Raw genomic sequence first — 70,840 nt, 5'->3', positions numbered from 1 at the left:
CTGCCCATGTCAGGTCCCGAGACCGCAGCTGGCCCCAGGGTTCGGCTTGCAGCTTTCAGACACTTCTGTGATGACGCTCAGTTTGTCAAAGACTTCATTCTCATCAGAGAGCGGGAAGGAGAATAAGAGAAGAGTGCTGTGATGAGGGTGGCTCATAAACTGCAGGGAGGGGAAAAAAAAAAGAGTCAATTAACAAATTTTCCCATTTCTTTTTCTGGGCTCACAATTTTCTACAGAACTCCTGGCTGGAAAATGCTGTTTCAAAAAAAATGTAACAAGAGTATGACACTTCCTCCCAAAATTAAAAGCAGAATTACCGTATGAACCAGCAATTCCACTTCTGGGTCTACACCCAAAAGAACTGAAAGTGGTGTCTCAGGGAGATGCATCAATATGTCCCCATCTTCAGGGCGCCGATCAAATTGCCAACATCCACTGGATCATGGAAAAAGCAAGAGAGTTCCAGAAAAACATCTATTTCTGCTTTATTGACTATGCCAAAGCCTTTGACTGTGTGGATCACAATAAACTGTGGAAAATTCTGAAAGAGATGGGAATACCAGACCACCTAAAGTGCCTCTTGAGAAATCTGTATGCAGGTCAGGAAGCAACAGTTAGAACTGGACATGGAACAGACTGGTTCCAAACAGGAAAAGGAGTGCGTCAAGGCTGTATATTGTCACCCTGCTTATTTAACTTCTATGCAGAATACATCATGAGAAACACTGGACGGGAAGAAAAACAAGTGGGAATCAAGATTGCCGGGAGAGCTCTAGCTGCCATCTTGCATCCCCACGTGTGTGCGCCTAACCTCAGCTGGTCTGCCCGAGACCACCTGAGCGCCAACCCTAGTCCCCCACGCGGCCCCATTTCCGCTCCAACAAGATGAAAGAAACTATCATGAACCAGGAGAAACTCGCCAAACTGCAGGCACAAGTGCGCATTGGTGGGAAAGGAACTGCTCGCAGAAAGAAGAAGGTGGTTCATAGAACAGCCACAGCAGATGACAAAAAACTTCCGTTCTCTTTAAAGAAGTTAGGGGTAAACAATATCTCTGGTATTAAAGAGATGAATATGTTCACAAATCAAGGAACAGTGATCCACTTTAACAACCCTAAAGTTCAGGCATCTCTGGCAGCAAACACTTTCACCATTACAGGCCACGCTGAGACAAAGCAACTGACAGAAATGCTCCCCAGCATCTTAAACCAGCTTGGTGCCGACAGTCTCACCAGTTTAAGGAGACTGGCTGAAGCTCTGCCCAAACAATCTGTGGATGGAAAAGCACCACTTGCCACTGGAGAGGAGGAGGATGATGAAGTTCCAGATCTTGTGGAGAATTTTGATGAGGCTTCCAAGAATGAAGCAAACTAAATTGAGTTAACTTCTGAAGAAGATAAATCTTGAAGAAGTTACTGGGAGCTGCTATTTTATATTATGATTGTTTTTTAAAATTTTGTTTATGGATCTGATAAAATCTAGATCTCTAATATTTTTAAGCCTAAGCCCCTGGACACTGCAGCTCTTTTCAGTTTTTGCTTATATACAATTCATTCTTTGCAGCTAATGAAGCTGAAGAAGCCTAAGAATAAAGTTTGAGACAAAGATAAATAAAATTCTTTGCCTAGTAAAAAAAAAAAAAAGATTGCCGGGAGAAATACCAATAACCTCAGATATGCAAATGACACCACCCTTATGGCAGAAAGTGAAGAGGAGCTAAAAAGCCTCTTGATGAAAGTGAAAGAGGAGAGTGAAAAAGTTGGCTTAAAGCTCAACATTCAGAAAACGAAGATCATGGCATCTGGTCCCATCACTTCATGGGAAATAGATGAGGAAACAGTGGAAACAGTGTCAGACTTTATTTTGGGGGGCTCCAAAATCAGTGCAGATGGTGACTGCAGCCATGAAATTAAAAGACACTTACTCCTTGGAAGAAAAGTTATGACCAACCTAGATAGCATATTCAAAAGCAGAGACATTACTTTGCCGACTAAGGTCCGTCTAGTCAAGGCTATCGTTTTCCCTGTGGTCATGTATGGATGTGAGAGTTAGACTGTGAAGAAGGCTGAGCACCGAAGAATTGATGCTTTTTCACTGTGATGTTGGAGAAGACTCTTGAGAGTCCCTTGGACTGCAAGGAGATCCAACCAGTCCATTCTGAAGGAGATCAGCCCTGGGATTTCTTTGGAAGGAATGATGCTAAAGCTGAAACTCCAGTACTTTGGCCACCTGATGTGAAGAGTTGACTCATTGGAAAAGACTCTGATGTTGGGAGGGATTGGGAGCAGGAGGAGAAGGCGACGACAGAGGATGAGATGGCTGGATGGCATCACGGACTCAATGGACGCGAGTCTGATTGAACTCCAGGAGATGGTGATGGACAGGGAGGCCTGGCGTGCTGTGATTCATGGGTTGCAAAGAGTCAGACACAACTGAGCGACTGAACTGAACTGAAAGAGAGGAGCGGATCGCATGCCCACTCACATATGTGTGCGTGTGCTCAGTCGCTTCAGTCGTGCCCGGCTCTGTGTGACCCCATGGACTACAGCTCGCAGGCTCCTCTGGCCAAGGGGATTCTCCAGGCAGGAACACTGGAGTGGGTTGCCATGCCCTCCTCCAGGGGATCTTCGCGTGGAGCAGTTTCTTCCCAGATATCAAACCCACGTCTCCTGGGTCTCTTGCATTGGCATGTGGATTCTTTACCACCTGGGAAACCCCATCCACGTATGACTGGATAGATATTGTGTTGGCCAAACATTTGTTTGAGTTTTTGTTATATCTTCCAGAAAAATCCAAACATATCTTTTGGCCAACCCGACAGAATGTAGTCTATCCATATAAAGCAGTATTTTTCAGCCTCAAAATGTAATGAAGTTCTGATCCACACCACATTGTCGAGGAACCTTATGTTAGGTGAAACACGCCAGACACAGCAGGACAAACAGGGCATGACTCCACTTACATGAGGCACTTAGACTAGGCAAATTCACAGACAGAAAGTAATGGTGGTGGCCAGCAGCTGGGGGAGAAGGGAGATGGGGAATTCTACTTAATGGATCCGGTTTGTTTTGCGAGATGAAAGAGGTTCTGAGGACAGAGGGTGAAGAGGGTTGCACAACAATGTCCATGTACTCAATACCACTGAACTGTACGCTGAAAACTGCATATGGTGGCAAATTTTACGTTATGCGTGTTTTCAGTTCAGTTCAGTTCAGTCGCTCAGTCGTGTCCGACTCTGCGACCCCATGAATTGCAGCACGCCAGGCCTCCCTGTCCATCACCAACTCCCAGAGTTCACTCAGACTCAGGTCCATCGAGTCCGTGATGCCATCCAGCCATCTCATCCTCTGTCATCCCCTTCTCCTCCTGCCCCCAATCCCTCCCAGCATCAGAGTCTTTTCCAATGAGTCAACTCTTCACATCAGGTGGCCAAAGTACTGCAGCTTCAGCTTTAGCATCATTCCTTCCAAAGAAATCCCAGGGCTGATCTCCTTCAGAATGGACTGGTTCGATCTCCTTGCAGTCCAAGGGACTCTCAAGAGTCTTCTCCAACACCACAGTGAAAAAGCATCAATTCTTCGGCGCTCAGCCTTCTTCACAGTCCAACTCTCACATCCATACATGACCACTGGAAAAAGCATAGCCTTGACTAGACGGACCTTAGTTGGCAAAGTAATGTCTCTGCTTTTGAATATACTATCTAGGTTGGTCATAACTTTTCTTCCAAGGAGTAAGCATGTTTTACCACAATTTAAAAAATTTGACAATAAATCTGCACCTCCTGTGCTTAGTGATCACAGGTCCTCCTCTGACAGTTCCTCTTGTAAACCTGGACGGAGACTTAGGGACGATCCTGATGCTGCCCTGGGCATCCTTGCCTCGAGGAAGCTGGCTTGGGATACATCACTCTCCTGTGCATCCTCAGGCTGAGTTGGGGGCCCCTTCTGGTGCTCCCCAGCACCCCGAGAGTCCCTTCGTTCAGCCTTCAGCCCTGTGCCATTCAGTACGGCAGCCACCAGCCACATGGAATGTGGCCGGTCTGACTCTATGTGAGCTGAGAGGTAAAACACACACCAGATTTTGAGGACTTTGTATGAAAAAAAGAATGTAGATGTTTCGACAAATGAAAAAAATGATTGATTCCATGTTGAAATGACATTTTGGATATATTGGGTTGCGTAAAATGTATTACTTATATTAATTTCAGCTGTTCCTTTCTGTTTGTTATTTACTAATTGGAGTCTAATTGCCTTACAATGTGGTGTTAGTTTCTGCTGTACAGTGAAGTGAAGCAGCTATATGTATACATACATACATATATGTATCTTTCTTCTTGGGCCTCCCTCCACTCCCCATCCTATCCACCTACGTCACCGCAGAGCCTGAGTTGAGCTCCTTGCGCTTACAGCTTGTTCCTGCAAGCTATGTGTTGCTGTTTTGTGTTTTGCTTTGGTTTTCTTGGCCATGCCTCATGTCATGCAGCATCTTAGTTCCCCGACCAAGGATGGGATCTGTTTCCCCTGCAGTGGAAGTATGGAGTCCTAACTACTGGACTACCAAGGAAGTCCCCTGCTCCTTTTCACTTTTGAAAAAACTGTGCATGCATGCTTAGTGGCTCAGTTCAGTTCAGTCGCTCAGTCGTGTCTGACTCTTTGCAACCCCATGGGCTGCAGCACACCAGGCCTCCCTGTCCATCACCACCTCCCAGAGTTTACTGAAACCCATGTCCATTGAGTCGGTGATGCCGTCTAGCCAGGTCATCTCTGTTGTCCCACTCTCCTCCTGCCTTCAGTCTTTCCCAGCATCAGGGTCTTTTCCAATGAGTCGGTTCTTCAAATCATGTAACCAAAGTACTGGGATTTCAGCTTCAGCATCCGTCCTTCCAAAGAACACCCAGGACTGATCTCCTTTAGAATGGACTGGTTGGATCTCCTTGCAGTCCAAGGAACTCTCAAGAGTCTTCTCCAACACCACAGTTCAAAAGTATCAATTCTTTGGCGCTCAGCTGTCTTAACAGTCCAACTCTCACATCCATACATGATCACTGGAAAAACCATAGCCTTGACTAGACGGACCTTTGTTGGCAAAGTAATGTCTCCGCTTTTTAATATGCTTTCTAGGTTGGTCAGAAGTTTTCTTCCAAGGAGCAAGTGTCTTTTAATTTCATGGCTGCAGTCACCATCTACAGTAATTTTGGAACCAAAAATATAAAGTCTGTCACTGTTTCCACTGTTTCCCTATCTATTTCCCATGAAGTGATGGGACCAGATGCCATGATCTTCGTTTTCTTTTTCACTCTCCTCTTGTACCTTCACCAAGAGGCTTTTTAGTTCTTCTTCACTTTCTGCCATAAGGGTGGTGTCATCTGCATATCTGAGGTTATTGATATTTCTCCCGGCAATCTTAATTCCAGCCTGTGCTTCTTCCAGTCCAGCATTTCGCATGATGTAGTCTGCATATTAAGTTAAATAAGTAGGGTGACAATATACAGCCTTGACGTACTCCTTTTCCTATTTGGAACCAGTCTGTTGTTCCATATCCAGTTCGGACTGTTGCTTCCTGACCTGCATACAGGTTTCTCAAGAGGCAGGTCAGGTGGTCTGGTATTCCGATCTCTTTCAGAATTTTCCACAGTTTGTTGTGATCCACACAGTCAAAGGCTTTAGCATAGTCAGTAAAGCAGAAGTAGATGGTTTTCTGGATCTCTCTTGCTTTTTCAATGATCCAGTGGATGCTGGCAATTTGATCTCTGGTTCCTCTGCCTTTCCTAAATCTAGCTTGAACATCTAGAAGTTCACAGTTCACCTACTGTTGAAGCCTGGCTTGGAGAATTCTGAGCATTAGTTAGCTAGCGTGTGAGATGAGTGCAATTGCGCGGTAGTATGAGCATTCTTTGGCATTGCTCTTCTTTGGGATTGGAATGGAAACTGATCTTTTCTAGTCCTGTGGCTACTGCTGAGTTTTCCAAATTTGCTGGCATATTGAGCACTTTAACAGCATCATCTTTTAGGATGTGAAGTAGCTCAACTGGAATTCCATCATCTCCACCAGCTTTGTTCATAGTGATGCTTTCTAAGGCCCACTTGACTTCGCATTCCAGGGTGTCTGGCTCTAGTGAGTGATCACACTATTACGGTTACCTGGGTCATCAAGATCTTTTTGGTATAGTTCTGTGTATTCTTGCCACCTCTTCTTAATATCTTCTGCTTTTGTTAGGTCCATATCATTTATCTCCTTTATTGTGCCTATCTTTGCATGAAATGTTCCCTTGCATTTTGAAATTAGAAAATCTCTAATTTTCCTGAAGAGATCTCCCATTCTATTCTTTCCCATTCTATTGTTTTCCTCTATTTCTTTGTATTGATTAGTGAGGAAGGCTTTCTTACCTTGCCTTGCTATTCTTTGGACCTCTGCATTCAAATGGGTATATCTTTCATTTACACCTTTGCCTTTAGCTTCTCTTCTTTTCTCCTTATTGCCGAATTCAGACTTGAAGAAAGTAGGGAAAACCACTAGACCATTCAGGTAGGACCTAAATCAAACTCCTTATGATTATACAGTGGAAGTGACAAATAGATTCAAGGGATTAGATCTGACAGAGTGCCTGAAGAACTATGGACAGAGGTTCATGACATTGTACAGGAGGCAGGGATCAAGACCATCCCCAAGAAAAAGAAAGGCAAAAAGGCAAAATGGTTGTCTGAGGAGGGCTTACAAACAGCTGAGAAAAGAAGAGAAGCTAAAAGCAAAGGTTATATAAGTATGTAATATCTTGGGGCTTCCGTGGTGGCTCAGGGGTAAAGAATCTGCCTGCCAACACAGGAGACACAGGTTAGATCCCTGGGTTGAGAAGATCCCCTGGAGAAGGAAATAGCAACCTTCTCCAGTATTTTGCCTGGAAAATCCCATGGACAGAAGAGCCTGGCAAGCTACAGTCCATGGGGTTGCAAAAGAGTTGGACACGACTTAGTGGCTAAAGACCAACAACCGCATACTACCTCAGTCTTGGTTACAAAGCCTAAAACAGTTATTATCCCAGAGGGGGACGTTCCCACGAGGGGACACGTTAGAGATTTCATCAAACTATAAGTTATAGCTGCCACCTTCTCACATCAGGATCCTTGTGCCAAAAAATTAGCCGGCCAAGAAAGCAGTCAGGGGTAACTACTCAGGTCATCAGGAAGAGAAAAGGCTGCTGCTACATGATGGGGCCTTGGGGGAGGGGTGACTCCTGCCCAATTCTCATGGCACGTGGAGAAGCACAAGAGCCAGGGTCTCTGGTGTCCTGTGACCAGGGGCTCAGCCCTCGCAGAGCGGAGTGTCTGAGTCGCCCCCGTTAGGTCAGCAGCAGCTAGTCAGGCGAGAAGAAACAGCAGAGCAGTGAGATCACGGGTGTCACTTGTGCCTTTGGGACCAGCTGCAGTGGTGGGGCTGGCCCTTGTTCCCTTAACCTTCTTCTTGTAACCTTCCCTGGGGGAGGAGATCGACTCGGCTCTTAGAGAAGCTGCACCCCTGGGTCCTAATGGTTTATGTGCAGGCTGGAGTGGATGCTGCGATGCTCCACCCTCACCCCAATCTTTAGGAAGCAGGGGCTTGCTCCCTCGGCTGCTGGGAGTGGGGCTCCCCCTACCGCCTACCCTGGGAGGTTCCCTGAGCTGAAGGAACTGCTCCATGAACTGCGCCTCCTTCCTGGGGGAGCCCACACCCAGCCCAGGGGAGACGCGGGCTTCGCTTCACATTTCCTTTTACTTCATTTCTAATGAGAATATAAGCAAGATTTCATTCCTTAAAGCTGCTTCTGCCCTACAGGCTCTATCCAGGTACATTCTTTCTTCCACCCAAACATTCTGAAAGTAGCTTTCCTGTAGTTCAGTTGGTAAAGAATCTGCCTACTATGCAGGAGACCCCGGTTCGATTCCTGGGTTGGGCAGATCCCCTGGCGGGGGGATGGGCTACCCACTCCAGTATTCTTGGGCTTCCCTGGTGGCTCAGCTGGTAAAGAATCTGTCTGCAATGTGCGAGACCTGGGTTCCATCCCTGGGTTGGGAAGATCCCCTGGAGAAGGGAAAGGCTACCCACTCCAGTATTCTGGCCTGGAGAATTCTATGACTGTACAGTCCATGGGGTCACAAAGAGTTGGACCTGACTGAGCAACTTTCATGTTCACTTTTTTTCCCTCCATTTGCCTGGAGGGAAAAAAAAAAAACAAAAAACTGCTTTCCTAAAGCCTGGGACACATTCTATAATTTCAGTTGCTCTCAGACACTCCCTGCTCTGACACTGCTCCTGCCCCTCCGCTGTCCCTGGCTGTTCGCTGGCACTCAGCCCAGAGTCCTCTCTTTCCCATCTTTTCTGCTCTGAGCTCGGCTTAGCCCCTTTCTGTTCCAGGACCAGCACCTTGGCTCTCTGACGACTTGGGGCTCTGGGCATGGAAAGTCAGAGAAAGAACAAATATCCAGGCTGGAGGGAGGGCTTTTAGGAACAAAACCTCTGCCCCCCGCCCCCTCCCTATAGAGCTGTTCCCTGAGCTCAGACTTTTCTGATAGGGCACCAGGAATGGGACCTGCGTGCAAGGCGTGTGTCATCCTCCAGAAACCACGCTGGGCTGAGTTAGGCGGCTCTGACTGTGAAGGTCAGCGTCTTCTTACGCACCCGCATCTGGCTCCGTGCCACTACCTACCTCTTTCAGGTGCTGCGGAAGAGAATTCCTCGGGGGGAAGGCGTGCCTGGCCTTCCTGTAAACGCACCGCAGCAGGAAGAAGCAGCCAAGCAGTAGCAGGAGAGCAGCGCACATGGAGGCTGCCAGGACGCTGGCCACCATCCAGGACGGGGTGGTTTCTGCAGGGATGAAGGGCTGGCTCATATTTGCGTCATGCTTTCACCATCATGATCTAATGGTAACCCCTTACCGCTGGGGTGGGGCCCGGGTGGGGGGGCGCACAGGTGTGTCTCAGAAGGAAACAGAGCAGCTATTTGAGGATCTGGAGGTTTTCAAGTCTCACCCTTTCCTACCATCCTCCAAGTTGGGTTTCTGGGGCATGATTGCTGATATGCCCCAAAAAGCAGCAGCTGCACGAACTCTGATCCCCATTATCTACCCACAGGGGAGCCATCAGCTCCCTGTTCCGCTGTTCCATCAGCAGACAATGGGGCTCCCCGGGCCCCAGAGCCCCAGTTGACACACACGTGTTACAGCGTTTTGTACTGAGAACTGCACAGGGGACTCCACCTGACTGCCTGCACGCAGAGCCCTCCCCTAATGCTAGTGCGGTGCCCAGCAGCCTAAAGCTGATCTCTGGGAGGGGGGCACCAGAGATCAGTGCACTTTCCTAAAAAGCTCAGGACTATAAAGCCTTCCTCTCTCCCAGTGAGACCTAAATTAGCTCCTACAATCCAGGAGTGTCTTTCTCAAGGATCTGGAAGCCAATCCTTCGACATGTCATCATCAGGATGGAGCATCATGACAGGGGAAGAGTCTCTGTCTCAGAGCCCCAGTGGGAAGAACGTCGCAGGTGATAAAATCCAGTTAGCAGCAGACGCAGAAAACGGCCTAAGTGTGTTAACACCACCCCATGCGCCCACCTAGTTTTGGTCATTTGTCACTTCTGTGACCCCGATCTCTTTTCATCCTGATTCCCAATTCTGTCTTTAAAATGCCCCATCAGCTGTTTCCCTTCCTCCAGTCACGAATGAATCAAATCTGTTTTTACCACCTTAACTGGTGTCCAGCTTTATCTTGGACCGTCTCCAGGGGGTCACCCTTGGTGGCCCAGCTCCCCTCACTTAGCACCAGGCCCCTTTGCCAGCTGCCCTCCTGGCCTCCCTGTGACCAGCCCTGTCAGCCCAGCACCACCCTCCTGATGCAGACTGAAAGCATTTGGTGCTGGGAGAGGCCAGGAGAACGAACCTTGCCCTGGAAGAGCAGGGCCCTCTATGGGGATTGCGGCAAAGCGTCAACTCTTACTTTCCCAGGGCAGATCAGAGAACCCTGATGGGCACACAGTCTTGGAGCCACCTGGACGGCAGGCCCCCTGCTGGCCTCTCCCAGCACTTGGCACACTGCGTGGCCACAGACACTCCTTAAACATCTAGTGAATGGTGAGGGCACCCATCATGGGGAAGAGGCTGGGCGGGCCTGCTGCCCCCTCTTGCACTGTGACTAACACTGGCAGTGACCTTGCAGCCTGTCCAGCTTGTACCCTGGCCGAGTTCAGGGAATTCACTCCTTATCCCTGCACCCTATGAGTTCTCGTTTCAGTTACTAGAATCGAGTGGTGGTGCCTTTAGCAGGTTCAACTCAGATGGGTTTTCTGGGTGGATACAGGGTCGTGAGGCAAGGGAACTGGTGGGGGTGGCCCCTAGGCTTTACGAGAGCTGATGATGGTAGGTCAGCTTGCGATCTGAAGTCCCAGCTCTGGAGGAAGTCCCAGGGCCATCTACTCACCTCCCTATCTTTCCACTTAATATTTCTGTAGCTCTTTAATTTGCCATGTATCAGAATTACTCATTAAATATTCATTAAACATTGACTCCTGGGCCCCGCCCTGGCACGGTTGGTGACAATGTGATGACTCCCCTGGGGGCAGCTCCGGGTCTCCTTGGGCCTCCAACCCAGACGTTTCAGCATCTTACACAGGACATTATTCCATGGGCATACCCGGTTGATGGTGATAAAATTCAAAAGATGCTTTTGTGACTTACCAAGAAGGGGGAATGGGAAAGGAGAGGGGATACTGCTTTACACAGGCTGTGACTTGTGGAACAATCTGGTACTGAACTGAACTGAACTAGTAATCAACACTATCTGTGTGAAGCCCTTAACTTGCTTCAGTCTAGCTGGCCATGCCTCAGGTGAACTCCTTTTCCTGTCTCACCCTTGGGCAAGTCTTCCTTCTGCTTCAGTATGGGATGAATCTGTTAGGCATGGGCGGAGATGTTACTTCCTGTTATTTACTTGTTGAGCTGACTTCCGGCAAGTTACTTCATCTCTCCGACCCTTCAACTTCCTTCTGGGAAAAGCGAACAGAACCTTTCCACACTTTCACTGAAAACTTGTGAGGTTTAAACAGGAGAACTACATTTAAACAAACAAACAAACAAACAAAACCCTAAACTGACATCTGACAAAAGCAGGTTGTCAGTGGGCTATTCTTTTCTTTTATAAAATGTCTGGATTTTGTTAGTTAATGAGCAATCATTTAGAGTTAGAAGATATTCGAAATACTTTTCTTTTTGGTCCAAGTGTGTGCCTCATGCCATGTTTCGTGACATAAGCCTGAAGTAATATTTAAAGGTGTGATTTTATTAAAAAAAAATTATTTATTTGGCTGTCAGGTCTTATTTTCAGGGCTCTAGAGCACATGGGCTCAGAAGTTGTAGCGCAAGGGCTAAGCTGCCCTATAGCACACAGGATCCTCGTTCCCCGACCAGGGATCAAACCTGCATTGCCTAAAATGGAAAGTGGATTTTTAACCACTGGAGTGTCAGGGAAGTCCCTAAAAGTATGATTTGAATAATGTCCTTATTAATAACAGTAATGACACCTAACCTGTACTGCAGGCTGACTCTGCCTGGCACTGTCCTGGGTGACACCTTTGATTACTCTCATCTTGTAGATGAGGCAATGGAGGCAGTGGGCAGTTCAGGATCTGCCCCAAGTCACTCATTGTGTTGGAATTCACAGCAGGGAAGGATGGGACACGGAACAACCAGGCACGTACTCAGGCCTGGAGAAAGCAGTTGGCAGGTGTTTAGAGGAAAGAACGAAGATCCCAAAGTCAGGATTCTAGTGATTTAAACAGGATGGGTGCTCCCAGGGCACAGAATTCTCATTCAAGTACAAATGATTCACGAGTGGAATAAAAAGGTAGGCTTTTGGGAGTTCTCTGGCGGTCCAGTGGGTAGGACTCTGCGCTTTCACTGCCAAGAGCCTGGGTTCAATCCCTGGTTGGGGAATGAAGATCCCACAAGCCTTGAGGGGCAGCCAAAAAAAAAGGTTTTTTTGGTTTTCATTAAGGCAGGCTTTTGTTATTTAGAGGCACCTGCTGAGAGGCTCAGCCACAAGGTGGAACACAGGCAGGTGGGCTTAGCCTTGGACAGCAGTACCTTGGCACTAGCTGGGGGCTACAGAAAAAAGAGAGAGGCAGAGAATCCCCTGTAGAGAGACAGCAAGACTCCATCTTCTATGTGGCTCTGTAATCCTGAGAAACCGTGCTTAATATTATTGCAGAATACTTTTGGATGACACTGGAAAGATCACGTGACCGGGTGAGACGAGAAATTTCTGGATTTGGGCAAGTAACTTTGTTCATCTACAAAACAAGGGAAAGAAACCTCAACAAGATTCAGGAAACTCCAGGCTGGTAAGCCTGATTCAGTGTCCAGAAAAAGATACAAAAATTCTAAAATGGATCGTTAAGTGGCTACTTGTTGTTTGTTGTTTAGTCACGTCACTAAGTCGTGTCCGACTCTTTTGTGACCCTCTGGACTATGGCCCACCAGGCTCCTCTGTTCATGGGATGTCCCAGGCAAGAATAACTGGAGCAGGTTGCCATTTCCTTCTCCCAGGATCTTCCCAACCCAGGGATCGAACATGTGTCTCTTGCACTGGCAGGCTGATTCTTTATCACTGAACCACTAGGGAAGGCCAAAATTATGGCAAAGTTGTGTTTGACTCTTTGAGATTCTATGGACTGCAGCATGCTAGGTTTCCCTGTCTTTCACTATCTTCCAGAATTTGCTCAAATTCATGTTCACTGACTTGGGGATGTTATCTAATCATCGCATCCTCTGCAGTGCTTTCTCCTCCTGCCCTTAATCTTTCCCACCATCAGGGTCTTTTCCAGTGAGTCAGCTCTTGGCATCAGGTGGCCAAAGCATTGGAGTTTTGGCTTCAGCATCAGTCCTTCTAATGAATATTCAGGGTTAATTTCCTTTAGGATGGACTGGTTGGATCTCCTTGCAGTCCAAGGCACTCTCAAGAGTCTTTACAGGCACCATAATTTAGAAGCATCAATTTTTTGGCACTCAGCCTTCTTTATGGTCCAGTTCTCACATCCATACACGACTACTGGAAAAACCATAGCTTTGACTATCCAGACCTTTGTCGGCAAGCTAATGTTTCTGCTTTTTAATATGCTGTCTAGGTTTGTCATAGCTTTTCTTCCAAGGAGCTGTGCTGTGTTGTGCTTAGTTGCTCAGTCATGTTCGACTCTTTGCGACCCCATGGACTGTAGCTGGCTAGGCTCCGTCCATTGGGATTCTCCAGGCAAAAATACTGGAGTGGGTTGCCATGCCCTCCTCCAGGGGTTCTTTCCAACCCAGGTCTCTTGCACTGCAGGCGGATTCTTTACCATCTAAGCCACCAGGGAGGTGTCTTTTAATTTCATGGCCGCAGTCACCATCCGCAGTGATTCTGGAGCCCAAGAAAATAAAATGTCACTGTTTCCACTTTTTCCCCATCCACTTGCCATGAAGTGATGGGACTGGATGCCATGATCTTAGTTTTTTGAACGCTGAGTTTCAAGCCAGCTTTTTCCATTTTCCTCTTTCACCCTCATTAAGAGGCTCTGTGGTTTCTCTTCACTTTCTGTCATTAGAGTGATATCATCTGCATATCTGAGGTTGTTGATACTTCTCCCAGCAATCTTGATTCCTGCTTGTGATTCATCCAGCCTAGCATTTCACGTGATATACTCTGCATATAAATTAAAGAAGCTGGGTGACAATATACAGCCTTGACATACTTCTTCCCCAATTTTGAACCAGTTAGTTGTTCCATGTCTGGTTTTAACTGCTGCTTCTTGATCAGCATACACGTTTCTCAGGAGACAGGTAAGGTGGTCCAGTATTCCCATCTCCTGAAGAATTTTCCACAGTTTGTTGTGATCCACACAGTCAAAGGCTTTGCATAGTCAGTGAAGCAGAAGTAGATGTTTTTCTGAAATTCCCTTGCTTTATCTATGATCCACTGTATGCTGGCAATTTGATCTCTGGTTCCTCTGCTTTATCTAAACCCAGTTTGTACATCTGGAAATTCTTGGTTTGTATACTGCTGAAGTCTAGCTTGAAGGATTTTGAGTATAACCTTACTGGGGTGTGAAATGAACACAACTGTACAGTAGCTGGAACATTCTTTGGTGTTGTCCTTCTTTGGGACTGGAATGAAAACTCACCTTTTCCAGTCCTGTGGCCACTGCTGACTTTTCCAAATTTGCTGGCATATTGAGTGCAGCACTTTCACAGCATCATCTTTTAGGATTTGAAACAGCTCAGCTGGAATTCCATCACCTCCACTAGCTTTGTTCGTAGTAAAGCTTCCTAAGGCCCACTTGACTTCACACTCCAGGATGTCTGGCTCTAGGGGAGCAATCACACCATCGTGGTTATCCCAGTCATGAAGATCTTTTTTGTATAGTTCTTCTATGTATTCTTGCTACCTCTTCTTCATCTCTTCTGCTTCTGTGAGGTCCTTGCTGTTTCTGTCCTTCACTGTGCCCATCCTTGCATGAAATATTCCCTTGATATCTCCAATTTTCTTGAATATATATCTAGTCTTCCCCATCCTATTGTGGGCTTATTTTTCTCAAGCTGTGTTCTTGGAAATGCTCCTTCTCAAAAAGGGTATTGAAAGATCAAATATGCTAAAAATGCTCAAATATAGCGTGTGTTTTTCTGAGAGGGAGATGGGGTGAACCTTCATGTCCAGGCCCATCTGACTACAGGGCTCTTGTTTTGAGAAATGTCCCATAAACACTCATGGGACACAGCTGGGACAATAATGCACTTGGCACTGGGTGTTGATTTCAGCTGATATTTGCCAAAAAGTCTTTCACTGTGACTTTGCAGACAGTCAAACACAACAGCTTACAAAATAGTCCAGTGTGTTCCTATGGATTAGTGACCATTAAGTAGGCATATCCTGGACACACCAACGGTTTAAACAACAAACTGTTAAAGATCCTGAAGCTCTTCCTAGCAAATCAGCTTTTCTTTGATAAGACAATGCAAAATTGGGTAAGAAATACATCCAATGACAAAAACCAACATTCGGGAAGAACTTGATAAGCTGACGTGATGAAGCACCATGATGGCAGCAACACAGCGGCCTCAGGACTGCAGTGACACAGATGAAAAGTTTTCCCCTCTCTCTGGAGGAAATAGTTTTGTTGCACATGGATACTCAGTTGCTGGGCATCATTCGTGTTGCTTTTTGTTTTCAGACCTTTTATTTTATATTGGAGTATAGCCAATTAACAATGTTGTAACAGTTTCAGGTGCACAGGAGAGCAACCCAGCCATACAAATACAGGCTTCCAGTCTCCCTCAAACTCCAGAGGGAATTCTTTTATTACAATTGCTCTCCTTTGTATTTCTGTAATCCCCAGATCACTGCTTTGCTTTCCAAAGGGACTCCATAAATGAAAAGAGCCAGGATCAGACCTGCTTGTATGCATCTGAGCTGGTGGATCCTCTGGACAACGTCTTTAAATAACAAAAGGCCCCTCATTTGTGTGCAGACTGTAAGATTTTATCATCTCGAATGATAATACATCTGTACATAATTACTCAATGTCTAGGCCAACTGGTACCTTCCTCTTCCCTCTGTTCCTCCTTCTCTTCCTCCCTCCCCATGTTTTAAGAAACATTAAGCGTGGAGGCACTCTACTAGACACTGGGGTACGTGTACCTCATATGTGGGGGACTGTGTTGAGGTTCTGGTGCCATAATTCACGAGGAACCCTAAAACTATCTTGCTGAGGACAGTGATGGGGTTGCCAAACTCTTCCTACGGTGTGTGAAGGAACTGGAGGTGTGCTGCCTGGGAAGGAAAGGTGTCTAGCAGAGGCCATCAGGGCTCGACCTTTTCGGGGTGGTCTTGGGAGGCCTGAGACTTGCTGAGGGAGCCCGAGAGGTCATAACAAGCACACTGGAGGCGCGTGTGTGTGGGGAAACCTTAGCCCTCTGGACGGAAGGACTGTCCATCAGTCCTTTGGGTCTAGGAGTGAACAAGCTACCTCAGAAGGTGGCGGTCTCCTTCCCAGCATGAGGCTCAGTCAGTCAGGGATGAACTGGAGTTTGAGCTCAGTGATAATCTCCAAGGAGTCTTTCAGCCGGCACACTCAGTGGGAGTCTCTAAAGCCACTTAAGATGCTCAGAGGAGGAATTCCCTGGCAGTCCAGGGGTTAGGACTCTGCTTCTACTGTAGGAGACACGGGTTTAGTCCCTGTTGGGGAATGCAGATCTCACAAGCCTTGCAGCATGGGGGCCCACCACCACCACCCACGTCCAAAAAAAAAAAAAAAAAAAGAGGGTGCTCAAAGGACACAGAACTGCAGAAGGTGCATCTCAAGACTCACCGTCAATGGTTGTTTGCTCACAGACAGGCTCACTCCATTCTCCAGTTTTGTTCCGATCAGGAAGAAACCCTCGAACTCGAACACAATAAGTTGTCTGTGACTCAAGATTTCGGAGGAACTCGAAGTTATACTGACCAGAAATTGAAAACTAGTAACAGAGACAAAAATCAGAACATGCCTCAGCAGTGAAGGGACATTTCCCATCGCCCCGCCCCACCCCGCCACCTGCCACTTCCTGGTTATAATCTTTACTTCAGGCTCAAAATAGGAGGATAAAGGAAGCAGATGCTCCTCCCACGTCACCCCTGTGGGGAGGAGGGGGAAGGGCCAGGACTGACCATGGTCCTGGCAGACTGCTTTATTCCCTGGATTCCCTAGTTTAAATGATATGCAAACCATCCCGCTTTCTTTTTTTTAAAGATAAACCAGTTGTATGGGTTGAATTTTGTCCTCCCAAATTCTTACATTAAAATGCTAACCCTAGTACTTTCAAAAGTGACTTGGTTAGACAGAAGGTCTTTTTAGATGTAATCACATAAATGAGGTTATTAGCATGGGCCCCAATCCAGTATGACTGGTGTCCTTAAAAGAAGAGGACATTTAGACACAGGCGGGCACACAGAATGCCACATAAAGATGAAGGCGGGGATTGGGCTGATGCCTCTATATACTAAAGGATCCAAAATTGGCCAGCACCCACCAGAAGCTGGGTGGGAGGCCTGGAACAGATCTTCCTCTTGGTCCTTAGGAGGAACCAATCCTGCTGACACCTTGATCTTGGACTTCCAGCCTTTAGAACCTCAAGACGACACATTTCTGTTGCTTCATCCATTCAGTTTATGGTACTTTGTTACTGCAGCCCTGGCAAACGAACACACTAGCCAACTACAATAAGACCCAATGTGATTTCTGGCCCTAGCTGCCTGGGGTTCTCCTCTGAATCACTTCTCCATTCACGCACCTGGGCTGTCCTCTTCGGGCGGCTCATCTCACCTCAAGGATATACACCATAGCCTGCCTCTGGTGAGGCCATCCCAGACTTATCTTAGTTTAATTTGAATACAAGATATTGTAATTGATGACATATTTCTGAATTTGAGAAACCAAAATAGTATTGCAGGGAAGAACACAATCTGACTCCACATTGATCTGTTTCTTTTACTTTAACCTTTGCTTCCTATGAGGATACTATTTTGTTGTTCACTATGAGGATACTATTTGCTTTTGTTCACTACGAGAATACTATTTGTACATAATAGCCTCCTGGGGGTACCCTGCCCCTCTCCTTACTATTAAACCAAAGTGTCTTTGTTCAGGATCCTGTCCACCTGTGAACAGCTGGCTATAGGAAGGAAGAAATGAACACATCCCCCCGCCGCCACACCCCCAAGGTTGGCCATTCCAGGAGATACTTGCAAGATTAATAGCCTTTTACTTCCTCACTTCCTCTCCCTCTCTATTCTATAAAAGAACCTGGCATCCAGAGCCTGATAAGAAGGTTATTTTTGACACATTAGTCTGCCATCTTCTCGGTTTTCTGGTTTTTCAAATAAAGTCATTTTTCCTTGGCTCAATATCGTCTCTGATTTACTAGCTTGTTGTGTGGTGAGCAGAGTGAACATGGACTTGGTAACAGTTTCCAGCAAAATAAAGGGAATTAAAAGAGTACATACAGCCTGTATTTCCAGCATGGTTACAAATTCCTTATAAAAGGGCCTTATGAAAAATTTCCCATGTGAATAGGAGTTTCAATAGAAACTGAGCAGAGACTCTCTTTTTACTTTAGTAATTGTTTACTTTTCTTTGGGTGCTGGGCTTGCTGACAGCTTGTCTCTATTCTTTTGTTGTATGAGAAGCTGAGCTCACTGAAGGCAATAACTGGATTTTACCAATTGAAACATGAAGAGTATAGTATAACTTCTAATGATTAAAAACAGAAATAAAAACAAAAATCCCTGGCTTTCATTTCCAGAAACCCAATATCTCGAAAACCTTACAATGCATTTTTTTTTCAAGGCTAAACTCAGAGGCTGACATGTCAGAAGCAGACAGGGAAGAGATGTGAAGTCTTTTTTCTCTTTTTTAACTTCTGGACAGCTTCTTTTCTTTTCTTTTTTTTTTAAATTTATTTTTTTGCTGTGATAGTCTTTGTTGCTGTGCTCAGGCTTTCTCTAGTTTTGGCAAGCTGGGGCTGCTCTTCGCTGAGGTGAACGGGCTTCTCGCTGTGGTGGCCTCTCTTGTGGAGCACAGGCTCTAGGATACACGGGCTTCAGTAGTTGTGGCAAATGGCTTAGTTGCTCCACGGCACGTGGGATCTTCCTGGACCAGGGATGGAACCCATGTCTCTTGCATTGCAAGGCCGATTCTTCACCACTGGACCACCAGGGAAGCCCCAACTTCTGGTTTTATCTCCCCGCTGTCTCCCGCCAGGAAGAAAGAATTTCTAGAAGCTTTTAATGTTTTTAGCTCAGGGACCTGAACTGGTGGCACTCTCTCAGAGACACCTGCATTCTAAAAGGAAACCATTTAATCCTATTTCTTTCAGGCTGCTGTAAACAGAATGCCAAAGACTGGCTGGCTTATTGACACACATTTCTTTCCCACAGCTCTGGATACTGGGAAGTCCAAGATGAAAGCACCAGCAGATCTGGCCTCTCAGGAGGGCCTGGTTCCTGGTTCATAACTGGGTTTTCTTGCTGAGTCCTCCCCAAGGGGTGGAAGGGGTGAGGGAGCTCTCTGGGGCCTCTTTTAAAAGGGTGCTAAGATCTACCTCCTAATACCATCACGCTGGGGATTGAATTTCAACACGTGAATTTGCAGAAGGGTGAGGGTGGGGATGGGGTAAAGTGACACAAACACCGAGTTGATAGCATGATAAACTGGCAGAGGCGGCCCTGCAGGCACTAGTGAGAGACACGCTTTGGGGAGCACGCAGCCTTTCCAGCACTCTGTATGTTCACACCAAAGTCTTCCATACCCCAGGCAGAAGGAAGGGACAAATGTGTAACCAGATGCCAGTCCTGAGGGCATATTCTAGATAAGAAGCTAAAGACAGACTGGGTTTTGCACTTCATGCCTGAGGCAGGAGGCACTCAGGCCCTGGGTAACTGTGGAATCTGATTCTCAGGATGGGGAACACATGTACACCCATGGCTGATTCATGTCAATGTATGGCAAAAGCCACTACACTATTGTAAAGTAATTAGCCTCCAATTAAAATTAAAAAAAAAAATCACAGTAGGCTGCTAGCTTCAGGAGTTATCTTTGTATCTCAGAGTTTAGCAGGGACCCCTACATTCGAAAAGTGATCATAAAACTTATTGTTCTGTATTGCTTCCTAGGCACATGTAATCCCAGGGTCTTGACTATAAGCAAAATCATCTTTCCTGTGAAGAAGGCAGATATCCTGTATCATTTAACGAAGCATTTTAAAAAACTGAAGTGTAGTTTATACATAATATCTTAATGGTTTCAGGTGTACAACAGTGTGATCTGATATTTGTATATGTTATGAATTGATCACAATGGAGCCTTTTTTGGGGGAAATTAACTTGAGATTTTGGGGGACTACATAGTAAGTAGATATAAATTTAATTACATCATTCCTCAGACAATACAGGATTCCCTGGTAGCTCAGCTGGTAGAAAATCTGCCTGGAATTCAGGAGACCCTGGGTCGATTCCTGGCAAGCGTTGGGAAGATCCACTGGATAAAGGATAGGCTACCCACACCAGTATTCTTGGGCTTCCCTTGTGGCTCAGCTGGTAAAGAATCCACCTGCAATGCAGGAGACCTGGGTTTGATCCCTGGGTTGGGAAGATTCCCTGGAGAAGGGAAAGGCTACCCACTCCATTATTCTGGCCCGGAAAATTCCATGGACTGTATAGTCATGGGGTTGCAAAGTGCTGGACATCACTTCACTTCACTTCAGATAATACACATGGGTGACCTGTTCTTGCCAAATGCATGAGCATTAGTGATTTAATGTAGAGGAGATAACATGTATGTAACATAACTTACATAACATATATGTAAGTCAGTTTAGGACCAGAAATGACATTTGGCTCAGAAGCACTAAAAGAATTAAAGGTGATCAAAGATGAATGAAAATAGCATTTTAACCTGTCTAACAAGGGGAAGGGAATCTCACAGATTGACCCGTAACACATTGTTCAGGCAATGGGACACGTTTACCTTTCTTTTTACTTTTTTTCATTATGTCATTAAATTTCTCAACAATCCTGTGAAGTAAGTTATTGCTGCTGCTTAGATGCATCAGTCACATCCAACTCTGTGCGACTCGATGGACTGCAGCCTGCCAGACTTCTCTGTCAACAGGATTATCCAGGCAAAGGTACTAAGAACGGGTTGCCATGGCCTCCTCCAGGGGGGCTTCCTGACCCAGGGATTGAACCCAAGTCTCCTGCATTGCAGGCAGATTCTTTACTGCTGAGCCACCAGGGAAGCCCCGAAGTAGGTTATTATCCCCACTTTATTAATGAAATGGGTTATATGCCCATTTTGCAGACCTGAGAAGCTGAGGTCAAGAATGTGACCAGAGTCACACAGTGGCAGGGGCAACATGCCAGCAGGGTCTTTCCACTCCCAGCTCATGTTTTGAAAGGCATTGTTCCTGAAAGAGGAAGAAAGCAATGGGGAGAGGTGGGGTCAGTCCTATAAAATGTGACGCCCACCATTCATCCAGGGCTGGGGCTGCCCTGACCATGGACTTGACCATTCTGTGGTGTATGTGGGCCCTCATGCCATGAAACAGTAGTCATTCACTGGTCACCTGATTCTGGTGACCCCAAGTTCCCCCAGCCAGCTGCTGAGTCAGCTTGGCCTTCTCCAGCAATTTCCCTCTGGGGAGAGAAAGGCTTGTTCTCCTGCACCAGACCACCCAGGAAGTCAGCCCTTGAACTCCGGGAAGTGTGACCAGACACACCAGTCACCCCCAGAATGGGTAGCTTCTGGAGCTCAAAGGACCAGGCCTGAGAGCCTCGGTACCATAAGGTGCTGCCACCTGGCAAAGGTTTTCTCTGTCATCATGACCTCCAGCCATGCTCCAGCTGAGCAAAGTACAGGGAGCTGCCATCTGCAATCCGCGTGATTCACTACACTTACCTTTTCATCAGAGCCATTTTTCCAATATTGCACATGATAAGTCCATGAGTTATAAATGTTCCTCATGGTCCACGGTTCAGGTTCATTCTCAATTCTTGGGGCAAAGAAACGCATATGTAAAGAATTAGCAAGTGCTTCTACTTGCATTCTGGGAGGTCCGATAGTGGCTGAGGATGAGAACAAAGCAAAATGACAATCAAAATTCACATGTTAAAAACATTAACATATCAACATTTACTTTTCATAACTGGGCAGACCAACTGGGCTACTGAAATACTCTGTCCTTGATACACCACTGCGGTGATGTTGACTGATGTGGCTAAGAACAGTTAGATTTTGTTTCTTAAAACAAACAAACAAAAATCTTTTTACCTTTGCCTTTATTAATCAGGTTTGGTCCTTTTATATTCATTGTGATTTTTGATATATTTGCAATTACTCCAACTACATTACTTTGTGTTTTCTATAAAGACTGCTTTTTTTGTTTTTAATGGCTCATTCCTCTCCCCTCCTCCCTTTTATTTTTATTTTTTTTGGTTGGGTTGAGTTTTCTTTATTTCCATTGCTGGGTTGGAAGCAAGAGGTGGTATTTCTATTTTTAGTGTTTAACCTATATAATTAAACCACTTTCCAACAAATACATTTTCCAACAAAGTCTGAAACTACTCCCCTCTCCCCAAAGCTCTTTTACTAGACATTCACATGATGGGTTCCTTCAACTCATTTGGGTCTCTGGCCAGTTGCTGCCACCTCAGAGAGAACTGTCTCACCATGCTATGTAAAGAGCAGCTCCCACCACTCCCTGTCCTGGCATCTTACTTTATTTTCTTTAGAGTCACGGTCATTGTCTGTTATAAAATATGTATCTGTCTATTTATCATCTGTCTTCCCAACTGGAATGTACATTTCACCGTGGCAGGGGTTTTTGTCTTGTTCACTGCTGTAGCTTCAGCACATGGCAGGGGTTTTTGTCTTGTTCACCCCTGTAGCTTCAGCACACAGTAGGTGCTGTGGCCTCAGCACACAGTAGGTGCTGGCATATGGAAGGTGCTCAATAAGAACTGTGGAATGAATCATAAATGGTCCCTGGCAATCATGCTGTTTGAGTTATACCTGGTATTCTTGTCTGGCGACTGTTACATTTGGGGGGCTGCGAATAGGCCTGGGTTAGCATTCTACCCTATTTCTACTCTGCTAGAAGCTGAAGACCAGATAAGAACATTCATCATGTGTTTTACCGAAGCAAGTATAAATAGGTTCATGTGACATTTTGAAGCACTCTCCCATCATATAAACTTCAAGAGGCAAATATCGGATGCGGGGTTGTCATTGCTGAGAGCCCTGCCACAGAGGAAGCCTGGGTGTGAATTGCTGTGCTGCTTGCTCACTCATCACCCCTGTGACCTTGGGGCAAACTGCGTATCTACTGGTATTTGGCATCAGTTTCTAAAGAGAACTTCCATAAATGGGCCCTAGGACAGGACTTGGAACCAGTCAGGAAATGGTAAGTCTGCTCAGCGCAGGAGCAGAAACCTGAATTATGTTTTTTGCCTTATGCTGATCCTGGCCTGTCTCTCCCACAAACTCCCTTTAGGTCACAGCCCTCTTTGTTACAACCCCTTTGCTCTTCATCCAAGGCCATCCACTTGGTGGGCACTCAAAGCATTTCTGCCCATGGGCCAACCAAGGGGGAAATACTCAAGGCAGGGTGATGACATTACAATGACATGAAAACTAAGGTGGCTTACTGTCATCCACAGGACAGAAGGTGATGTTTATCCAGTCTGAACTCTCATCAGCAAATTCAGCCCTGACTCTCAAGGTGTGGTCACCATATTTGGAAAGACTTGAGAAATCGCATTCCGTCGACAAAATACTTGTGCATCTATCTTGGAATTTCTTGTAACTACAAAATCAGAAAGAAAAAAAAAAAAAACCATGAGAATTCTATTTGGGAAATTAAAACAGAGGAAGTCTTGTTCAGGCTTCAGAAGCAGGAACGCAGGCCCTTGACCTTGCTTCTGACCTGCTTGGACACTGCTTGGATTCCATGCCTGCCCATAAGCACAGCTAGTCAGTTCAGTTCAGTCGCTCAGTCGTGTCTGACTCTTTGCGACCCCATGAATCACAGCACGCCAGGCCTCCCTGTCCATCTCCATCTCCCGGAGTTCACTCAGACTCACGTCCATGGAGTCAGTGATGCCATCCAGCCATCTCATCCTCTGTTGTCCCCTTCTCCTCCTGCCCCCAATCCCTCCCAGCATCAGAGACTTTTCCAATGAGTCAACTCTTCGCATGAGGTGGCCAAAGTACTGGAGTTTCAGCTTTAGCATCGTTCCCTCCAAAGAAATCCCAGGGCTGATCTCCTTCAGAATGGACTGGTTGGATCTCCTTGCAGTCCAAGGGACTCTCAAGAGTCTTCTCCAACACCACAGTGAAAAAGCATCAATTCTTCAGCCCTCAGCCTTCTTCACAGTTCAACTCTCACATCCATACATGACCACAGGAAAAACCATAGCCTTGACTAGACAGACCTTAGTCGGCAAAGTAATGTCTCTGCTTTTGAATATGCTATCTAGATTGGTCATAACTTTTCTTCCAAGGAGTAAGCGTCTTTTAATTTCATGGCTGCAGTCACCATCTGCAGTGATTTTGGAGCCCCAAAAAATAAAGTCTGACACTGTTTCCACTGTTTCCCCATCTAATTCCCATGAAGTGATGGGACCAGATGCCATGATCTTCGTTTTCTGAATGTTGAGCTTTAAGCCAACTTTTTCACTAGGCAGCATTTTAGATAAGAAAGGGACTGGACCTTGGAATTCTTGAGCTTCTGGTGAAAGTGAAAGTCACTCACTTGTGTCCGACTCTGCAACCCCGTGGACTATAACAGTTATTCTCCTGGCCAGAATACTGGAGAGGGTAGCCATTCCTTTCTCCAGGGGATCTTCCCAACCCAGGGATCGAACCCAGGTCTCCTGCATGGCAGGCGGATTCTTTTCCAGCTGAGCCACCAGGGAGCTCCTGGAGGTCTGGCCAATCACTCCCGGTGGCTGGGAGCCTCAGTCTCAAGTCTCTCTGAGGTTGTCATTGCATATGTGCATTTTTTAAACTCTGCTCCATGGGACCTTAATGATCCTTGACGTATCATTAAGACTTTCAAAAATAATCCATCCCATGGTCAAACAATCTGGGGCAAGAACAAGGTGAAACATGAATAGATGTCTCTTCTCAACAGAATTTCTCAGAGCACGTGTCTTTCCAAAAAGGGGTTGCTGCTGCTGCTGTTACTTCAGTCGTGTCTGACTCTCTGCGACCCCACAGACAGCAGCCCACCAGGCTGCCCTGTCCCTGGGATTCTCCAGGCAAGAACACTGGAGTGGGTTGCCATTTCCTTCTCCAATGCATGAAAGTGAAAAGTGAAAGTGAAGTCACTCAGTCGTGTCTGACTCTCAGCGACCCCATGGATTGTATCCTACCAGGCTCCTCTGTCCATGGGATTTTCCAGGCAAGAGTACTGGAGTGGGTTGCCATTGCCTTCTCCAAAAAGGGGTTGAGTATTCAACATATTTGACTGAGAAAGCGTCCCTTTTTGATTATGTATCTCTGAAAGTTGTGGGGCATAGTTTGTGAAATGTTGATATACACACATTAGCCAAAATAGGTATATCACAACAATTTCAAATAATGCCCTATATGCGACTATGGCTCAATCATGCTAGAAAAATTATTAAAAGAAAACTCACTGGCCTCAGATCTCCAGGCCAACACCCAGAGGGAGGGTGGCAGAAACATGGCATGGAAGGAAAGGGATGTAACTTAACCTCATAATAGCCTCAGAACTATAATCAGCGCCACCTGATGTAAGGAAATCTAGGATCTTGTCTTGCAAAAAGTAAGAATTTTGTCTGACTGGCACCTTCCCGTCTTGGTGCCAAAAACAATCTAGCTGCTCTCAGAGATGACAACGAAGGTGATAAAAATAATAACAACCAACATTTGTCAAGCATGCAGGTGTCTAACAGTGTGCTATTTCAATAGTATTACCTCACTGAATTTTCACGGGAGGGCAGAAATGACATCATCCTTATTCTACAGACAAGGCACAGGGGTGGGAAGTCTAGAAACTCGCTCATGGAACGCAGGTCTGCTTGACTTCAGAGCGCCACCTGCACACTCCACCCCACTCTTAGGAGGCAGAGATAGTTGGGCTTACTGTCTGCTTTTTTCACTACATAGGCCACAAACACTTTCTCAATCAATCAACTTTTTATGGCTGCTTAACATCCCATCATTGGGAAAATCCAGGGGGTCATTCCTTGAAGGGGCTTTTCCCACATGTGGCCATTTCTTCCATACATTTAAACTAATGCATCAATTGAGTGGAACACAGAGTCTTTCAACAGTTGTTTTGCAGTGACTTCCCTTTCATTAGGTTATTTTTTAATAGTATCTACACATATTTTTCTATTAAGTAGTTAATATGATCTGTTCCCTGTATTTACACCTAGTTGTTTTAGATGTTTCCATATTAAAATCACCAGTACATTCTCTGAAGCCCCACCCTTGGCCACCCCTGTGCAATGCACACAGACAATGAGAGTTTGTGCTGTGTGACCACTCAGGCTGAATTCTAATCAAATGTTTTCTAGAGCCATAGAAGGGTAAACACATTTTTCAGGGTCAAATTTCTTCCACACCCAGCGTATGTTTTGTTTTCCCCAGCAGAGGCCCGGCTTGGTCTGCACATCTATGCTCAGGAGACTGGAATCCAGGTTTCACTCTTAGTTATTGGCAGCTCTCATCTAAAAGACAAACATCTAAAACCAAACACTTCTACTCCAATGGCAAAGAAACAAAGAACAGAACAATAAGAAATACACTACAGCGAGAGAGAGAGACAGAGAGGAAAGTTAATTTTCCACAACGAAACCCCCAGAGCTATCAAGACCGAGTGGAGAAAACACAGAGATGAAATTAACCAATCAACGCTAGAAAATACACAGCAGGAGAAAAAAATTAAGTCTCCGGCTGACCGGTCTTAAGTCCTTGGGGAGACTGACAGAACTGGAACATGGACTGAGAGGCCAGGACAGCATCACTGGTGAGACTGTCAAACCTCGATGCTGCTGCTGCAGGGATGCAAAAGGCTATCCTTGCTCTCATGAAACACAATGACATATCAAGGGGCAGAAGGCATTATGTAGGACAGAGACCCTGTCAGTTCAGTCAGTTCAGTTCAGTTGCTCAGTCGTGTCCGACTCCTTGCAACCCCATGAATCGCAGCACACCAGGCCTCCCTGTCCATCACCAACTCCCGGAGTTCACTCAGACTCATGTCCATCGAGTCAGTGATGCCATCCAGCCATCTCATCCTCTGTCATCCCCTTCTTCTCCTGCCCCCCAATCCCTCCCAGTATCAGAGTCTTTTCCACTGAGTCAACTCTTCGCATGAGGTGGCCAAAGTACTGAAGTTTCAGCTTTAGCATCATTCCTTCCAAAGAAATCCCAGGGCTGATCTCCTTCAGAATGGACTGGTTGGATCTCCTTGCAGTCCAAGGGACTCTCAAGAATCTTCTCCAACACCACAGTTCAAAAGCATCAGTGCTTTGGTGCTCTGCCTTCTTCACAGTCCAACTCTCACACGCATACATGACCACTGGAAAAACCATAGCCTTGACTAGATGGACCTTTGTTGGCAAAGTAATGTCACTGCTAGAGACACTATGGCAGACCTTAAAAACTGGTGAATGTGGATATAGGCTATTTGGAAGTTTTATGCATTATACTTGATATTTTGAAATGATTTGTTACTTGCGAATTATTTAACTAAAAAAAGTTAAAAAAAAAGTGTAAACAAAGGTGGTCTTATTTATCTTTCTCCTTCTCTGACTCAGCAAGCTCTGGATATGGTGGTAAAACGAGGAGTGTAGGATCAAAGCCCCTGAGACTCGTATCTCTCCTGGCTCACAGAGGGTGTGTCTGCACACCCTCCTGGCTCACTGAGGGCAAGTATCTGCCTTTGTCCGTTTCTGAGCCACACAGGAAGCAGGTGTGTGGCTCACTGCCCTTTGCCCTCCTGTTGCTGTTTTGCACCCGACACAAAGATGCGTCACCTGCAGCCCAGCTTGTGACATATGGTGGCAGGCCCAGCACAGGGAGAAACTGACAGGAAGGGCAGGTCCTGGGAGCTCGGAGCATCACTGAGGTCACACTCACCCTTCCTTCTTAAGCCTCTGCTGTCTTCAGAGGAGACAGCTTTCAACAGCCAGCAGCTCTCTTATAATTCAGTTTTGGGACACAACTCAGAGTAGCTGGGCACCCACTATGCAAATGATCTGTACCCCCCAGCACTGAGGTATGCAGTTTATAACCTAGGCAGGTGGGTGGTAAGCTAGCAAGGGGCTTCCTGCCTGCTTTGCATACCTCGGTTTTCTTGGATAGCTCCCACTTACAAACTGTTGACTTCGAGCAACATTACTCTGAGCCTCCCTGGTGGCACAGACGATAAAGAATCTGCCTACAATGTAGGCGACCTGGGTTCAATCCCTGGGTCAGGAAGATCCACTGGAGAAGGGAATGGTTACTCACTCCGGTATTCTTGCCTGGAGAATTCCATGGACAGAGGAGCCTGGTGGGCTACAGTCCACAGAGTGGCATAGAGTTGTTCATGACTAAGCAACTAACACTCTCATTTTCAGCAACACTACTCTAATAACTGGAAGATGGTCTCATCATTGGCATTTTTCTCTTAAAAAAACATCAACAGTGACAAGCCTGATAAGTTCACATTGCAGCAAGTTGCCTTGGTGGCTGATGACACCCACGATCTAGAGGCTAAAATGTCTGTCACGCCAAGAACCATCACAAGAACAGGAGAAAGGATTTTACTGTCTGTTTTCAGGGAACAGAGCTTTCACAAGAATTCTGGGACAGAATGAAAAAGGCCAGCGGAAATGCTCTCCCTGGGCTGTTACGGTCACTTGGGTGACAGCAGTCAGGCTCTCTCCTTGGTCCAGCCCAGTGACCAGCCCTGCCAAGGCCACAATCCTTTGGTGCCCTCCTGCCAAGAGCGGCCCAGACTTGCCTTTGGTACTGAGCTGTGAACGTCAGATTTCCCTTGGGAAAAGCAGGTGACTCCCATCGTAGAATATTCTTGAAATTAACTGAATTCATTCTGACATTTTCAGGTGGTGGAATCATTCCTAATGCTGTAAACATAAAGGGAAAAAAGTTGGCAACTCTCTTTCTCAAAATAGTTGTCCAAGAAAATAACCATATCCAATACTCAGGTCATGTACTCTATGGCTCAAAGTCTTCACATGGGCTTGTGGGAGAGGGAGACATGCTTTAGTGGTGCTGAGGAGTCTGAACTGTATTTGAAGAGAAGAAATTGCTAAGGGGAGAAGGACAGCAATAGAGACGTGGGGATGGGATGAGGGTGACCTGGAATTTGGGTGGTGGTAGAAAGGTGTGAGGGCTTTCCAAGTGGCTCAGTGGTAAGGAATCTGCCTGCCAGTGTAGGAAATGTGGGTTTGATCCCTGGGTTGAGAAGATTCCCTGGAGAAAGAAATGGCAATCCACTCCTGTATTCTTGCCTGGGAAATCCCATGGACAGAAGGAGCCTGGTGAGCTACAGTCCATGGAGTCACCAGACAGTAGGACATGACTGAGTGACTAAAACAGCAACAGAAAGATGTGAGGGGGTAGATTTTAAATCTATTTCCAGATGTATAAACTTTAGACTTCCTGATACGTTCGGTGTGAAGTAGATGTTAATATCCACTCCTTGCTTAAGCACCTTATGCTCTGACTGGGGCTGGGGGTGGAAATCAAACAACACTAAATATTCACTGGAAGGACTGTTGCTGAAGCTGAAGTTCCAATACTTTGGCCACCAGATGCGAAGAACTGACTCATTGGAAAAGACCATGATGCTGGGAAAGATTGAAGACAGGAGGAGAAGGGGACGACAGAGGATAAGATGGTTGGATGGCATTACTGACTCAATGGACATGAGTTTGAGCAAACTCCAGGAGACAGCAAAGGAAAGAGAAGCCTGGCATGCTGCCGTCCATGGGTTCGCAAAGAGTCAGACACAACTGAACAAAAACAACAATTTTAGGATTTGCATTAGGTTTGAGATACTGAAGGATACATAAGTAAGAATGTCAGAGACAGCTGGATGAATAAGCCAGCTGTAGGCACAGAGGGTAGATGTGAGCTAGAGATAGAAATAGTTGTTAAACTTTTTAACAGAAAATGCCAAACATAAACAGAAGTACAGAGACGAGTATAATAACTCACCGGACCATCACCCAACTAGCACCAACAGACAGAAATTTGAAAGTCACGAGCCCATGTTACTGTTATTCAGTCACTAAGTTGTGTCCAACTCTTCTGCAACCCCATGGACTGCAGCCCACCCGGCTCCTTCTAACCATGGGGTTTCCCAGGCAAGATTACTGGAGGGGGTTGCCATTTACTACTCCAGGGGATCTTCCCTGACCAGGGATCGAACCTACATCTGCTGCATTGGTAAGATAAATTCTTTACCACCAAGCTACCAGGGAAGCCCAGTGCTAAATGTTAGTCCCTCCACAGTGTTAGACTCCTTGGGACCCCGTGGACTGCAGCTGGCCAGGCTCCTCTGTCCTTGGAATTCTCCAGGTAAGAATACTGGAGTGGGTTGCAATTTCATTCTCCAGGGGATCTTCCCCACCCAGGGATTGAACCTGGATCTCCTGCATTGCAGGCACATTCTTTACCATCTGAGCCACCAGGGAAGCCCAGAGCTGGTATTTAATGCCAAAGTTCTGCTGGCAGCCCCCAGAGGGGTAGTGTAGGAGAAGGAGAGAACAGAGCTGGGTATAAACTTGGCTGATAGAGGTGGAGAATCCCAGGGAGAAACAGCCTGATATAGGTGGGAGGGAAACCGGAGAATGAGAGATCCATCAGAAAGGAAGGAGGGATCCATAGTGTTATTTGAACCTGGGCAGACAGTTTAGAGGACTGCCCTGTAGCCCAAGTGGTAAAGAATCTGCTTGCGATGCAGGAGACCAGGGTTCAATCCCTGGGTCGGGAAGATCCCCTGGAGGAGGGAATGGCAACCCTCTCCAGTATTCTTGCCTGGAGAATTCCATGAACCTCTAGAGAAGCCTGGCGGGCCCCAGTTCATGGGGTCGCAAAGAGTCGGACACGACTGAGTCACACACACACACACGCACACACACACACAGGCAGTTTGGAGCAGGACAGGAAAGGTTTCACTGGATTTAGAACTCAGAAGCCCTAGAGCTGTAGGGGTTGAGGGGCAGAATTCAGACCTTGGCGTGCTGGGCCTAACGGCCCGCCCAGGAACTTAAGTCACTTTGCGCCTCTGGGGGTGCGCTAGGGGGAGGGCTGGGGGGGGTCGTCTTTGGGGGTCAACGCTGCCCGGCGTCGTAGCCACGCCTCCCGCTTCCCGAGCGCACTTCCTCCAGTCGGCACGCAGCGCCACAGGCGTCAGGGTCCCAGCGCGGGCAGCCCCCGCGGTCGAGCCGACGCCCCGGAGGCTACCTGGCGTCCCCTCCCCGCAAGCTCCTCACCTGACATCAGGAGGCAGCCGCCTAGCCAGCTCCGGAGGCTGCGCGCCATAGTCGCGCCGGGAGCCCGGGAGGGCGCTCAAAGGGGGAGCCCCGCCGACAGCCGCCGGGCACCGGGGCACACCCCCCAACCTCTTACGCCGGGGTCGCACGTACGCGCGCCCGCCCGCCAGCTCCGAGGCTGCTTCCGGGAACCGGGGGCGGGGCGGGGCGATGCAGGGCCCGCCCCCGTCTGGGCCCCGCCCCTCGCACCCTGCTCCAGGGGCCGCTGTCACCCGCTTGACTGTGGCAGAAACAGAGGTGAAAGGGGACTTTTCGCCTGCGGGTGAGTGGAAAACACCATTAGTAAAACAGAGTGCGAAACTGTACATGCAGCGTCCCCGATTACATTAGACGCATGCTTTGAAAGGAGCCCTCAAGTTAAATGAATACACTCCAGATAGTAAAGAATCTGCCTGCAACGCAGGAGACCCGGGTTTGCTTCCTGGGTCAGGAAGATCCCCTTGGCGAAGGGCATGGCCACCCACCCATGGACAGAGAATTCCGTGGACAGAGGAGCCTGGGGGGCTGCAGTCCGTAGCCTTGAGAATTCCGTGGACAGAGGAGCCTGGGGGGCTGCAGTCCGTAGCCTTGAGAATTCCGTGGACAGAAGAGCCTGGGGGGCTGCAGTCCGTAGGGTCTCAAAAGAGTCGGACACGACTGATGGACTAATACGGAGCCAACCCAGAGTTGATATCTGGATGGTGGGATTAAGGGTGGTGATGGTTTTTCTTCAGTTCAGTTCAGTTCAGTCGCTCAGTCGTGTCCGACTCTTTGTGACCCCATGAATCGCAGCACGCCAGGCCTCCCTGTCCATCACCATCTCCCGGAGTTCACTCAGACTCACGTCCATCGAGTCCGTGATGCCATCCAGCCATCTCATCCTCTGTCGTCCCCTTCTCCTCCTGCGCTCAGTCCTTCCCAGCATCAGAGTCTTTTCCAATGAGTCAACTCTTCCCATGAGGTGTCCAAAGTATTGGAGTTTCAGCTTTAGCATCACTATACAAATTTTCTCCAGTGAACAGTTGCGGTCTCTATGATCGCCTCTCCCCTGCAAATAAACTGATTTTAAAGGACTCCATTAGCAAATCTAGCTTGAGAGGATCTTCTTTACCGTAACTCCCCTCTCCCCCAGGGATAAACGGCAACAGAGAACAAAGTTATTTACTGACCGGAATCGTTTCTCTCACAAGACTGCTGACAAAGGCTTAATTTCCTCCTTTTCAATGCGTTATTTAACAGCATGATGAGGTTGGAAAACCCAGAGCAGGGTAAGTACTAGGTGTTGTAAGACACTGGCTGACTTCTGTGGCTAGAACATTCCACAGGAACACAAGCTCAGGGAGGCAGAAGGTCCCTTTGGCTCCCAGAGGCCACGAAGTAGTTAGGAGTTTTGTGTAACCCAGAGATGCCAGCAGAACTATACATCTGCTGCATATATCTCCTATCTAATAAGAAACAAATGTGGAGACATTTCCAAGTTTATATTAAAAAGTATTTTATTTTTTACCAACCACTGTACAAAATTATATCTTAAAATATGACACAGACCCTGTCCCTCTCCCTTATGCAAATGTTTCTCTATTAGCGACCTGTCTGGCACCAGGGTTATTATGTGTGTGTGTGAGGGCTGGACCAGGGGCTGAGAGTTGAATTCTCAAGAGTGTAGGCGACACAATATTATCTAGGGGTGCCCCAGACTTGGTTGGGGCTTCCTTTTTTCCAATCCCAACCCAGAGCATGTGCTTCTGTTTCCTCGTGCGTGTCCTTGCTTTCTAACTGCCCGCCCTCCCTTCTGTTTTTCTGTGGCTTTTCTGGTCTTCCTTCAAGCCTGTGGGGGAAAAAAAAAAAACCACTGCTGACTGCTCCTGCTATGAACCCTGCTGAGTGTCTTCCTTTTCTCTCCCTACTCCACACTGATCCAATTTAATAATTTCCCAGAAATCTTACAGGGCCCCGGAACATCGCCTGAAAACCAGAGGGAACTTTGTTCTTTACTCTGGGAAACATGCTGCAGAGTCATTAGACATCCAGGAGAGGAAAAGGAACAGGCAGGGCATTTTCCCATCAAGGCAAACTGCCTTGAACAGGTAAACAGTGCACTGAATAATAGCAGAATACTCTGGTTCCCACCTCCCCTCCCGCCAGAGTGAGAATTTGCATAGATGATGTCACCAGTCTCCTACTCCTCCCCAGGGAGAACACTCGGAGACCCCAAAGGAGCAAGTGCAGGTGCTGGGAGTGGGGGGTGAGGCCCGGAGGCAGTGTGTGTCCAAGTTAATTAAAATTTTTTAGATTCACTTGTCTTACTATATACCCATCCCCCATGTCAACATCTGACTCGGAAGTGTCACTTTTATCAGAAGGAGCGTCTTGGGGCCTCAGGCACTCCATAGAGGGGTCAGTGAAGGGCAGCTGTGTCCCTTCTTCACTGGCCACCAAAAGGCTCGATTCTGTCTCGTTGAGGTCCTCCAGCACGGCTGTCTCTTCTGGACGAGATGGGGACATTAGAGTGACTTCTGAGTCCTTGTCGTCCTCAAGGGCTCTCACACACACAGAGTTCAGATTCACGTTGAAGACAATTCTGCCCTCAGACCCCTCCGTGGAGTCACTGTCCTCCTCGGAAGTGGGGTCCTGCCACAGAGTCCCTCTCGTCTGGTAGCCCCCACTTGTGCCTTCCGACTGCCAGGGGCCGGGCCCTGGTGCCACAGGGGTCTCGGTGTCCCTCTTGGGCTCAGGCAGGTACGGCTCCTCAGCACTGGGGTCGCTGCAGTCCTCCAAGCTGCAGTCCTCCAAGCTGGCGGAAGTGGTGGAAGTTGGACACAGCCTGCCCGTTAGTCCGTGCTTGGTGTAACCGCTTGAATTTACGCGGGGAGCTGCTTCATTTTCAGTGTCGCTTTCGTCGTCATAATTATAATTCCACTCTTTCTTCTTCCTGGTGATGTGAATGACTTCCACGGTAGCCACTTTTTCCAATGGAGGCAGCTCAGGAAACATCCAGACTGACAGTTTATAAAAATTCTTTAAAAAAAAAAAAAAGAGAGAGAGAGAATGATCAGTCCTGAGTGTTTGTTCTCTTTTTGACATCATAAAACTTAATGGAGTTAACTAACTGCACAGAGATGGGAAAGGTGGTCATGAAGACGATGACAGTAAGTACAAAAATAGCGGACAGTTACACAGGGTTTACTGTTTGTGGAGTACTGCTTTTAGTAAACTACACGTTATAATTCATTTCATCCTCACGACTTCTCTATGAAGTAGGCTTACTAGTCTTGCTCCACTTTACAATGCAGATAGGTTAAGAAACTTGCCCAAGTTTCAAGGAACACTCAGTGGTGGAGGCTGGGTTTCAAACTAGGAGGCTGCCTGCAGTAGAGACTGGCCCACTCATTCCCACTGCTGTCCCCTTGCTGCTTCTTGCTTGTTAGGGGAATCTATCCATCGATAGTTTTGATAGATGGATAGATTTCAATGGGATAGATTTCACCTCCGGATTGCCGACATTCTTATGGGTGTCAGGGAACTATGAGTGAGGAGAGATTCTAGGGAGCTGATCTCACTGGGGTCAGAGCTCCCTGGACTGGAGGACCTTAGAGATGCAGGTGACCCCTAAAGGGTCAGAGCTGAGAAGGAACAGAGAGACTGGAGGTTGCTCTAACCCAGCACCTCCCGGATACAACAGGTGAGGTGGGCTAAGGAGACCGGCTACAATGGGGTCATGGTGAGGAGGGTGGTGGCGAGCTTCCCTTTGCAGACTGTGAATCATCATCAGCGTCCTTCTTTCCGTTGTCTTGCTCAGGCTGCCCAACGTGACAAGCCTACTTTTCCCAGACTCTATTCAGATGCAGCCTTAGGATGAACCATTCTATTGGGTTGTTTCGTCATTTTTCTTATTTATTTATAGGGGCTGTTTGTATAACCTTGGGCTTCCCAGGTGGCCCTAGTAGTAAAGAACCTGCCTGCCAGTGCAGGAGACAGAAGAGATGCAGGTTCGATCCCTGGGTGGGGAAGATCCCCTGGAGGAGGAAATGGCAACCCGCTCCAGTATTCTTGCCAGGAAAATTCCATGGACAGAGGAGCCTGGCAGGCTATAGTCTGTGGGGCCACAAAGAGTTGGACATGACTGAGGGACTGAGCACTTATGTAACCTAGATGCTAATTATTTGTTGATTGTTTATGCTGCATGGACTTTACCCTAGTCTGTGGTTTAACGTTTTACTCTTGTTATGATGACATTTAATGGAAAGAAAATTTCCATCTTAATTTAAGAAGGTATATCAATTTTCCTTCTCCATGGTTTCTGCTGAATCTTCCTTACCTTTAAGTATGATTCCTATATGCCCTTCTAAAACTTTTAATAGTTTTTCTGTTCATATTACAGTCTTTAATATGCCTGAAATTGATGTTTGTGTATGGTGTGAGGTAGGAATCTGATTTCATTTTTCCCCACATGGGTAGCATTTACTGACCTCAATCCTTTCCCCATAGCAATTCCTACAAAATCCTAAGCCTAACCTTGTTTCCACATATGTGAGTCTGTCTCTGGGCTCCCCATTTGACTAGATCTTTGTTAATGCCTTTCAACAAGGTTTGATAATTTTCTCCACAATGGGCTTGTGACATCTTCTGTTAGATTTCTTCCTTAAGTACTTTAAAAAATATTTTTATTACTATTGTAATGATGTTTTAAAAACTGTATGATTTCACTTAAATTGCATGATTCCATTGAACTGTATGATTCTAATTTCAAAACCAGGTAAAACTAATCTACACTGTTAGAGTGTAGAGAGTGGTTATCCTGGGCATGGGCAGTGACTGAGAGGTGGAAGAGAGACTTCTGGAGGGGGTTGGTCATGTTTTCTTTCTTGATCTGAATGTGACTTACGTGGGTATGTTGAGTTTGTGAAAATTCAGTTTTTTGCTATGACTTGTGCACTCAATTTCCTGGATGTTGAAAAGCAACTTATAGAAAAACATATTTATTTTTAAGTGACTGTTGCTAGGGTATAAAAAGCAGCATTTTTATGTTGACTACTTTGTGTGTAACAAACTTATTAGTCTAAATAAGTGGCTAATGTGGCTCAACTTATTAGTCCTAATACTTCATCTCTAGATTCTAAATTTCTTACTTAGCCAGTCATATCATTTAATAATAATCATTGTCTCTACCCTCCATTTTTTCAGACTTTAACCTCCATAAGGGCATCTTTTTTGTTTGTTTTATTCACATCTAGATCCCCAACACCCAGCACATGTGGATATACAGTAAATACACAACACATATCTGTTAAATGCAAAAGAGGAGGTGTAGGAGGAGGAAAAGAAGAGAAGGGGGGAGGCGGTGGGGGGAGAGGAGGAGAAAAGAAAAGTCAGGTTAAAGTTTTTAACTTCTGTTCTTGTTTAGACATACATACACAAGCATACTAGACCTAGGGTGTTCTGTTTTACTATTCCTAGAGTTTGTACTTAAACACAGAGCAACACTTTTTACTGGAGAAATAGCAGACAGACAAGATAACAATGCTTGCTTTCGTTACTTGGAGATAACATAATAACTGGTGTAAATATAACTGGCATATAATTTGGGCTCATTTTAAGGACAGGAAAAACCCAGGAGACCTGGGAGAAAGGGTTAGTAATGACTTTAGGTAATTCAGGCAGAAAGTTATCCAGGACATGATGGGTATAGTGCTAGGGGGTTTTATATCTCAAGGCTGCATGAGTTGGAGTGGGATTTATCTAAGAGCTCAAAGCCAAAGCTATACATGGCCAACGGAAGAGTTGGAGTGGAGGCTGAGAGTAAGCCTGCAACTGAACACTAACATAAAAAACTCAAAAAGATACACTGTTAAAGCTACAAAAGATTAAGTTATACTGATAGATTAAAAACAAAACAAAACACGACAGGGATCACAGTATGGATAAAATCCAACACAGAGCCATTTACTTCTCATAAGCCACAGCCAAATGCCACCTAGGTTCAAATACTAATTCTAATTAAAAACTCCACAAGCACCCCTCCTCCCAAACAGTCCATCCCCCAACTCAACCTAAACACACAAGAACAAGGAAAAGAAGAGAATAGCAGTCATAACAAAGAATGAAATAATGCCATTTGCAAAGACTTGGGTGGACCTAGAGACTATCATATTAAGTGGAGAAAGACATATAAGTCAGAGAAAAGACAGATATCATACACTATCACTCATTTGTGGAATCTGAAAAAAAAACGATACAAATGAACTTAGAGAATCCTGATGGGCTACAGTCCGTGGGGTCGCAAAGAGTCAGACATGACTGAGCGACTAACACTTTCACTTTACTTTTTCATTACTATATAAAAGTAGGTAAACAATAAGGACTTATTGTATAGCACAGGAAACTATATTCAATATCTTGTAATAAGCTATAATGGAAAAGAATCTGAAAAAGAAATTATATATATTCTTTTTCAAATTCTTTTATATATATATTATTAAACTGAATCAGTTTCTGAATGCTTGAACACAGCATTGCAAATAAACTATACTTCAATTAAAAACATTTAAAGAAATAAAAGAATAAAAAAAAAAGACTATACTTTTACCACCTGTAGAGAGATATTTATTTGTGGCTATTTAAAGAATTAGAAGGTGAATGAGTTAAAACATAGAATATCTTCTAATGTAGAAGGAAATATCTGAATATCTTCTAATGTAGAAGGAAAGCGACAGGATAGGGAAAATGAAAAATGATGGACAAAGTGGTTGAATCAAAACATGTGAGGAGGTTTTAGAAATATGTAAAATCAATACCTAGACTTGGTTGAGTGCCAAAGATTCTGAGCAGGAAGAATATGCCTCATGAAACACAGGGAAAACACAAGACAAAGTGGCTGGTTCCACTTACGAATAACACAAATAAGAGACCCCTGGGGGACCATTATACTATGATAAATGAATAAAAGTAGAAAAAAAAAGATTAATCAATGTTGGCAAAGCTTTGGAGAAAGGTGTACACCGTGATGTTGACACTAGCATTATAAATTAGTTCTTTATATTTTCACATAAGATATATTCACTTTGTGTATATATTCCACATAAGTAATCCAAACTAAAAAGACAACCTGTATTAAAATGTTCATTGTGTTACTCCTAGTGGCCAAAGAAATGAAAGGAAAAGAAATAATGAAAAGGAAATCAATCCAAATGCCCGACAGCTGAGAAATTATTAAGGAAAAAGGAGACATTAATAACAATGGAACACTGTGACGATGGAAAACCATATGTGGACAAAGTATGAAAAGAAAGCAGAAAATGCAATATATAGGTTTATAGGAATGGTGAAGAACCCAGAGTGATACAACACCTTGATGTTTTGAGACAATGGGGTTTCTTCTATGAAGATATTTAAGTATATAAAAATTCTTAAGTCAAAATGAAAAATAAAGGTAGAAATGAAAAAAAAATACATACCAAAGCTTCGGGGAAATCATTTCTTAAGCATATATAACCAACCCGTTTCAGTATCATTACAGTGCTTATGCAGACAGCAGTTATTAAAAACAGAGTAATTATTCCTCCTATTGTAGCAGGTTCTGATGACTCTGTTGATGAAAAATTAAATGGCTTTATTTAAAAGTAAATCCAGTGAACAGTCACAGTTGGGAACAAATGTATATTAATCTGGTGGTGGAAGGGTTTATTATGGGAGCAAAAGTTGGAAAAACTACTGTTAAATACCAAAGAATGGAAAGTAATCCAAGTATACATTTTTTAAAAATGTTAAAATTCAGTTTCTAGAAGTAAAATTTCTTCCAGTTGATAATTATGCTCTATGACTGTCCAATAATGTGGCAGTTTAGCCACATGTGACCATTTAAATGTAAATTATCAAAAAAAACCCCACAAAAACCTGTTTCTGAGTCATACTAGCCAGGTCTCCAGAAGGAGTTGAAAAAGGGAGTTTGTCTGAAGATGACAGTTGGGTCACTTGGAAGCTGGACTCTGGCCATGCCAGAACCCAAACTAGGGTGTGGTAGATCTTGTTTTGTCCAGTTATGGGTTCTCCTCTAGCTTCTTGTCAAAATGACTTTTCGAAAATTTCAATTTTCTGAATGTAAACAGCTTTCTCCTGTAAGTCCAACTAGGCTGAGAAGAAATCAATACTTATAGAATTAAGGCTGTATTTAATATCCAGAAAAGCTTTTGTTAATATTAATCCTATAACCACAGCCTCAAGCAAAACAATACAGGAGAAAAACAACTAAAGACGGCTCATACCTTTCTAATGTCTTTTAAAAGGTTAAAGAATGGACAGAAAGAAACTCGGTGAAGATCTGAGCCCTTAGATGGCACAAGACTCATGAACCCCCTTTCATTCCCATCAAGAATGAATGGGACATCATCAAGAAAAATTGCAAATAATAAATGCTGCAGAGGGTGCGGAGTGAAGGGAGCCCCTCTACACTGTAGGCAAGAATGCAGACTGGTACAAACTTGTGGACAACAGTATGGAGGTTCCTTACAAAACTAAAACTCGAGCTACCATATGATCCAACAGCCCCACTCCTGGGCATATATACAGAGAGATACACACCAGTGTTTACTATTTACAATCGCCCGGACATGGTGGCAACCTAAATGTCCATCTGCCGAGGAATGGATAAAGAAGACTGTGGTACATATACACAATGGAATATTACCCAGCCATAAAAAAGGATGAAATAATGTCATTTGTAGCAACACAGATGGACCTAGAGATTGTCATACTGAGTGAAGTAAGTCATATAGAAAAAGACAAATATATGATATCGCTTATATGTGGAGTCTAAAAACATAGTGCAAATAAAACTCATTCACAGAACAGAATAGATTCACAGTGTAAAAAACTTATGGTTGCCAAGGGGGAAGTGGGAGACGGATACACTGGGATTGACATATACACATTACTGTATATAAAGAAGATTACTAATAAGGACCTACTATAATGCACAGGGAACTCTTCTCAATACTCTGTAGTGACCTATGTGGGGAAAGAATCTGAAAAAGAGTGTATATATACATGTGTGTCATCGATTCACTTTGCTGTATAATATTACAAATCAACTATATTCCAATAAAATTTTTAAAAAAGAATGAATGACGATGTGTCATATCAGTGGCAGTTATAGAATCAGACCTAGTCGTAAAGGCACACCTTTATAATACAAAATCCTTACATGTATAGAGTTTACATTCCTGAAGAGGATTCTGTGAACCTACATGGAGGAGCAATATGATGTCATGGGATCTTGACCCATGTGTCCCACCCCTCTGAGTCACTTGAACTAGAATTTCTATTTTGGCTCTGCTTCCAGGGAATGTAAACGTGACACCACCCTATTTAAAAGAGACCCTATTTAAAAGGGACTTCCCTGGTGGTCCAGTGGTAAAGAATCTGCCTTGCCATGCAGGGGATGTAGATTCAGTCCCCGGTCTGGGAAGATTCCACATGCCATGAGGCAACCATGCACTGCAACTAAGACTCAATGCAATCTAAAGTATACATATATATACACACACATGTATATTCAAATTAAAGAGACCTACCAGATGTTCAAGCTGGTTTTAGAAAAGGCAGAGGAACCAGAGATCGAATTGCCAACATCTGATGGATCATCAAAAAAGCAAGGGTGTTCCAGAAAAACATCTATTTCTGCTTTATTGACTATGCCAAAGCCTTTGACTGTGTGGATCACAATAAACTGTGGAAAATTCTGGAAGAGATGGGAATACCAGACCACCTGACCTGCCTCTTGAGAAACCTATATGCAGGTCAGGAAGCAGCAGTTAGAACTGGACATGGGCTAACCTAACTGGCTAGGACTGGTTGCAAATAGGAAAAGGAGTGCGTCAAGGCTGTATATTGTCACCCTGCTTATTTAACTTAATAAGGCTATGGTTTTTCCAGTGGTCATGTATGGATGTGAGAGTTGGACTGTGAAGAAAGCTGAGCGCCGAAGAATTGATGCTTTTGAACTGTGGTGTTGGAGAAGACTCTTGAGAGTCCCTTGGACTGCAAGGAGATCCAACCAGTCCATCCTAAAGGAGATCAGTCCTGGGTGTTCATTGGAAGGACTGATGCTAAAGCTAAAACTCCAATACTTTGGCCACCTGATGCGAAGAGTTGACTCAGGAAAAGTTGACTTGGAAAAGACCCTGATGCTGGGAGGGATTGGGGGCAGGAGGAGAAGGGGACGACATCACCGACTCGATGGACGTGGGTTTGGGTGAACTCTGGGAGTTGGTGATGGACAGGGAGGCCTGGCGTGCTTCGATTCATGGGGTCACAAAGAGTCGGACTGAACTGAATGATTGAACTGACCATCCTTTACCAGATATTACCCCTCCCCTGCCCTTTCTGCTTAATTTTTCTCCAGAGTATTATAGTATTATACTTAACCATCCCTTAACACAATACATATTTTATTTTTTTGAATCTTGTTCTTTTGTCTCCCAATGTAAGCTCTATAAACTAAGGAATTTTTATCTGTTTTATTCACTGCTGTATCCCCAGTATCTAGAAGAGTATCTGGCCCATAGTGGGCCCCAATAAACATTTGTCAAATTGATGAGGACACCTTTCCCACTGAAAAAAAGTCAGCTGATTAGTTTAAGATTTGACAAAAGGGAGGCATTTCTCCATTTCTCTGGGATAAATCCCCCTTTATCAATACTGCTTTAAGATATCAGTGTTTCACCACTGATATCCCAGTAGCTTAACTCTGGTTCTAGGTCATCCTTCAAGAATCCCCCACCATCCAAAACTACCTGGTCCCTGGGTTTAGCTGCTTGAGGGTGTCTCACATGGCCAGTTTACACAGTGAGAGGGGTCACATGATCTGAACCTACTTGGTTCCTGAAGTTTCAGACAAGAATTGTGGCATGAAATATTTGGATAGCGAGGCATACCTGTACCTTAACTGTCTCATGTAATGATAAAAGAACAGAGGCTGAAATATACAAAGTGATGTGTTCGCACCAAGGAAGCATGAAGTGACGGGCCAGCAGGTTGCCATATGACCATTCTTAGCAGGTGAAACAGGGAAGAGTCAGGGGAGACACTGAATCATCAGAGCAAGGACATCACCTTCCAGTGCCTTTGGTCAGGCTTAGGTTCACCTAAGGGCAGACTGAGTTTCAGCCAACCACCGTCGTCATGTCCTATTTCTAATCTGAGTTTTATTGCTGTGATATTCTGATTTATAATAAGAAGTACATATTTGGTCTTTTTCCTCAATTCTGAAACCCTTAGAAATTCCTAAATAATAAGAGCAAAGAAAGTGAAAGGAGCTTTTTTTGTTATTCAGAACAAGCCCCTCTGAACCTCACTTGGTTTATGTGAAACCCAAAATGAATAAACATAATTTGTGTCCTAACACCAAATCTCAGCATCAACTAGGTGTCCAGAGATTTGGCTTGTTTCTGATAGTACCAGGAGTTAGTGCAGAACCCACAGGGCTATCTATCAGCTTTGATCATTTGCTAGAATGGCTCACAGAACTCATGAAAACAGTTTACTCCCTAGATTCCTGGTATATTATAAAAGATTATAACTCAGGAACAGGCACAAGGAAGAGATACACAGGGCCAGGTATGGGGGATGGAGCTTGGACTTCTGTGCCGTCTCTGGGCACACCACCCTCCCAGCATCTCAGTATGTTCACCAACTCGGAAGTTCTCCAAACCCCATCATTTATGGTTTTTAAGGAGGACTCGTTATATAGACATGACCAGTTAAATTCTTGGCCACTGGTGGTCACTTCAACCTCTAGCCCTTCTCCCCTGCCCAGAAGTCAAGGGGTGGGGCTGATAGTTCCAACCGTCTACATCACAGGGTTGGTTGCCAGGGGAACTTTCCAAATGTCAACGGATATGAACACCCACTGGTCATTATTTTCTTTTTTTTTCCAGATATTATTTTCTTAGGAAGCCTATTGTTTTGCCCTGTGTATCTCTTCCTTCTGCCTGTTCCTGCATTATAATCTTTTATAATATACCAGGAATTGGTGTTAGGACACAAATTATGTTCATTCCGTTTGGGTTTACACTTTTATATAGAGCCATAGGCATGAAGAGACTATATGCAGTTTTAGGTTTGTTCAGTTGCTGTGGCTAAGTCGCTTCAGTCGTGTCCAACTCTGTGCAACCCCATAGATGGCAGCCCACCAGGCTCCCCGTCCCTGGGATTCTCCAGGCAAGAACACTGCAGTGGGTTGCCATTTCCTCTCCAGTGCATGAAAGTGAAAAGTGAAAGGGAAGGCGCTCAGTCGTGTCTGACTCTCAGCGACCCCATGGACTGCAGCCCACCAGGCTCCTCCGTCCATGGGATTTTCCAGGCAAGAGTACTGGAGTGGGGTGCCATTGCCTTCTCCGTGTTCAGTTGCTAAGTCATGTCCAACTCTTTGCGACCTCATGAACTATGGCACGCCAGACTTCCCTGTCCTTCACTGTCTCCCAGAGTCTGCTCAAACTTATGTCCAATCAGTTGGTGATACCATCCAACCATCTCATCCTCTATTGTCTCCTTCTCTTTCTCTCAATCTTTCCCAGCATGAAGGTCTTTTCCAATGAGCTGGCTCTTCAAATCAGGTGGCCAAAGGATTGGAGCTTCCGTTTCACCATCAGTCCTTCCAATGAATATTCAGGGTTGATTTCCTTTAGGATTGACTGGTTTGACCCCCTTGCTGTCCAAGGGACTCTCATGAGTCTTCTCCAGCACCATAACTTGAAAGCGTCAGTTCTTCAGCACTCAGTCTTCTTAATGGTCCAACTGTCATATCCGTACTTGACTACTGGAGAAACCACAGCTTTGACTATACGGATCTCTGTCGGCTGCTAGGTTGGTCATAGCTTTTCTTTCAAGGAGCAAGCATCTTTTAATTTCATGGCTGCAGTCACCATCCACAGTGATTTTGGAGCCCAAGAAAGTAAAGTCTGTCACTGTTTCCACTGTTTCCCCATTTATTTACCATGAAGTGATGGGACTGGATGCCACGGTCCTAGTTTTTTGAATGTTGAGTTAAATATGGGCAAAGTTTTGCCCATATGTAACTGACATTATAAACATGATTTAAGTTAAAGCTGTGAAATAGTTTTTCCTTTAAAATTGATCTGTGTATCATTTGATTCTGAGTAGCACTGGTGAATAAACTCACATTGCCTGGAGTTCTAGCAAACACCAGGCACCTTGACATGTCAGCTGCTCATTAGTGGAGTTCACTTCATCTGCAAAGAAGTCATTGCACTTATAGTCACTCCCTTCTAAAGCTCATCTTATTTTGACTCTGGTAAATCAGAGCACTAAAGAAACTCTCACTGGGGTTGGGAAATTCAGAAAGGCTTCTGCTGGGAGCCAGCATGGAGAATCCCACCCATGGCAAAGGTCATGAGGAAGGGGGCCTGGCAAAAAGCAAAGGCTGAGATCAGGCCTCAGGGGTACCCCTGGATTTTCCTGAGCATCTAGCCCCAAAACCAGAGTCTGCTTGCTTTATTGTACTGTGCTTTCCACTCTTCTGACATAACAGGGGGCTATCCCTGACCACCTTTCTCTGGAAAGAGTTAACTTAGAGCTCCAGTTAACAGTCTCCTTCATATAAAAGGAGTGTCTCAGCTCAAACCCCTCTGACGGCTCTCTAACTTGCCTGACAGTTAAGAGACTTTTACAACTTGTGATTGTTTACAGCCTCCAACTGCGAGAGGCATGAAGCTTAAAGCATCTTAAAGATATAGAGCCTTTTCTAAAAAGCTAAAAATTATATTGGTGATGGGTTTTCATTGTTGAGTCAATCACTACTGCCATGCCTCCATATTCTTTATCTTTTAGGCACCTGAAGGATATTAATCAATGTAATTGGATATAGAAAAAGGAATGTAGTAGTTTTGATGTTAGCAACACTAGACTTTTGAGTTAATGAACTTTCTCTTTGTTATAAATCACTGTACTCCTCTTTCCTTGTTATAAATTGTTGTGTCCTTGCTATATAAGAATGTAACCTTAATTAGTGCTTTCTGAGAGTGGCACCAGACTTTGGAAAGAACAACACTTTTAAGGCAAATAAGTTTTCTGGTTGACAGACCCTTATCAGAAAAGGGCCGTAAAATGCTAATAGGCCTCCTGGCCAGAAGATGATGTAAATCACCTAAGACTTGTGTATACAGCTAGGTATGCAGAGAGAAAGCCTGGTCTCAATAAGAGTCAGGGCTGCTGACACTGGATAATTCTGTATTATCCATTGATCTCTATGTACAACCAAAAGTATAAAAAGCTTTTCTGGACAATAAAGGATGGGCCAGTTCCTGAAAAGACTGGTTCCTCCGTGTCTTCTTTTCTTTCTTACTCTATTTTCTGGCTGATTCCCATCTGGGGCATAGAGGCTAGCCATGTCTACTTATTTGCCCGGGCTTCTAAGACCCACGCGAGAGGGAGCCCAAGGCGGGGCACCCTCCGCTATTCAAGCAGGTGCCTGTGGCCCTATGTAGATGGTCCAAGTCCCTTGTCTCGGGGCTTTATTGGCTTTCTATGTAAACCAAGGAATACAGCTTCTTTCTCTCCTCCATTCTCTTACCTGCAAACTCCTTCCTTATCTCTCTCTAAATCTATATATCTCTCTTGCTACGCTGTTCCCCCTTCAAATTACCCTGGATCCACTGGGGCTGGACCCCGACAGGCTTCTTTGGGGGAGATTTTCATAGATTTTCACTCTGGGCAAAACAGTTGGCTTCCTGAGAAAATAATAAGCAGTGGATGTTCCTAAGGTTGACTGTCCTCCCTGCCAATTCCTCCATTTGAAGGAAGGTTTAGGGAGGAGGTTGTATGCTGTTTTGACGCCTTGGCCACAGAAGGGCTTTCAGCCTTCATCCGTGACCAGCTCATCCACACTGGCAAGTTTCATTTTCATCCATGAGTTACAGCCAACCTTCTGGAGAGCCAAGCCATGTCTATGGACCTCACTGTGACTGTCGTCCTACGCTTTGGCACCTCTCCAGGCAGTTGCTTCAGGAACCAAGCCTCCTCCAACACTTGACTTGAATAACGGCCAAACCAAGGACACACAGAACTGAACCCGATCCTGCTCCAGAAATAAATCATTTCCACTTTAGCCTCCTGAAGTGGAAGTTACCTGATTGTCCCCATGGGATGGCAACATAAAAGCAGCTCTACCTCATGGTAGAGACTGACCGACAGAAGGCATCTCTGTGACGTGCCTTGTTGGATGAAATATCTTTAGTGCTTCATGATTTTCAGATTATTTTCTTTAAATAGGTTTTCCCTCAGAGGAAAAGCAAACCATGAATTTTAAAAAACTGTCATACCTGATTCTCGTCTGGGTCGAAAGAGGGTACATTTTAAGGGAGATCTGTTTATTTTTCTTGGATCTTTAGGCTCAAAATAAACAGATATACAGTAGTTTGTGTTTGGAATTAACTTGTCGATGACATAATTGAAATTTTCAGTGATGTTTCCAGTTATTTGGGGTTGATGCTGTAAAAATGTGCAAAAAAGAAAAGAAACGTCAGTAAGGCATTAAGGGAGAATTTCGTTTAGAGGCAAGCCCTAAGAGAGTCTTTGAGAATTGGTCTTCAAATCTTAAAAACACAGATAGAAATATCATAGGCTTGGCAAGAAAAAGTTATTTATAAGTTACTCAGGCAAATGATTTATTCAAGATTACATGCACATGTATAAACACACACATCTTTAAACCATGAAATCTAGTCTAGCAACTTGCTTTGACAAATGAGGAGAAAAAGACCCAATGAGGAATAAAGGTCTCCAGGATGTCATTTTCATAAGGTGATGTTACTCAAGATCACCTTGCAAAAATCAGAAAATAAGATTATCCTACTTCATTAATGATATGAGTCTACACTTCAGAAACTGCTTTCATATATATTAATCTGATTATCAAAAGAGTCTGCAAAGTAGGCATTATTCCCATTCTCCAGATGAGGAAACTGTAGCTCAGAGTGGTTTATAACCTCCTCAAGGCCACACAGCTTATCTGTGGCAGAACTGAAGCTGAGGTCTAATTTCCCTGTCTTTTCCCTAAAAACACCTTGCCTCTTCTTCCCTGGCTACTTCTGTTCCATTTTGGAATTAAAGAGATGATCTGAAGAGGTTCTTTCATGAAAAATAACTTTTGTAAAATGTTTTATAGTTTTCAAAGTACATTCTTACCAATGGTTTGATAAATGAAGCTTTCCACCAGCTCAAATACAGCATTCTATAATATTTTTCTGCAAGTTTCTATTTGGAAGGAAGAGGAATTTTTTTTCTCACCCCACCCCCCAATAAACTAAAAGGTCATGCATGGGGGACAGAGCAGAAGTGCCCTGGTGGGCGTGCTCTGGCCTTGAAGGGAAACCGCAAAAGCATAGCTGGGTGCCAGAGCTCTGGGTCCCACAGCTGGCATGATGTCTGTGGTCATGTGATCTGCAGTCTGCAGTGCTTACTTCCTGTTTCACTGGAAGCTCCTTCACCCTTGGTGGCCGTGCACTCCGCCTGCCCAGCTATGACTCAGATGGATAGTTCCTGCTCAGAGCCAAGGTCAACCCCTTCCCATGCTCATGAGAGTCTGCCCACTCTCATCTCCTCCAGAACATCACTCCCTTCCCCAACTCCCCTTCCCACCATGGAACATTCCCTCTGCATAGGGACCTGCTGTCATTTCTTCCATCTAAAAAGTCCCTCCATAGACCCCTCTTCCCCTTCCAGCTATCACAGCATCTCCCTACTCCCCTTTATAGAAAACCCTGGAGACGTCTTTCCTGAAGTCAAACAGCCCAGACCCTTTGGTTTTAATTGTCCAAATCATTACAGGTGTCTTTTAGTGATGCGTTCATTGCCAAGTCAGAACTGTTTTGACCACTTACCCTCTTAACACTGTTCCCTGCACGCTCTTGGATAAATGCTAAGTAAAACTGTAATTCTTCACTTGGTATCCTGGGACTGTCTAATTGAAATTTCACATTCACACTGATGTTGTTTGTAAAATCAACAATCTCAAACTTTGGTGGGTCCAAAGGCTCTGTTTAGAAAATGAAATAAACCCCAACGTTAATCAATAAATAGCATAACCATAATGATAACTACTTTCCTGATACAACCATACCTCTTTACAGCTCTCTTTTTGATTACCTGTGGCCCTCGAGGCATGGGTTATATATATATATATATATTTTTTTTTTAATTGGTGAAAAACTGAGAACAATAAAAGTGAAGTGATTTGTTTACTATTAGCACAAGAAATGGAGGAAAGATTTTGGGGTGAAAGTCAGTATTTCACAATTTTCAGGTTGTATTCAAAATATAAGAGTGAAAATGACTTCTCATCTAATAATAATAAAATAATAATACATAACCATTGCAGAAATATAAGAAAATACAGACAGGCAATTGTCTTTGAATGCAGTTAATCCTCTTTTGCATATGCAGTATGTGGATAAATACATACACACATATAAAAGCTGAACTAGTGTACATATGCACCTAAACCAAAATCAAATCATTCTTATACTGTTCTACATGGTGTATGTTTTCACTTATTTCATAAACATATTAAATGCATGTTTACCTATAAACATATTAAATGTATGAGCTGGCAAACTAGGGCCTGTGGGTTAGATTTTGCACAGCCTGAAAGTTGAGAATGGTTTTTATTTTTATCATTTTTTTTTTGAGAATGGTTTTTATTTTTGAAAGGGTTGTAAACAAATTAAGGCTATGTGACAGAGAGCATACATGGCCCAAAAAGGGCGAAATTTTTTCTCAGTCTTCAAAAGATTGATTCACTCTTTTAAACAGTTAGATTGGCTCTAATTTTTCTGAATGGAATCTGTACATCAGTGAGTATTAACAGAGCTCAGTCTTTGCATTTGGCTGTAATCATTTCTTTAGGACAAATTTTTGGAGGAATTCGGGATTAGAGCAGGCCCAGGTTAAGGTTTTCAACACATACTGCCAAATACCTTCAGAAAGACTCAAGCTGTATTCTCTGCATTCCTTCTAAGTCTGGATATTTACTTACTTTTTATGTTTAACATTTGAGTCTTGAAAAAAGATATCTCATAACTGTGTTAATATTCATTCTTTAAAGATCTGAGTAGTCTGAGTACCATGTTCTATAAGCTGGGCTTTTCTTTCTTTTCTCCAAGGACATGTACACAAACACGGAATCCCACAATTCCGAGAAACACGCAATCCCACAATTCTGAGAAACACGCAATCCCACAATTCCGAGAATCCTCCATGGGATTCAGCTATCATCACTTTGCGAAGCACAGATGTGTGTCTGTGCACAACCACACAGCCTTTAACTTGGCTCCTTTTGCTGCTGAGTCACTCAGGCACGTCTGATTCTTTGGAACCCCATGGACTATAGCCCACCAGGCTCCTCTGCCCATGGGATTCTCCAGGCAAGCATATGGGAGTGGGCTGCCATTTCCTTCCCCAGGAGATCTTCCCAAGCCAGGGATCAAACCCATGTCTCTTGCTTGGCAGGCAGATGCTTTACCGCTGAACTGCCTGCAAAGCCCTTTGCAAGATCAGGATACCAGAGACGTGATGGAGTCTGGCAGAGAGCCACTGCCAGCTGCTCTGGAGCTGTTAACACAAATGCCAGAAGGAGCCGCCTCCCGTGGTAGGGAAAGGAAGAGAGGGCACGCCCACTCCTGGGATCCAGGCTTCTCTGTCTGGGCCCCGTGTGCACACACACCTGGGTGCTCACACATGCCAGAGCTACTGGGATCTGATCTGGGGAGGGGCTGCAGTATTAAGGAAAACACAGACCCCCAAAGTTATGACAGCTCAGACACAGGCCTTTCTGAACCCTGTTGTACACTTCCTGTCAGGCTGTGAAACAAAGCAAAAAGTAGCAGCTACTATATATCAGAAGTGAACACAGCGTTCTAAATCAACTATACTTTAATGAATAATAGCTTCAGAAAAACGTACCAGCTGCTACTGCCTGAGTGACTGCCTTATACAGGCACAGAGAGCCCTCATCGTCAGAGAACAGGTTATCATTCCACGTTTTTGGAGAAGAAAACGGAGGCTCAGAGAAGTCAAGTAACCAGTCCAGGGTGACAGAGATAGGAGGTAGCAGGGCTGGGAGGTGAACCCAGCCCTGTGTCTAAAACACCTTTACAGAACTTCTTGCTTTCTGGCAAAGCAAGTAACGATGAACTTAGTGACGATGATGAAGATAATAAGACAAACTCACTGTCTGACACCAGGAAGAAAGAGCCCATACAACTGACCACCACTGCGTTCTCTCTGTATCCAACCACTTGGGAGATGTACATGTCCGTCGTGTTTACCCACACGTCTGTTAGGTCACAAAACGATCTTGTGATGTTTATACAGTCCTTGACGACCTTCATATCTTCTGGTTTACTTTGAAAGGCAAAGAGATGGGCAAAGAAAACGTTAGCCTGTATGTGATGAGGGTCCATGAACCCGAAGCCCCGCTTGGATATTTCTGTGTGGCTCTGCTCAAAGGCCCCTTGTGGGTTTTCTTTCTTTTAATTTTGAAATTTCTTTTTAAACATTTTATTTTGTACGGGAGCACAGCTGTGCTGTTGCTGACCAAGACCTCTGCCTACTTTTGGAATGTCTGCCCCAAGAAAACAGGGATCTGGGTTCCAAGTGTTACCCCTGGCACGTGGTAGGTGCTCAGTAAATATTTGCTGGGTGACTGAATCAGCAAATGTTGGGTGTTCATGGCAGAGGCCCCAGACCTCTCCAGTTCTACAGGACAATCATGACTGCCCCTCCCTGAGACTCCTTCTTTCTCAGGCTGAAGATGGCATGGTCTGGTCCTAAGTCAGCCTATATGGGACCAACACAGACATCTGCTCTCTTGAGCTTCAGAAATGCAGGTGGATGATACACGTGACTGCCTAAGGCAGGGAGAAACGTTAGTAGGTAACAAAGAGAAACCCAATCCTAAAGGAAATCAACCCTGAATATTCATTGAAAGGACTAAGGCCTAAGCTCCAGTACTTTGGTCACCTGATGCGAGGAGCCAACTCGTTGGAAAAGACCTTGATGCTGGCAAAGATTGAGGGCTAAAGGAGAAGAGGGCAGCAGAGGATAAGATGGTTGGATAGCATCCCGGACTCAAAGGACTTGAGCAAACTCTGGAAGATGGTGAAGGACAGGAAAGCCTGGCATGTAGCAGTCCATGGGGTGGCAGAGTCAGACATGACCTCGCGACTGAACATCAACAAAGAGACGCCCACCAGAGGTCCTTCAGCAGGTGAGATAGCAGCAGCAAGAGCAATAAGATGGACAGCCAACTAAGGACACTCCGTGAGGCAACTGGACCAAAGGAAGGCTTAGGAGGGTGATTGTTGGATGTGGGAATAAAAGAGCCGAAGAGGACACTGTCTATCAGGCATGACTCCCTGCAGCCACCGCTGAGCAGGAGGATCAGCACAAGGAGGCTGAGCTCTGCGCCCAGGCCACAGCTGGTTAGTGACCGAGCCAGACTTTGGACCTGGGCCTGTCCTCGTCGGGACCAGGTGGGTTTATGATGTCCCATGTGCCTCCCTGAGTAGACAGGAGTAAACATAACCCATCAATACAGTCAGCAGGTCTTTGGACTTCTGTCCTCAGAACAATGCAGCACTTTTGATGCCCAGACTTACTGAACTAGGGAAGTGACTGTGAATAATGACGATAATTATTTTGACTCTGAGGCGTTGACTGTAGAAATTGGCTTTGGTTCTAAGTACAAGTGTGTCAAAAATAACTTTGGGGTGTTCGGGCATTCAGTGTAATTTAAAATGGAGGAGTCTTTTGTCTTGGACTTTTAAAGCTCTGAATAAAACACTGAGACTGACAAGGGCTGAGTGAGGGGGAGAGAGAGAGAAAAGCTCTATCACAAGGAAGGTCACCTCTTCCCCACTCCCCACACAACAGAAACACGATATAATTAGCAAGAGAAAAACAGAATGTCAAACCCACCTCATGATTGTGTACCATAATGTATAGTGAGTTGGTACAATTGAACGGTTTTTTAATTCCCATGATAAGATTGACTGGAAATTTCGGAATCTCATCTTTAAAGTGCAAGATTCATCTGAAAGATCTAAAGGGAACAGAAGTTAAAAAAAAAAAAAAAGATTGAAATCTGGAACCCAGTGTTGTTATCTTGGCCACGGTTCAAACTGTCCGTTGGGATCTGAACTTCTAGCAGAGAAGCCCCTCTAAGAGCACTGGGATCTTGGAAACCCAAAGGAAATGGTTTTGTTGAACACTAGAAATGAGCTAATACAAGTAATATATAGGAACTCAGCACCGTGTAAACAGAATTTGGTGGTAGTGGTTTAAGTGGTTAATTCATGTCCGACTCTTGCAACCCCTTAGACTGTAGCCCACCAGGCTCCTCTGTCCATGGGATTCTCCAGGCAAGAATACTGGAGTGGGTTGCCATTTCCTTCTCCAAGGGATCTTCCCAATCCAGGGATGGAACCCGGGACTCCTGCATTGCAGGCAGATTCTTTACTGACTGAGCTACAAGGGAAACCTGAATTTGGGCTCACCCACTTATCACAGGCTCACAGCAGCAATTTGGATCAAATGATCCATATTATCCTGGGCCACCTCACGCTCTCAAATCAATCCTCAACCCCTCCTCTGGTCCCCCCTACATAGCTCAGCCCATGGCAAGCTTTCCTTCCTATGAATTTCCCACTGTGCTTGTTCCCCATCACGGAGGGGAGGTGAAGAATGTGTGCCCAGATTGGATCTTTCCAGGCATTTCATCCCCATGCCTATGCTGGAGTAGATCTGATTCACAGATCCATTTCACAGACTGTGAAATTGAGAAGTTGAGTTATGCAACTCAGCTGGGGTGTGGCAGTGGCAAAGGAAACCTTACAGTTACATTTGCCACCGCTGCCTTAGATGGTTAAAATTTCGAAGAGCATCTTAGTTTCCCGTGGTTAGGTCCTTTGCTTCTTGGTTGCCCGGTCTTCATCGCCTAGTGCTCATCACAAGGCTGGATACATATTTAACCCATAGTGAAGTTTTGTGGGAAGGTTTATATGTAGACAAGAAATTTAGTTTTTAAAAATGTATTTTCTCTTATCTGGTACCAGGTACCAGACCAGGTACCAGATAACAGGTGGAAAAATGTAAATTAAAGAGAAATGATTTCTGGAAGATTTTTTTTGTTTGGCACAGTCTCCTCATTCTTCTATTAGTGAGAATATTAAGAGCTGGGTATATTTTTAAGGGGCTTCCCTGGTGGCTCAATGGGAAAGAACCCACCTGCCAATGGAGGAGACCCTGGTTCAATCCCTGGGTTGGGAAGATCCCTGGGGGAGAAGTGGCAACCCACTCCAGTATTCTTGCCTGGAGAATCCCAGACACAGAAGAGTCTGGTGGGTTACAGTCCAGGAGATCACAAAAGAATCAAACGACTGAGGGACGAAACAACAACCACAACAACAATTCCCTTAAGGGGTTTAAAAATTAACTCTAGTGTTAATTTCCTGCAATAGTTTTGTGAGACAAATGTGAAAATCAGAATTGGCTAAATTCTCCTTCTACAGAGAAAGTATTTGAGGAAAAAGATTCAAACAAAATGGCAACAGATTTGGAATCAGAAATCCAATGTTTTGACTTCTAAATGGTTGCGCCCCTACTCGCACCCTTACACAAAATTTTGTTAAGTCAAGAAAATCTCTTACCAGGCACAACATACGAAATACCAAACACGAGGCTGATGTGCACTGGAAAGAAGAGAGACGTGTTAGAAAAGCAAACAACACTTTCTCCAGGCTCAGTTTATGAGTGTTGCTCTGAATCTGGCATTCTTCCACACACGTGTATTAATACTGGACTAAGACTTTCTTGTGCTAAAGAAAAAGGGTCAAGCAAATGGTTCTGGGCTTCCCAGGTGGTGAAGAATCCGCCTGCCAAGGCAGGAGACATAGGAGACTCAGGTTTGATCCCTGGGTTGGAAAGACCCCCTGGAGCAGGAAATGGCACCCCACTCCAGTATTCTTGCCTAGAAAATTCCATGGACAGAGGAGCCTGGCGGGTTACAGTCCATGGGGTCACAGAGTTGGATACGACTGAATGAGTACACAAATGATCTTAAGAGCTGATGGTATCAGCAGTGCATCTTCCGAGGACGTTTCGGCCTGAGCGGATCCAAAACAAGCTGTTTGGGTACTGATACTAGTAATGAGGGCTGCCTGGTTGGGGAAGCATCTTGAGAAGCAGTCATCCCTCTGGAACAAGCCTCAGAATGTGAATAAGCATGTTGCTAATTTTAAAACTTCCGAGGCAAAGGTATTTACCGAGGTTTGTGGAGGGAGAAAGGTCTTGGTGAAGGGAAGGGGGGATTCTCATTTGTTTTCTGACGTCACCACGCCTCAGAAGTGGGAGGGCAGGGTGGGCAGTTTTTAGTTGGTGAGGCCCTACTGTGCTCACTGTCACATACTCCCCAATGCGTGACATTTCTTGGGGGAGAAGTGCCCCAACCATGGATCCCTTGCTGATAAACTATGCAACAGATGACACAGTGATACCGAAATAGAACCAAAACAAAGATAAGGACAAGGCACAAATGAATAGGGCGATGGGAAAAAAGTGATAATAAATGAAATGTGGAAACCAAAGTTCAGGGGTGACATTTCGGTTTTGTGATGAGGAGGGAGATGGGAGTTTTTTGTTATTTCGTCATTAGGTCATGTCTGACTTTTTGTGACCCCATGGACTATAGCCTGCCAGGCTCCTCTGTCCACGGGATCTTCCAGGCAAGAATACTGGAGTGGGTTGCTGTATCCTTCTCCAGGGGATCTATTCCAGGTGGACTTTTTTGGAGGGGTTTGAGATATCTGAGGTTATTGATATTTCTCCCGGCAATCTTGGTTCCAGCCTGTGCTTCTTCCAGCCCAGTGTTTCTCATGACGTACTCTGCATAGAAGTTAAATAAGCAGGGTGACAATATACAGCCTTGACGTACTCCTTTTCCTATTTGGAACCAGTCTGTTGTTCCATGTCCAGTTCTAACTGTTGCTTCCTGACCTGCATACAGGTTTCTCAAGAGGCAGGTCAGGTAGTCTGGTATTCCCATCTCTTTCAGAATTTTCCACAGTTTGTTGTGATCCACACAGTCAAAGGCTTTGGCATAGTCAATAAAGCAGAAATAGATGTTTTTCTGAAACTCTCTTGCTTTTTCCATGATCCAGTGGATGTTGGCAATTTGATTTCTGGTTCCTCTGCCTTTCCGAAAACCAACTTGAACATCAGGAAGTTCACCGTTCATGTATTGCTGAAGCCTGGCTTGGAGAATTTTGAGCTTTACTTTACTAGTGTGTGAGATGAGTGCAATTGTGCAGTAGTTTGAACATTCTTTCGCACTGCCTTTCTTTGGGATTGGAATGAAAACTGACCTTTTCCAGTCTTGTGGCCACTGCTGACTTTCCCAAATTTGCTGGCATATTGAGTGCAGCACTTTCACAGCATCATCTTTCAGGATGTGAAATAGCTCAACTGGAATTCCATCACCTCCACTAGCTTTGTTCGTAGGGATGCTTTCTAAGGCCCATTTGACTTCACATTCCAGGATGTCTGGCTCTAGGTGAGTGATCACACCATCATCAGTATCTGGGTCATGAAGATCTTTTTTCGTACAGTTCTTCTGTGTATTCTTGCCACCTCTTCTTAATATCTTCTGCTTCTTTGAGGTCCCTACCATTTCTGTCCTTTATCAAGCCCATCTCTGCATGAAATGTTCCCTTGGTATCTCTAATTTTCTTAAAGACATCTCTAGTCTTTCCCATTCAGCACAGGCTGGAATCAAGATTGCCGGGAGAAATATAAATAACCTCAGATATGCAGATGACACCACCCTTATGGCAGAAAGTGAAGAAGAACTAAAGAGCCTCTTGGTGAAGGTGAAAGAGGAGAGTGAAAAAGTTGGCTTAAAGCTCAACATTCAGAAAACTAAGATCATGGCATCTGGTCCCATCACTTCATGGTAAATAGATGGGGAAACAGTGGAAACAGTGTCAGACTTTATTTTTCTGGACTCCCAAATCACTGCAGATGGTGATTCCAGTCATGAAATTAAAAGACGCTTACTCCTTGGAAGGAAAGTTATGACCAACCTAGACAGCATATTGAAAAGCAGAGACATTACTTTGCCGACTAAGGTCCATCTAGTCAAGGCTATGGTTTTTCCAGTGGTCATGTATGGATGTGAGAGTTGGACTGTGAAGAAAGCTGAGCGCCGAAGAATTGATGCTTTTGAACTGTAGTGTTGGAGAAGACTCTTGAGAGTCCCTTGGACTGCAAGGAGATCCAACCAGTCCATTCTAAAGGAGATCAGTCCTGGGTGTTCATTGCAAGGACTGATGCTAAAGCTGAAACTCCGATATTTTGGCCACCTGATGCGAAGAACTGACTCATTGGAAAAGACCCTGATGCTGGGAAAGATTGAAGGTGGGAAGAGAAGGGGATGACAGAGGATGAGATGGTTGGATGGCATCACCGACTCAATGGACCTGGGTTTGGGTGGACTCTGGGAGTTGGTGATGGACAGGGAGGGTGCAGTTTATGGGGTCGCAAAGAGTCGGACATGACTGAGTGACTGAACTGACTAAACTGAACTGAAATATATTCTCGATCTCTTATGTCATTAATACCCTTTGTTGAATAGAAAAACATTTAATTTTCATAGAAGACCTTTTTTGGTCATGATGTGTGCTTTATAAGCTTTAAGAAACCATTCTTTACACTGAGGATACAGAGATATTCTCCTATAGTTTGCCCAACCCAGGGATCGAACCCAGGTCTCCTGCATTGGCAGGTAGATTCTTAACCACTGAGCTGCCAGGGCAGTCCTAGGAGTCTGGCCTCTTTCCAAATGTAGGAATGGAGTGATAAACTCCACCCTGGATTAGAATGAGAGTGTTAAGGGAAATTCCTCTTCAAATTACAGTGAAGCTAGCTCCCTTCATTATTGAGCCTCAGGTCTATGATTATTTAGTTGTTTTCCTAAAACACCAGTAGAGCAGAAACCCATTGTCAATCAAACCATCAACACAGAATTCCTATCTATGTTCCACTTGGCTCTTGACATTGGTCCTGTGTCCTCAGGACCAGAAAATCAACTGGCTACTTCCTAACAGAGTCCCGGTAGATGGAGCTGTGAGAAAAAGTGACACTCACCCACGGGATACAAATTCAGTGGTCCAATCGCTGACACATTCTGGCTCAAAAGCATTTTTGTTGTTTTATGTGTCCTTTATTTACTTTCACATCTGAAAAGAAATCAATATTAGGAGATCAGAATCTGAAGTATCTAATTAAACTGCAAAGATAACAGACAAAGACAATCTGTGTGCAGGCCAGGAGGCAACAGTTAGAGCTGGACATGGAACAACAGACTGGTTCCAAATAGGAAAAGGAGCACGTCAAGGCTGTATATTGGCCCCCTGCTTATTTAACATCTATGCAGAGTACATCACGAGAAATGCTGGGCTGGAGGGAGCACAAGCTGGCATCAAGCTTGCCGGGAGAAATATCAATAACCTCAGATATGCAGATGACACCACCCTCATGGCAGAAAGTGAAGAAGAACTAAAGAGCCTCTTGATGGCTTAAAACTCAACATTCAGAAAACTAAGATCATGGCATCAGGTCCCATCACTTCATGGCAAATAGATGGGGAAACAGTGGAAACAGTGTCAGACTTTACTCTTTTGGGCTCCAAAATCACTGCAGATGGTGACTGCAGCCATGAAATTAAAAGACGCTTGCTTCTTGGAAGAAAAGCTATGACCAACCTAGACAGCATATTAAAAAGCAGAGATATTACTTTGCTGACAAAGGTCTGTCTAGTCAAAGCTTTGGTTTTCCCATTAATCATGTATGGATATAAGAGTTGGACCATGAAGAAAGCTGAGCACTGAAGAAATGATGCTTTTGAACTGTGGTGCTGAAGACTCTTGAGAGTCCCTTGGACTGCAAGGAGATCCAACCAGTCCATCCTAAAGGAAATCAGTCCTGAATGTTCATTGGAAGGACTGATTCTGAAGCTGAAGCTCCAATCCTTTGGCCACCTGATGTGAAAGCACATATGAGCGGCTGAACTGAACTGACCTGGGTCTTGGCTGTGGCGCGTGGGATCTCGTTGCAGCACACGGACTCTTCAGTTGTGTCCCTCGGGCTCAGTAGTTGAGGTATGTGGGCTTCGTTGCCCTGTGGCTTGTGGGTGGGATCTTAGTTCCCTGACCAGGGATTGAAACTGCGTCCCCTGAATTGCAAGGTGGATTCTTAACCACTGAGCCACCAGGGAAGTCTCCAGCAGGAAATTCCTGATTCCAGGTTTCCTCTCTGCCCTTCTGGGAGCTGGATCATTCACCTCATTTACACAAGGAGCTTTATCTCAGCTTGCGGGACCAATAGCCATTTGGTTCCAAAAATTTAAATATAGGAAAAAGCAAATTTTGAAGTGTCTTGCTCCCTTTGGAAAAATAGTTTTATTTTATTTTTTTTTGGTTAGTCCTTCAGAATATCCTCATACATGTTGTTATTCAGTGAGACCCTATGGACAGCAGCATGCCAGGCCTCTCTGCCCCTCACCATCTCCCAGAGTTTGCCCAAGTTCCTGTTCACCTTCGTGCATAAGCAAATACAAAAATGTATTCTTATTCTCCCCAACCCTATTTTTCCAAATCAGAGATAGCAGGTGACGCTAGTGGTAGAGAACATGCTTGCCAATGTAGGAGACACAAGAGAGATCTTCTCGAGCCAAGGGTCGAGGCGGGCATGGCACCCCACTCCAGTACTCTCGCCTGGGAAACCCCATGGACAGAGGAGCCTGGTGGGCTACAGCCCATGGGCTCAGAGTGGGACACAACTGAAGCGACTTAGTACACACACAGCATATACATGGCCCGTCTAATTCCTGCCTTTTTCCACTTAAAAACAAATTTGGGAACTCTTTCTGTATCAGCACCAAAGAGAATTTCTTTTTTTTTTTAAATAGTTACCTATAGTCTACTCTGTGGACATACCATGATTTATATGACCAGTCGCCACAAAGAACATCTGAGTGACTTCCAACTGTTTCTGCAATGGATTCTCTTGAAAATGCCTCATTCTGAGCATGTCAAGTCTAAGTGTGAGAAAGCTTCCCAGAAATAGTACTGCTAGGCCAAAGGGGGTTCAGTCAGGGTCCCAGCAGGTAAGAGCACATTCAACTCTGGCTCAGTGAAGGAAGATTTTCATCAAGGGACTATTTAATACAAATGTGTGAGCAGGCTACAGGCCAACCATAAGGATGAGCGTAGCATCTGAAAGTAACGGCAGCAAGGGCTGTTATCATCGTGGGCTTGAGGTACACAGGGAACGTCCCACGCCTGGAATTAGAAAGGGGAGAGTCCAGCATGAGGGGCACAGGTATTCCTCACTGTCTTCCTTTTCCTCTCTTGGGGATCCCCATTGGCTGACTCCAGTCGAAGCCATAGGACAAGGCAGCTGGTGGCTGTACCCATACAAGATGGGATCCCAGGGCACAGTGAAAGGTGGCGAAGGTGGAGGCTTGGTTTGCAGGGGCAGACAGAAGGGACCAGGCACAAAGTCACCACGCATGTCTTTTTTTTTTTTTGCTTCACTAAATGCGAGGCTTGTGAGATCTTAGTTCCTGACCAGGGATAGAACCCTGGACCTCTGCAGTGAAAGCCTCTCTGCAATGAAAGCACAGAGTCTTAACCACTGGACCACTAAGGACATCCTTGCATTTGTAGTTTTGATAGAGACGGCCACACTCTGGCCCTTATGGCTCTAGTGGTTTATACAACCTCTTGCAGTGTGTGAGAATTTCTGCTTCCCCACAAAGGAAGAGCTTGTAGGGAATGATAATGATAAATAATGATTATGACAATGATAACCATCAAGCTCTTGGATTTCTGAAAGTCAAATTCATAAATGCCAAGTTGTCTTCAGACTTATATTAATTCTGTACTTCTCTTATTCTAAGTAAGGCCTAGCATATATGGCAGAGGTGTTTCCTTTTGAGTTAACTGTCTATCTTTGAGTCGTTGCTTTTTTTTTTTTTAAACATTGATTCTTAAATTTTTGTTTTGGAATATAGTTGCTTTACAATGCTGTGTTAGTTTCTGCTGTACAGTGAAGTGAATCAGTTATACATATACATATATCCCCTCTTTTTTAAGATTCCTTTCTTCACATTGGTTTGAAGGAGCTTTTTAAGTATGAGGCAAACTGGCCCTTTGTGATATGAGTCACATCTTTTTAATTTTTCTCCACCGTTGTCACTTGTCCTTTGATTTGCCTGTACGACTTTTTTTCTTTTTTAACGGAAACTTCTGAGCTTTTAGACGTAAAGGTATTTTCTTTCTCAGCATCTGCATTTTGAGTTAGTTAGTCTTCTTCATTCCAAGGCGAGAAAGGAAGTCTTGAAACATTTTACAGAGCCCCCAGTCGGTCTCATTCCTTCTCTCCTCCAGATCTCTGTCTCCATCCAAACTACTGGGTGTTCTCCTGTCCCCGCAAACACTGGGGTAGCAGCAAGCCCCAAGTCAAAGTGAAAAATGACCCCCAAGTATCAGACATGAATTCAAGCTAAGAACACATTAAAAAGTCCCCTCGACTATCACGCTGTCAAGCCAAAAGACTCCAAGTCAAAATTGCCACCTACCACCCATGAGCTATCCGGGCACTGCAACTTTTCCTGTAACACATGCATGCTCGGTCATGTCTGACTCTTCACAACCTCCTGGACTGTAGCCCGCCAGGCTCCTCTGTCCATGGGATTCTCCAGGCAAGAATACTGGACGGGGTTGCCATTTCGTCCTCGAGGGGCTCTTCCCCACCCGGGGATGGAACCTACGACCCCTGCATCTCCTGGCGGGCAGACTCTTTACCACTGAGCCACCTGGGAAGTGTACCGTCATTAGAACAGCCACAGAGATGTCTTTATGGTGTGCGATGTTATCTGCCATTATCACTCCTCAGCAGAGGGCTGGCCTGGTCGTGGACGTTCTCTAGATGCTGGGAGCACCAAGACTGTGGAATGCCACCTTGGGGGTGACTCCCTTCTACCTGACCACTTGTCCTGTGGCCTCTGGTCTCTCTGTTTTGTTCTGATGGCGGCACATTTTTGCCCTTGTTCTGCCTCTGCAGAACCTTCCCTCTCCTCAGCGGCTGAAAGTACACACACACAACCACACAATGAGAATTCCTCTCTCCCGCTCTGGGCCGCAGGACATTGCCTCCCTTTCTTTGTTCCTGGTGACTCATACTCCACTGCCAATTAGATCTCTGATAGCAGATTCTTGCTTGCTTGGAAAATCTAATTTCCCATCTTGGCATCCCGCCTGGAACTGTTCATGAAGCTCTTTAAAACTTGCCCTGACTCCAAGCAGCTCAGCCTTCCTAAAGCTCTGGTTACTCTTATCTCTGCAGCCAGGGCCGGCTTCGGTCACCCCAGGGGCCCTGCACACAAGAAGGGTCCCACACTTGGTTTATTGCTCTCCTGTGGCCATCTTGAAATTTTTAATTGTTTTATCTTTGAACTTGTGTCTTGTTAGTGAAGTCTGATGGGACAAAACAGGAGATCAATTCATACTTGGGTCTTGCTCCTTCAACCCCTGCAGGATGGGGGCCTGACCTGGCCCCTCTCTCTACACCCGATGACTGCCTGATGTTCTTTTCCTGGAGGCAACAGCTGGGTCACAGGGTGGGAGAGCGGTCATGGTGCATTGATGCCCTCCTGGCGTGTGTGCAGGGAGGCTGGGCCAGGCAGAGTGGAAGCTATCCCTGGCCCGCCTTGCCTAGTGGGTGGCTACCTGGTCTGGCGGGAGCTAAATGTCAAGGTCAGTCTTGATCGGGGTATATAGCATAGCCAGGAACAGAGGTTCAAAGAATCTTCACTGTCTGCCAGCATGCTATGGGTTGGGATGGAGGATCCTTGGAAAGGGGAGACTCAGGGTTTGCCTTTTCCAGAGTCTATCTCAGGCTGGTGGCTAGCAGTTGAGGGTTGTGGGCAGCCTTCAAGTTCAAGTGCATGTGTGCCCAGGGTTGCCAGGGCAGAAGGGTCCCCGGCAGCTGTGGGCAGTGGCACTGGCCCTGCCTGTGTGCCCATGGGAACCCTCTCTTCCTCTTTGCTCCCCTCTTGAGTCTGGGCTTGAGTTTACTGCTTCCACCTACTTCCAGGAATTCTCCCAAGATGAGCTAGGAAATGCCAACTCTGTATTATAATTTGGTGATTCACCATCGGGCTCAAATGCTTTCATATTTGCACTTAGATCTGGTTTCAGTTCAGTCACTCAGTCGTGTCCAACTCTTTGTGACCCCATGGACTGCAGCACGCCAGGCCTCCCTGTCCATCACCAACTCCCGGAGTTTATTTAAACTTATGTTCATTGAGTCGGTGATGCCATCCAACCATCTCATCCTCTGTCGTCCTCTTCTCCTCCTGCCTTCAATCTTTCCCAGCATCAGGATGTTTTCAGATGAGTCAGTTCTTCGCATCAGGTGGCCAAAGTATTGGAGTTTCAGCTTCAACATCAGTCCTTCCAATGAACACCCAGGACTGATGTTTAGGATGGACTGGTTGGATCTCCTTACAGCCCAAGGGACTCTCAAGAGTCTTCTCCAACACCACAGTTCAAGTGGCCCACACAAGTGTCTCGCTCTGAACTCTGAGCCACAAATCACACGTGCTCTGAATCTCCTATCACCACCATCCCCTCTCCCCCAACAATCCTTGTCACTGATACCCAGACAAACACTACTGATTTTCAAGGCCCCGCTCAAACGGATGCTACTGTGGCAAAGTGACTCTTCTCTGAGTTTCAACTCCTCCTAACAAAGACAGACAGACAGACAACCCTCACAGAACTTGCTGCCTGCTATTCTCTGGGTAGAGAGCAGAACTGTGTCGTTTCTTCTGTCCAGCACAGCCTGACATCTGGCACATTTTTGCTGGTCAGTGAATGAATGGATTCAGAAAATCTCCACAAATAAAATGACATATATTTCCCCACCCCCGGAAATTTAAAAAAATACAAAAAAGCACAAAGAAGAAAGTAACAAGCATCTTCATTTTTACTACTGGGCATCAACCATTGTTAATGTCTTGGCATATTTGTTTCTGGTTTATTTCTTGTTTTGGTAAGAATAGTTCAACTTGCTCATTAAAAAAAATTAATAAAAATAAGGCATAAAAGCAAAATCTCAGCATCCAGATAGTTCCATCATTAACATTAACGAACAACATAATCCCAGAGATCTTTCTATGTACACACGCAGCAAATACACACAGCACACATACACATACACACACACACACACACACACACACACAGGGTATTTTTGTCTAAATTAATTTTACTTGGAAAAAAACTGAAGCAAAGGCAGAAAAATTATTGACATTTCAATTATTTCCATAAGAAAGAATAACTCCCTAAAATATCCCTCCAAAGTTAAAAAAATTACAAAGACATTGGAAGTTGGAATACAATATTCACAGCACTAACTATTCATCTCTGTTTACTGATCCACGCCTTCAAAGATGAGAACTATAGGGCCTACTCTCATATTTCCTTCCCTCTTCCTCTTCTGCCCCTACCCGATTACTTTTTCTTTGTGTGTGTGTGTGCCCAGAGTTATGTAATAATCACATTTTATTCCACAATTTCCAAAAATGTTTTATATTAATTCCACATTTAAATAAATACCCATCAACAGTCCTTTTCTTTTTTTTTTGGCTGTGCTGGGTCTTCAGAATTATGGCACTTGGACTCTCTCTTGTGGCCAACAGTCCTTTATACCATGAGTTCTTGATGCCTGAGTTCTTTACTTTGACTTCTCTCTCTATTTACTATTTGCTGGATTTTATTCTCCAGCAGTTTTTTTTTTTTCCATAAGGGCTCATGGGTGCTGAATCTTCTTTGTTCTTTTGAAGAAGCCCCTTTCTGTTGACTTTCAACCTGAATGACATCTTCTAGCTAGATCACACACCCTCTTGGGAAAAAATTTCTTTCCCTAGAACTTTTCCCTTGGAACCGTTGTCGTCTGGCATCTAGCACAGCCCTCGAGACATCTGAGAGCAACTTGATGTGATTTTTCTCTCCTTTATTTACTCTTTTTTCAATTCCTAAACAGTAATAATTCTTTTCCTTTGAATTTAAACTACTGAAGATACTAAGCATTCCTATATGAAAATATCCTGGAAAATGTCATGCTCTTTTGGCCTACAGACCATTTTTTCTTCATTTCAATAAAATTTATCTCATTTTTGTTTTCATTTTCAGTCCCATTTGTTGGTTTCACTATGTCAGGAAACTCAAGTATCCTAATGCCGGACTGTGCTTTATCTGTCTTCCACATTGGATTCTTAATAAATGACTTCACCTTTGTCTCTGAATTTTTGGGCTTAAGAGCCTTTCCTCTGTTAAACTATTTTTACTTTCAGCAGGATTTATTCTATTCTTTCCTCTTATTTCTTCTGTAATTATGTTTCAATGATCTTCAGTGTATTCCCTTAAGTCTGCAATCTTCCTTTTCATCTCAATTAAAATTTTTCTTACCTTTGAGTTTCTTTTATTGAATTCATATTTTTAAATCATTTTTTGAAGGATCTAAAGCTATTGTGGTGGTTCAGACGGTAAAGAATTTGTCTGCAAAGCAGGAGACCTGGGTTTGATCCCTGCATTGGGAAGATTCCCCTGGAGTAGGACATGGCAACCCACTCCAGTATTCTTGCCTGGAGAATCCCATGGACAGAGGAGCCTGGCGGGCTGCAGTCCATGGGGTTGCAGAAGAGTCAGACACAACTAAACAACTAAACAACAACAACAAAAAGCTATTGTAAAGAATGGCCTTCTGTCCCAAGAGTAATATCTTCTTTTTAGTAAGACTCCTGCAAGCTATCACTGGTGGCTCAGGTGGTAAAGAATCTGCCTGCCGTGCATGAGACCAGGGTTTGATCCCTGGGTCAGGAAGATCCCCCGGAGAAGGGAATGGCTACCCACTCCAGTATTCTTGCCTGGAAAATTCCATGGACAGAGGAGCCTATTGGGCTAGAGGGCATGAAGTCACAAACAGTTGGACACAACTGAGTGACTAATCCTGCAAACCATCATATTCTTTCCTTTCTTTTTTTCACACCATTTCTGCTTACCTCGTTCATACTTCGACTCATCTCCTGCAAGTGTGATACAGTGGAGTGAAATCCTGACCTCCTTTTAAAAACTGTGCCTGATTCCAGTTTGTTCTCTAGCCCAAAGCATAGGTGCTGGGATGTGGGCGCGCCTATCAAGGAAGTGTAGTCTGGGCTCTGCTTTCTCCTGGAACACCCAGTTAACTGTCCTGCAGGCAGGGTCGAGGAGGGGTGGGTCAACCGTGGGACCTTTGTGGGGTCCCCTGACTCTGGTGCTGGCTTCTCCTGTCCTGCACTGCCCACCCCTAGAATATTTCCCTCCCACCCCTGAGCAGAAAGCACCTACTGTTTTGTCTGAAAAGGAGACAGCTAAGTCATGCTAAAACTCATGGTTTCATTCTTTCTTATTTATTAGGAAGCACTTTTAGGATTTCTATGGATTCCCTACCATTTTTTTCTGGTGGTCAGATACACTCAAATTTTAAATATATTTTTAAAAACCTCAGAATTAAAACAACAGTGTTTCAGAAAAACAGGGTTTAAGAATAACTCTCCCATGTGCCAGTTTGTTAAACTCTGGCTCGTGGGGATACTGAATGAATTCATTTTCCTGCTGGTTCTTGAAAAGATTCTTAATGGTTCTGAACTACTCCCTACCCAACATCCATCCATGTCTCTCTCCCTCTCTCTCTTTCCCTCTTTCATATTCTCCTCACTCCACTTCTTACCACCCTTACTTTGGCCAACTGCTCTCCCAGCAAACTGTTTTCATTTATTCTTCCTGAACTGCACACCACCAATTTCATTCTTTGAAGCAATGAAAAGTCCTCAGGGAAAAGTATCATCAAGCTCTGCCAAGAGAACCTATCTCACAAATTATAAAACGCACATTTCCTTCTGACATCTGAACATCTGTGAAATCGGGGTGCTCTGTATGGTGGCGTGACATACCATAATAGACAGTGGTTTTCCCTACCCAGTGACATAAAAGTTTTTAAAGTACACCTTCTATCCATCATTATGTCTTACTTTTGGTAAAATATGATTGACCATCAAAGAAAACATATGCTTCAGACTACAATAGTTTGAAGATTTCTAAATGTCACAGGAAGTCCAACATGCTTTGTGTATGCAAGTGGAGGAGGATGGAAAATACATTTTAATAAAAGTTTCACTTTCAAAACAGTACATCCAGGTAATGATTCTTCGTCTATTTTTTTTTTTAAGATAAATTACCAGGTGTCAAATTTCAGGAACCAAATCTCAGGCAGAATGTCTTTAAGTTTGAAATAAATATATGAGAAACATTAGAAGAAATACACGTAAGGATAAAAGAGTCACACAGATTTTTGATGATCCAGCGTTGAAAAGGAACTCATGAACTAGAGAACTGAGAAGTTCACTTTCTGCCACAAAGGGGTCAAATCTTATCAACTAAGGGCACACTGATAGATGTTTTCTTTACAGCAAATTTTGTTACTGTCTTGCTTTCACCCCTGTCCTCTCCAAGTCAGGACAGCAAGAGGTCGGTACTTTGAAACCTGGCCAAGACGCGGGGCAGGTGGCAGCCCAGCTGGTCTCGGGGTCAGTTTCCATGAGACCAGGAGCGGGTGGGGTGCTGGGATTCCAGGACTCTGGCAGCACCTGCCTCCGCAACTCCTACCTCGTTCCACTCAGTTTCTAAGACTTTTTTTTTTTTTTTGCCAAACAAAAGCAAGGAGATCAAACAAATATTAAAAGAGAAAGAGACACAAAGAGAGACGGGATAGCTAGAGTTCCTCAAAGTCATCGTTCGCCACGTTAAGTGGGTTGAAGGATCCAGCTCGTAACTGGGTTTAGCTGGTTCCATCGGTCAGAGTGGAAACGTGAAGCGTCGACTCGCACCCGGTTCCTCACTCCCTCCCGACCCCGGACGCGGGTCCACTCCTGTCTCCGCGACGCTGTCCCATGACGCTGTCCCATCGCCCTGTCCCCACTCCAGCCTCCAAGCGATGGGTCTGTAAGGACGTAGGACCATCCAGCTTCGGTGGTCTCTCCGTACCCCTCTCTGGCGCGGGGACAAACTAGGCCTAACCTTGTGTTCTGCTGGAGGGCGGACGGGAGACCCCGAACCGGAGACCCGAGCCGGTAACCCAGTTTTGCAGGGCGCTGTTGGACCCTAAGGAATTTGACTCTCACCTCGAAGCGGCCAGGGCCCTTGGCGGGGTCAGGTGCGGGGCGGGGGTCTGCAGGGCTGAAGGTACAAACAAGGGGTCCCTGGGAGGTGCGGGGGGGGCGACGAACGGAGGACGCCCGGTCAGGGCCGAGGGCAGCGCGGCCGCAGGGGACAGTCAGTGGATGCCCCCCAGGGCCCCTCCAGGGCTGCGGGGAGCTTGGAGAGGGGACGCCCCTGGGCAGCGGTGCGGCGGCGCGCGCGGAAAACCCTGCGATCCGGGGCGCAAGCGGGAGGAGGAGTCCAGGGCAGAGACAGGCTCCTGGAGAGGGATTCCGGGAAACGGCGGCGCAGAGACGGCATCGCCCGGTGCCCTCCCCACCCTTCCCCGCCCCGTGATCCCCGCCGCCCCCGCCGGCCCGCGTTACCTTGGCAGTGTGGCCTCGCCGCTGCCCTCGGGGTGCCAGCCTCGAGCCCACCCGCTCCAGCCGGACTCCGCCGACGCTCCTCCTCACCCCGGCTCGGCGCTCGCGACCTCGATGCGAGCTGCTGTTGGCCCTTTCCGCAGGGACCTCCGGCGCCCGGCAAAGGCTAGCAGAATGGGAGTGGTGGTGGCCCGCAGCCTCCGCACCCGGGGCGCCCCGGATGGATCTCGGGGTCTCCGCCCAGAGAGGTGGAGCAAGTCTCCGGCGCGGGTGCGCGCGCCCGGCTGCTTTCGGATAGCGCGCGGGCGGGGCCGCTGGAGCTTATACTTTACCCGCGTGTACACCCTGGGGCCAGAATGATCTCTGTTCCTTTCCAAGGCAAACCGTTCAACATCACAGTAATCCAAGTCTATGCCCCGACCAGTAAATGGTGAAAAGCTGAAGTCCAACGGTCCTGTGAAGACCTGCGAGATCTTCTAGAGCTGCTGCTGCTAAGTCGCTTCAGTCGTGTCCGACTCTGTGCGACCCCAGAGACGGCAGCCCACCAGGCTCCCCCATCCCGGAGATTCTCCAGGCAAGAACACTGGAGTGGGTTGCCATTTTCTTCTCCAATGCATGAAAATGAAAAGTGAAAGTGAAGTCGCTCAGTCGTGTCCAACTCTTAGCGACCCCATGGACTGCAGCCTACCAGGCTCCTCCATCCAAGGGATTTTCCAGGCAAGAGTACTGGAGTGGGGTGCCACTGCCTTCTCCGCTTCTAGAGCTAACACCCCCAAAAGATGTCGTTTTCATCACAGGGGACTGGAATGCAAAAGTAGGAAGTCAAGAGATACCTGGAGTAACAGGCATTTTTGGCCTTGCAGCCCAAAATGAAGCAGGGCAAAGGCTAACAGTTTTTCCAAGAGAACACACTGGTCATAGCAAACACCCTCTTCCAACAACACAAGAGAAGACTCTATGCATGGAAATTACCAGATGGTCAATACCAAAATCAGATTGATTATATTCTTCACAACCAAAGATGGAAAAGCTCTATACAGTCAGCAAAAACAAGACCAGGAGCTGACATTGGCTCATATCACGAACTCTCTATTGTCAAATTCAGACTTACATTGAAGAAATTAGGGAAAATCACTGGACCATTCAGCTTTGACCTAAATCAAATCCCTTACAGTGGAAATGACAAAGATTAGATCTGATAGACAGAGTGCCTGAAGAACTATGGATGGAAGTTCATGACATTGTACAGGAGGCAGGGATCAAGACCATCCCCAAGAAAAAGAAATGCAAAAAAGAAAAACGGCTGTCTGAGGAGGCCTTACAAAAACCTGAGAAAAGAAGAGTAGCTAAAGGCAAAGGAGAAAAGGAAAGATATGCCCATTTGAATGCAGAGTTCCAAAGAAGAGCAAGGAGAGAGAAGAAAGCCTTCTTCCGTGATCAATGCAAAGAAATACAGGAAAACAATAGAATGGGAAAGACTAGAGATCTCTTCAAGAAAATTAGAGATACCAAGGGAACATTCACGCAAAGATGGGCACAATAAAGGACAGAAATGGTAGGGACCTAACAGAAGCAGAAGGTATTAAGAAGAGGTGGCGAGAATACACAGAACTGTACATAAAAGATCTTCACGACCCAGATAATCACAATGGTGTGATCACTCATCTAGAGCCAGACACCCTGCAATGTGAAGTCAAGTGGGCCTCAGGAAGCATCACTAAGAACAAAGCTAGTGGAGAATGGAATTCCAGTTGAACTATTTCAAATCCTAAAAGATGATGCTGTGAAAGTGCTGCACTCAATATGCCAGCAAATTTGGAAAAGTCAGCAGTGGACACATGACTGGAAAAGGTCAGTTTTCATTCCAATACCAAAGAAGGACAATGCCAAAGAATGTTCAAACTACCTCTCAATTGCCCTCATCTTACACGCTAGCAAGTTAATGCTAAAATTCTCCAAGCCAGGTTTCAACAGTACGTGAACTTCCTGAACTGAACTGAACATTCTGGGATGGCTCAGCCATAAAGAATCCACTGGCAATGCCGGAGCCATGGGAGACCTTCGGTCCCTGCGTCTGAAAGATCCTCTGGAAGAGGAAATGGCAACTCACTCCAGTATTCTCACCTGGAGAATCCAACAGACAGAAGGGCCTATCAGGCTATGGTCCAGTAGGTCGCAAAGTGTCTGACATGACTGAGGCGATTTAGCATGCAGGCACACTTTACTAAGACCATGCCTTCTGCCCCCACCCATGTAAGCTCTATAGGGAAAGTTCAGTTCAGTCACTCAGTCGTGTCCAACTCTTTGAGACCCCATGGACTACAGCACCCCAGGCTTCCCTGTCTATCACCAATTCCTGGACCTTGCTCAAACTCATGTCTATCAAGTCAGTGATGCCATCCAACCATCTCATCCTCTGTCGTCCCCTTCTCCTCCAGCCTTCAATCTTTCCCAGCATCAGGGTCTTTTCCAATGAGTCAGTTCTGTGCATCAGGTTGGTTGAAGTATTGGAGCTTCAGCTTCAGCATCAGTCCTTCCAATGAATATTCCCTTTAGGATTGACTGGTTTGATTTCCTTGCAATCCAAGGGACTCTCAAGAGTCTTCTCCAACACCACCGTTTAAAAGCATCAATTCTTCACTGCTCAGCTTTCTTTATAGTCCAGCTCTCACATCCATACATGACTACTGGAAAACCATAGCTTTGACTAGATGGACCTTTGTTGGCAAAGTAATGTCTCTGCTTTTTAATATGCTGTCTAGGTTGGTCATAGCTTTTCTTCCAAGGAGCAAGTGTCTTTTAATTTCATGGCTGTAGTCACCATCTGCAGTGATTTGGGAGCCCAAAAGAAGAGAAGAAGGATTTTGGCGGTTGCATCTTCAGGGGCTAGGACAGCGCCTGACACTTAGGCCAATGCACTCAATTTAATCCATTCAATAAAAATGTGTTGAATGAATGAATAAAAGAGTGAATAGTGAATA

General features: G+C 45.3%; 3 protein-coding genes across 4 annotated transcripts in view; 1 reads left to right on the top strand and 2 right to left on the bottom strand.

Moving 5' to 3' along the window:
• Positions 1–31,263, bottom strand: part of IL10RB (interleukin 10 receptor subunit beta) — a 32,107-nt gene extending 844 nt beyond the window's left edge. The window contains exons 1-7 of one of the 2 annotated variants that reach the window (XM_040228305.1): positions 31,067–31,263; positions 28,567–28,690; positions 23,231–23,388; positions 21,483–21,649; positions 16,359–16,506; positions 8,681–8,838; positions 1–159 (exon numbers count right to left, since the gene is read on the bottom strand). The exon at positions 1–159 is cut by the window's left edge and continues 844 nt beyond it. In XM_040228305.1, the coding sequence (XP_040084239.1) occupies positions 10–159; positions 8,681–8,838; positions 16,359–16,506; positions 21,483–21,649; positions 23,231–23,388; positions 28,567–28,690; positions 31,067–31,115 (954 nt within the window). In that variant the 5' untranslated portion in view covers positions 31,116–31,263 and the 3' untranslated portion in view covers positions 1–9. Of the gene's footprint in view, positions 160–8,680; positions 8,839–11,272; positions 11,449–16,358; positions 16,507–21,482; positions 21,650–23,230; positions 23,389–28,566; positions 28,691–31,066 lie in introns of those variants that run through there. The other variant, XM_040228314.1, reaches the window with a different exon arrangement.
• Positions 838–1,643, top strand: LOC120854361 (transcription factor BTF3-like). The gene has a single exon (XM_040228326.1). The coding sequence runs from the start codon at positions 886–888 to the stop codon at positions 1,372–1,374; it is 489 nt and encodes a 162-aa protein (XP_040084260.1). The 5' UTR covers positions 838–885; the 3' UTR covers positions 1,375–1,643.
• A 1,320-nt stretch (positions 31,264–32,583) lies between the features above and the next one.
• IFNAR2 (interferon alpha and beta receptor subunit 2) lies at positions 32,584–68,096 on the bottom strand. Its single transcript, XM_040228291.1, has 9 exons — positions 67,863–68,096; positions 57,320–57,411; positions 53,827–53,868; positions 52,097–52,220; positions 50,349–50,521; positions 48,001–48,155; positions 46,441–46,609; positions 38,560–38,690; positions 32,584–34,123 (listed from the first exon to the last, which is right to left on the bottom strand). Exons 2-9 carry the CDS (start codon positions 57,372–57,374, stop codon positions 33,380–33,382), a joined length of 1,593 nt encoding a protein of 530 aa, XP_040084225.1. The 5' UTR covers positions 57,375–57,411; positions 67,863–68,096; the 3' UTR covers positions 32,584–33,379.
• Between the last annotated feature and the right edge of the window lie 2,744 nt (positions 68,097–70,840).

Source organism: Oryx dammah, unplaced genomic scaffold, assembly GCF_014754425.2.
Source record: "Oryx dammah isolate SB20612 unplaced genomic scaffold, SCBI_Odam_1.1 HiC_scaffold_2, whole genome shotgun sequence".
Lineage (NCBI taxonomy): Eukaryota > Metazoa > Chordata > Mammalia > Artiodactyla > Bovidae > Oryx > Oryx dammah.
Note: the sequence above shows the minus strand (reverse complement) of the source record. Positions and strands in the feature narration are given on the sequence as shown.

What these genes read in the sequence shown, in the direction of transcription:
- LOC120854361 (XM_040228326.1), top strand. Translation starts at nt 886, where the DNA reads ATGAAAGAAACTATCATGAACCAGGAGAAACTCGCCAAACTGCAGGCA.
- IFNAR2 (XM_040228291.1), bottom strand. Translation starts at nt 57,374, where the DNA reads ATGCTTTTGAGCCAGAATGTGTCAGCGATTGGACCACTGAATTTGTAT. An exon ending in TATTTCGTATGTTGTGCCTG is followed by an intron (nt 52,221 to 53,826) that starts GTAAGAGATTTT and finishes TGTTCCCTTTAG; the next exon opens with ATCTTTCAGATGAATCTTGC. An exon ending in ATGATTTCCCCGAAGCTTTG is followed by an intron (nt 34,124 to 38,559) that starts GTATGTATTTTT and finishes TTTTTTTTAAAG; the next exon opens with AATTTTTATAAACTGTCAGT.